At 42.8% G+C, this 54,261-nt stretch overlaps 2 protein-coding genes across 2 annotated transcripts; one reads left to right on the forward strand and one right to left on the reverse strand.

Annotated features, from left to right (window-relative positions):
• The first annotated feature begins 7,209 nt into the window (after positions 1-7,209).
• On the forward strand, positions 7,210-12,893 carry LOC125299514 (galectin-3-like). The gene is made up of 6 exons (XM_048250814.1): positions 7,210-7,298; positions 9,307-9,317; positions 9,572-10,118; positions 10,585-10,673; positions 11,223-11,394; positions 12,196-12,893. Exons 3-6 carry the CDS (start codon positions 9,612-9,614, stop codon positions 12,352-12,354), a joined length of 927 nt encoding a protein of 308 aa, XP_048106771.1. The 5' UTR covers positions 7,210-7,298; positions 9,307-9,317; positions 9,572-9,611; the 3' UTR covers positions 12,355-12,893.
• A 429-nt stretch (positions 12,894-13,322) lies between these two features.
• LOC125299337 (mitogen-activated protein kinase-binding protein 1-like) lies at positions 13,323-38,149 on the reverse strand. Its single transcript, XM_048250576.1, has 29 exons — positions 37,971-38,149; positions 36,984-37,075; positions 35,173-35,235; positions 34,556-34,613; positions 32,791-32,961; positions 32,545-32,682; positions 32,120-32,302; positions 27,510-27,670; positions 26,582-26,771; positions 26,265-26,402; positions 25,785-25,969; positions 25,342-25,433; positions 24,929-25,054; positions 24,548-24,618; positions 23,397-23,521; positions 22,948-23,023; positions 22,550-22,661; positions 22,279-22,342; positions 21,711-21,821; positions 21,108-21,310; positions 20,915-20,952; positions 20,581-20,793; positions 19,734-19,995; positions 17,365-17,487; positions 16,890-16,971; positions 15,931-16,214; positions 14,326-15,210; positions 13,904-13,989; positions 13,323-13,650 (listed from the first exon to the last, which is right to left on the reverse strand). Exons 1-29 carry the CDS (start codon positions 38,073-38,075, stop codon positions 13,426-13,428), a joined length of 4,662 nt encoding a protein of 1,553 aa, XP_048106533.1. The 5' UTR covers positions 38,076-38,149; the 3' UTR covers positions 13,323-13,425.
• Between the last annotated feature and the right edge of the window lie 16,112 nt (positions 38,150-54,261).

Raw genomic sequence — 54,261 nt, forward strand, 5'->3', positions numbered from 1 at the left:
TAACAAGCCTGGGTGTCATCTTAGATGCAGAGTTAAGTTTTAAGCCCCATATCAGTAAAGTTACTCAGACAGCCTATTTCCACTTGAGAAACATTGCCAAAGTCGCGGCCCTTTTTAACTCAACAAGATGCAGAAAAACTAATTCACGCCTTTATCACTAGCAGGTTAGACTACTGCAATGCACTTTTCACTGGTCTTCCCAAAAAACATCTAAAGAAATTGGCACTCATACAGAACTCTGCGGCTAGACTTTTAACTAAGACTAAGAAGAGAGAACACATCACCCCTGTGTTGGCTGAACTGCACTGGCTCCCCTATTTCCTATAGAATTGATTTTAAGGTTATGTTAATTACTTACAAAGCTCTGAATGGCATAGCACCTTCATATATCTCTGAGCTTTTAATATCTTATCAACCACAAAGGAAACTTAGATCATCCAATTCTAATCTTTTAATCGTACCCAAAAGTGCTCCACAAACAAAGTGGAGAAGCTGCGTTTATCCATTATGCCCCCAAACTATGGAACACCCTGCCTCTGTACATCAAGCAGGCGAGTTCAGTAAATATTTTTAAAAAAGATCTGAAAACATACCTGTACAGGAAAGCTTTTTAGTTAACTCATCTTATCCTGTAGACTACATTTTCAGATTATTCTACATCTGCTACTATTGGGGGGCGCAGCCAGCCAGAAGCAGATGGGCTCCCCTATTAAGTCAGGTTCTGCTCAAGGTTTCTTCCTGGAATATGGGAGTTTTCCTTGCCACAGTTGCCATATATGGCGTGCTTGTGGGGGTAAGAGGGTTAAGGCTGCCAGTCTTATGGCGTAATTTTCTATATTTTTGATATGTTGCTGAGTATAACATAAACAGCAAAGAAAAGTGATTGATAATGACTGACTGACTATTATTGTGTTACATGCTTCAAATGTAAAGCACTTTGAGCTGCATTCTGTGTATGAAAGGTGCTATACAAATAAAGCTTTATTAATATTATTATTATTATTATTATTATTACCTAAGACAAAAAAAAATGCTAAGCCTGTTTTTTATGTGACAGCATGGTTCCCTTTTTTATTTTTTGGATTTGTAAATGGCAGGGGAATTTTCTATCTCCTCTGGAAAGAATCTTATCTTCACGTGGGTCAGTCATATCCATACATACCGTTAAATTACATGGTCAAGTGTGACAATGCTTTCTCTTTCGAACCTCATGACATTGGTCAAACCACCTTTGTTATCTCTGAGCTGATAAGTGTGTGTGTGTGACTATTTGCTCACTAAGAAGGCCTTGCTTGCCGCAACTATTTTGTATTCAATCATTCACTTTACATTTCAGTCCTAGAGTGAGGAAGAAGGATGCAGTGCTGTTTTGTGAATAGGTCATGTGTCCACAGATGAGCGTGGATCGACCAGCTGCTGTGTTGCAGTCATTGCTGTCAACTTACATAGTGTGCAAACCTGAGAGAATATGCCATCTGGTGGACACAGCGTTGTATGTCATATGTTCACATCTTACAAAATACAGTCATATTCAGTCATAGTACTGATTCTAAATTCATACATCTCTAAAAGGCATTCAAAAACCATATAAACATCTCAAACACTGGTGTCCAGGTGGACACTCACTGACGCGGATGTGTTAGGTATGGTTATGGTTATGCATGGTCATGTATATTGGCCATTCACCCACTTATCCCTCAGATTACATACCTATCATCCCAATATGCATCTTGCACACATTACATACATACATTTTCACTATAACTTCTGCACTTTATATCCACTCCACTCCATGTGTTCTTGTCTTGATACTATGCCTTATTTGTATATTGTATTTTGTATATTATGTTAATACGTTGATATGTGCCTATATGTATACTGTTGTCTATACTGTACAGTATGTGTCTTTATTACTATTGTCTATTGAATGTGTACTACTACATGTCTATTTGTTGAATGTACAGAGAGTTTAACACCTATCGAAGTCAAATTCCTTGTATATGTAAGTATACTTGGCCAATAAAAACTGATTCTGATTCTGATATATGGGTTAGGTTAGGTGTGGTTATGTATGGGTTAGGTATGGTTTGATCAGTGTTACTAATTAAGTGTTCAAAATATACTTATTATAGTGATTCAAATGTTTTTAACCAATGTGCATAATTAATGATTTACCAGAGTCAGAAAAGGAAGTTTCCTGTTTGATGTTGGTGTTTGTTTGTATGTGGTTGTGAACACAATTTGTTACCGTGGACACTTCCAACGTTATTTTCCAGTGTGTTTGACGGTAACTTCCCCGGCCTGCGCATGTGATGCTGACACATCTTCAAATTAGATTTTGAGTGTGTGGCACTATCTGTGACAGGCTATGAGTGTGTGTGTGTGTGTGTGTGTGTGTGTGTGTGTGCGCATGTGTATGTGCCAGGAGGAGGCCCTATATCACCTAGACCAGCCTTTCTCAAACTTCTTTGACCTGAGGCCCGGTCATGGAAGACTTTTGGGGTCATAGGGTCCACATGCACATCAGAGGACTGCTTTACTAATGTAGGCCTAACACATAATTATAGCATGTTGAAGTATGATGCTTGCATGAGAAATACTTCTCAAAACAACAGCAATGATATGGGTGCCATTATTTTGGGATGTTTCCCTCATGCAAGCATCATACACTGGTTGGCAAAAGGAAAAAATATTGACATGCATTTCAATGAAATTTCATTCAAATGCCTGAATGTAAGGATTCAGGAAAAACAATACCAGCTTTTGTATATGACAAATGGCGGAGCAGATAGGGGCAAATCACTGATCTGGAGATATTTAACAGGAAGACCTGTTATGCTACAATAGCTTTTGTCCACCTTATATTCACATTTGAATAATTGTGTAACGTCGGTGTCTTTTAGACTGAGTCCTAGCCTCCCAGAATGCAATGTGTGTGAATGCTAGTTTGTGTAATGTCGGTTTTAGTTAGTGTAATTGCGTTTTCCTTGTCATGTATGTGTTAGCTTGGGTAGTCTTTCTTTAGGTTTTACCTTGTGTGCTTTACTCGGTGTATTGTATGTGACTACCCTGTTCGTGTATCGTGCTCGTTTTATTGACTTCCCTTGTGTTTGCTATGTAATGGTGTCTTGGTGTGTGTGATTCCCGCTTCAGTTAATACACATTTAGATTGGACAACCGTGTGTCGCTATCAAATCGTTACAATGTACTATCATTATACTCAGAGCTAGTCATGTATTAAACAGTCTCTGCTTTGTTTTAATAGAAGTTGCAAGAATTCACGTCGTTCTATCAAGTGTCGTTAGTTAAATGGCTTTCCAACAGGTTGAAGTGGAGCTTGCTACCGACTTTATGGAGTGGTTCCAGTTTCTCTCGGGCAGACGCGCACACGCATGCATTGAATGACCGATACCACCACTCAATTGTATGCCTCTATGTTTGATGACACCAAATTAGCAAGTATTTCCTCCAGATTGCAGAAACGTTTATTTTCTTTTTCTGTCGGTCCGCAGTTCCTTGATCATCAGAGGAAGCACCAGGCATAGCCTAATTTCACTCCCCGGCTCTGGCTCATAGTTTGAGAGACGCTGGCCTAGACGCACATGACACGCACACGAACCCTCGAAGCCACACATACTGACACATCAGCGCTTTGATGTCCAAAGCAACAGAACCACTATGCAAACTTGTGATTGTCAACTGGTAGGCCTACTTGGCTCTTCCACTTCTCGATCAGCATCAGTTGTGTCTACAAAGTCTGGCTAGTCGTGGCAGTTGGTTGGCTAGTGGTGGTGGGTTGGGGGTGCATCCACAGCAGCAGGCTGGCTAGCCGGTGGATTCGTGGAAACACTCCACATATTTGTTAAATTTGATGTCTTCTTTAGTAATTCTACTCTTCTTTCATCCTTTAGATCCTTTCACTTTATTTTTTGGCCCCACTCGGATGCTTTCTTTGGCCTGAATTGTTTGCTAGTTATTGCTGTGCTCACTCTGAATGGTTTTATGCGCGCGTTCGATGAGGCTCCCCGAGGCCCCCTAGAGGCGAGGCCCGGGGCTGCAAGTGTTAAGCCGGGCCTGTGTGATGTTGCTACACAATAGGCCTACAGCACAGCAGGCCCGGTGTGATGCGTGCGAGTGGAGAAGCTGCCATGACACGTGTTGCGCAGATGACATTACAAATGACATTTTGTAACTCTGAGCCTAACTTGTATAACGTTGTATACACTTGTTACTTGGGCCTACTTTGATAAATATATAATATTTCTGAGTCTGACTATGGCATAGCTTTAGCTGCCCACCCAAGTAGGCTAATGATTTAAAAACAAAAAAAATGCTTGATCAAGGACCCGGCCCGGCCCGGCCCGAGGATAGTGGCTGGAAATATCGGGTGGGCCGGGTCGGGCCGGGTCAAATTCGGGCTCGGGCTCAGAATCTAAACTCTAGTCTGGACCTGTTTCTGATTTACTGGTTGGATGCCATTCCCTTATAAATGAGTGGTTCTCTTTGCAAACCATTGAAAGAAGTGGCATACTGCCACACAGTACCTAATAATTTAGAGCAGCAATAAAATTACAGCGTGGAAGCAAACATAATTAATCACTCAACAGTCTGATCATGCCAGCTGTGATTGACAGGCCTATTGGTGTAATTACAGTGATTGACCCAAAGGAACAGAGACACTATTAGTCATCATTATTGACACCACACAGAAAGCAAAGAGAGGAATTAGTCAACCAATCCAAACATTCATTAATGGTGGTGGTGTGTCGGCCTTCATGCAGTCTATTTTTGATCTTTTGCTTTAAGTAAGAACAAAGTATATTGGTGTATATATATTGAGTATATATTGAGTTTTCCTACTAAATATGTACAGTGTCCTTCATATACTACTGTTAAACTGTAATGAGGTGTAATGAAATGTGTCGCCCCTTTGGACAAAAGGCATCAGTTAGAGTTTGGCTCTGACTCAGAGTTTGGACTTTTATTGTAGATTAACTGGAGGTTGCATGCCTCTGTCAGTCGCTTACACAGTGAGCCCATAACATAAAATATAATGTTGAGTGTTTTACAAAGGTGGACATGGTATTGAGACAAAATGTGAAAATTATTAGAAAAAACTCTTAAGATCTTTGTATCATCATACTACTACTATCATATCAGCCTCCAGCATCCCTCTGGCAACAGTAATTCCCCCTGTAGTCTCCTCTTGTGTCTTCCTCTTCCCCTATACAATGGTGCTGTGAGCCTTACGCGAGAGAGGCCTTCGCAGAGACTTACACAGCACCCAAAGGTATCTGCAGCCGTAATCGCATTAGTGTCCCATTGGAGTTGCCAAGTCAGGACATGTTTATGAGTCCACAGCCCATGAGTCCCATGACTGCTGGGACCATCCCTGGAGATGAGACACAGCCATACTGGACAGCAGTGAGAGTAGCCTTCTAATTCTTCCTCATGACCCTCTCTCTGTCTCTCACACACACACACACACACACACACACACACACACACACACACACACACACACTAACCCCCCTAGGCTTCCTCTGGGATTTATAAATTCCTATTATAAGATGGTTATATCAAGTTAAATGGATACAGACACATGCAAAAATGCATGCCCACCTCCCCTCACCTCTATCTTTCTCTCTCTCTCTCTATCTCTCTCTCTCACACACACACAATCACACGCTCACACACACAGACACACACACACACACACACACAAAACTTGGTTATAGAAGAAGAATTTTTAGTAGTCACAGAGCTAAGTAGAGGCACAATAGTGTGGTTTGTGGAGGTAATTTCAATGTTGCCATGGCAACATGCTATCAGATTCAACATACCTCTCTCTTTCTTACACACACACACACAGCTTGGTATCCCTTGAAATCATTCTGTGCATTCCTCAAAATACAAAACGGACTAATTTCCATGGCAACCCACACGCACAATTCCCATTCTTATGAGGCCCGTAATTTCCAGGAGACTCAAAACATCACCCCATCAGCTGGCCACTGCATTGCCATCATGCCACTCCAGCCATTCATGCTAAGCACTCACTTATACTATTCTTACTTACATTTCACTGTAAGATGAACTCATGCCGGTGAGAAAATACATCCACACCATGACCCTTTACAAAGGCCCTTTTCGAGCCCTGGATCTCTTTATGTCTCAGTGATAAAGTAGCTGATGAGGGGAATAAAGATTAACATTCAAAGTGACACACTGTTGTGACTAAGTTGTGACTAAGCCTACATTACAGTACGCAATGGGCCTCCCTTGTTCATAGGGAAGTGATTCATTCAAATACTATTTTCTTTTGACAAAATCAAACAATGAGAGAGTCCACATTGTGGTTTAAGTTAATAGATTAACAGATATCTGGATTTGGCCTGTGTCTGGCCAAACACATTACTTCAATCATCATTTAGCTGATGCTCTAATCCAGTGTTTTTTTAACTTTTTGTCTAGCGACCCCCCAAAAAAATGTCTCGCGGTCTCACGACCTCCTTCTCTCTAACCAGCGTAATTTGGTTTCGAAATGTTGTAAAATGGGGATTGGAAGCAGAGGCAGAAAATTTCTTCTCTCATAGGTATAGGCTTTGTCAATGGCAGCCTGTGACTAAAAACCTTTACAAAAATGCAAATCATTTTGCGACCCCTCCAATATTTTTGGCGCCCCCCCTGTCGGTCCCAACCCCCAGTTTGAGAACCACTGCTCTAACCTAGAGTCAATTAATAGCGAGGCCAGTCCCCATGGAACAATTTGGGGTGAATCACCTTACACAATGGGACACAATGGTGGGACCTCACACACACACAGATCTCCGACAGATCTCCCCAAACTCACACAGCATCAGATAGATCGACAGTCTTTCCCAACAATAAACCATTTTGAATAGATCGACAGTCTTTGGTCCCTAAACTACTGGTGGTAGAGTGATGACAGGTTTCCTTGTGTGTTTGTAAACAAGCTCAGATGAACAGTGAGGAGATGATAATTCAGAGTGACACAGCAGAATGTTAGATCATCTACCCTGGGTGTGGTTGTTCCTGAAACCTATGAGAAGTTTAGAAAGAGAGAGTGAGGAAAGGAGAGAGTAAAGGGGGATGGAGAGAGAGAGAAAGAGAGAGAGGGAGGGACTCCTCAGAGGAGACAGCTATAAGAGTGAGTGTCTGTGTGTGTTTGTGTGACCTCTCTTTAACAGTGTCGGCCTGCGTTTGTGTGTGTGTGTGTATGTGTATTCTCTAAGTATCTCTGACAGGTCAACTTTGGACAGCACTGGGTCTCACAGGTAAACATAATTCTCATCTCAACTTAACCAGAACTTTGACTTGTGTAGCTTAATTTATATTCATTCCGTTGGGCTCTAATTGCTTATGTTCTACAACATTCTGTTCGGTTTCAAAGTAGTCCATTTTGGTGTAAAGAATCCTATTCTATCTAAACCAATTAAAGTAAAGTGACTTTTATTCATTTGAAGAGATACCTGCATAAATGTTTCCAAACTGTGCAGCACTACTGACTTTAGATGAGAAAAACCAAACATGGTATTGATAGATAGCATATGGTCATATGGTGATAGTATTGATAGATAACATGCATGCAGGTTTGTGTGTTTACAACATACTACTTTCCCCATCACAAAAATGTGGACAAATGTCCTTTAGTAAAGTCTACTTGATTTGATAAAACAAAAGTTGATAAAAAAACACTTTTAATTGCCTTTATATGTTCGAGCTGTTGTATAAATGATCATTATGCCTTGTCTGAATGACCTCTGGAAGCATTGAAGGGTTTAAGTTTAGCTTAGGTGAGCTGTTAAATAGCAGCTATTGCTGGTTGTGATTGCGTGTGGACCCAATATGACAACAACAATATAAAAGTCTGGATTGTGCTTGATGGAGCAGTGGTAACGTCACCACCTAATCAATTGTCCCGGGTTCCATTTGCCAACTCGCCATTGCAAGTCTGTGTCACTTTAGATAAAAGCATCTGCTAAATATCAGTCAACTATAACTTTATAACGAGAAACTAGCATTTTGAAAGCATTATTACTTACAAGAGTATTTTAACTGTGCCTAAACCTTTTTGCAGTAATGCATTTCAAAACTGACTGCTATGTGGGGACTTGATTTGAGTTCATGCTTTGTCCCTGTAGCACAAACCAAAGTGTTAATGAAATGACATAAATCATGTCAAGATAGCACGTCTGTCTTCATGCTGTAATCCTGAGCAAATCCTCATGGTTTTGAGTTGAGTTTGGTGCCAGTGTGATGTTAGACATATCGCAATGCCAGCAGCCTACTCAAAGAGTGCGATTTTTAAGCTGTGTCTGTATCCAAGGGATACATTTTCAAATGTGAAGAGAGATTCATAAGCTTTGTCCGTGACCAGGAGATGTGATCAGTGAATATACACACTTCATCACACTGCTTCAGCTTGAGAGGGTATTTTTAAGCGTCGTCTGTGTCTAGAAGGTAAATATGAGTGAGGAAAGTGAGTTTGCAGCTTTCTCTGTGTCCAGGAGATACATATTTGGGCTGAGTGGTCTGGTCAGTAATGATTTAATTCCCATCATCTGCTGTGCCAGGGGTGGGAAACAGAACAGTGGTTGTGAGGAAGAGGAGAATGGGCTCAGTGTTCTACAGGGAAGCAAGACTGTCTTGTTCAGGCATGTTGCTTAGGTAGCAGTGTTACACATCAACCTCCACAGAAACAACACTCAGACAGAAGGCTTTAAAAGACCTTCTAAGAAAACAATATACAGTACTGTGTTATATTACAGTAAAATGTGTAGGTATTTGTGCTGTATTTTAGTAAAGTGTGTAGGTATTTGTCTTAATAAAGTTATTTTATGCCTCTGTGCAACTGTTGTGATTATATTATATGCACTTAGTATTGGTGTAGAAAGCATCCTTACTTCTACCTACTCATTTTTAATGTGTCTAATATGCACATTTGTTCACAAATAACACAAACAAATATTATGTGCATTTTTTGTCAGTACCTCTATGCCTGTGTCACATTTGTAATCCATTCATTCATTTAACTGACAGTCATGATTACCAGACATTGGAGAAAATGATGGCTTTAGGGATTATTTCTGAAATATGAGATTTGTTAGTGTTTGTGGATTAGTGTGTATTTTTGTACATCATCTCTCTTTGTGTGGTCGAGGGCGGGTGTTCTGTTAGCCCTCTAGTGGACATAGATGGTATGAAAAATATATGTGTGTAAAAAATAATGTCATAATTCTATCATTTCTCTCCCTAATGCCCTTCTTTTTCTATTCTTCCCAGATAACATGGATGTAAGTACTAAGTAATTTCACTACTGTATCAGTAGACCAGTAGGAAACCTCTCTTACTACAAATCATAGCCTATTGTTGTCTTGCAACTCATTTTCACAGTGTAAATAAAAGATAACATGATATTTTTTTATGAACTGTATGTCTTTGTCAATAAATATGTGTGTGTGTGTGTGTGTGTGTGTGTGTGTGTGTGTGTACTTATGCATTACTTCATACCAATCCCTGGGCCCCTTCTCTCTCTTGCTCTCTCCAGCTTGCTGACGCTCACACCAATTGTCCTGGTCAGCAGGGGAATGGCATGTGGCCTGCTCAGCCCTGCCCTCAGCAGGGGCAGCCATGCTGGCCGTGCCCCCAACCCCTACTACCCCCCGACCACCTGGCCAGGCCCCACCCAGCCAGCTCAGCCCACCTGGCCCGCCCCTTCCCAGCAGCCCGCCGCGCCAACCCAACCAGCACAGCCTACCTGGCCCATGCCACCACAAGGCCAGCCCAGTCAGCCAGCTCAGCCCACCTGGCCTGCTCCTGCTCCTGCACCAGCACCAGCACCAGCTCCAGCTCCGGCTCCCCCTGCAGGCCAGCAGACTCAACCCACTCAGCCCAGCTGGCCTGCCCCCACCCAGCCTCCGGCACAGCCACCCCACTCCAGCTGCACCCCCTCCAACCCCTGCCCCCCAGGGTACGTCCCCGCCGGGACGCCCTCCTCTGCCTGGCCTGGTAACCCTGGACAGCCAGGCTGGCCTGGTCAGCCAGCACCGGTTCCCGTACCAGTGTGGCCTGGACCCACACCAGTAGGTCCAGTGGTAAGAACTGATTCACTCCTCTATGGGTCGGTTTTCAATACATGGATTGAGCCTAGTCTTAGGCTAAAAGGTTTTTCACTATTTATTTACTACTAGTACTATTTAAGCCCAGGTCTAGACTATTTAAGTCCATAACTATCCAGGTGTGGGAAACCAATCTTAAATGTTTCATATTCCATAAAATACCCTTCTAGAGCCTAAGAATATTTCTAAAACTAGAACCTAGAAACTACAACTATAATGAAATGTTACTGATATCTTTTAAACAAATCTTACTTTATTACTCATGTTAATCGATTGATAGTTTTTTGTACACAAATTTCAGCAGAATTTATGCAGCAGACGTGCTGGTGTTCAGTGTAGCATTTTACAGACACATTGTCCTTTTCTCATCTCATGAAAACTAGAGCTCTGGTTCTGGTTCATGACGTGTAGTTGGACTGGTCTTGTTTTTGTCATTCACTAGGGAGTCCCATACAACCTGAACTTCCCCAGAGGAGTCTATGACAAGCTGATGCTCACCATCACCGGGCAGGTGAAGCCCATGGCCAAGATGTAAGTACAGACCCGGATAGCAGCTGATTCCGGACCGGACCTGGCCCAGAGCTCAGACAGAACTTAGCCATACCTGGGCCAGAACTAGGCCAAAGCTAGGTTAGACCTGGATTAGGGCTGGGCAAGACTTACAGCCAGGCTACACTGAGCATGCAACTGAAGCGTTCAGTTCGCGGAGCATAAACATAGTTGTAGAAGACTTTATTGAATGTGTGGGCTGCTATCATGGCTGGTGTAGCCAGTTCCATTGATTATAGCAGAAGCTCACTGTTGCAGCACACATTCTGCGAACGGAATGCTTCACTTTTGTTCCTGTTGTAGCTTGGCTGATAGACTAGTCCTGGCCCAGATCTGGCTTAGACCTGGCTGAGCCGGAACTGGACCAATCCAGTGCCAGATCTGAGCCAGACTTGGTCCAGGCCCGCTCCGGTCTGCTGCTATCTGGGCGACCCATTTCTCTCTGTCCTTTCTCTCCCCGTGCGTCTCTCCCTGACGACCCGTTCACCATGGCTCACGTGCAGCCCCCTCTTGTGCTCCCTGGCGCTGCAGGTTCACGGTGAACTTTCTGCGTGGGAACGACATCGCGCTGCACATCAACCCGCGCTTCAACGAGGGGGGCAAGCAGATCCTGGTCAGGAACCACCGGCAGGGGGAGCGCTGGGGGAAGGAGGAGCGCAATATCCAGGGACCCTTCCCCTTCGCCCCTGGCCAGCCCTTTGAGGTGAGCTGGGACAGCAGCGGGCCCCGATTCTGCTGCCCGCTAGCAAAGCTAGCGCGCTATCTTAGGGGCCTGTGGAGGGGGGCCACGCACCGCAGAGACAAGACTCCAAAGAGGTGGTCCAAGGGTGCATTCGCCAAAGAGCATTTTTGGGTGGCCTCCCGTAAACTGAAAAGGTGAGCCCCCAGCGCGTGCGTGGCTCCCCCCATAATCACACAATCTGACCAAATCTGAACTAGTTTGGAAGAGCGTTAAATTCAGTGAGCACTCTAAATTGGTTTCTAGCTAAGATGATGCAAGTTTTGAGAGGATTTTAAGATGGTAATGTGAGAGTGAAGCAGTCAGATGGCCCTCTGAGAATAAACTGGTAAAATCACAGGCTGAATACAGTACAGAAACAAATCTGACCAAAAATCGGACTTTCAGTCTGACAAAATCTGACTAAATGTCAAGACATTTATGTACTGCACAATCGTCCAAAAGGCTGTTACTGTTATTAGTGAAAATGAACAAAAGTCAGAAACTTAATAAAGGACTGTGCAAACATTTTAGGCACAATTAGAAAATGCTGTGTAGTAAGGATGCCTTCAAAATGTCATGAAAAGTTTCTGGTTATCAGTAATACAAATATTTATAATATAATATAATATAATATAATATAACATAACATAACATAACATAACATAATTGTTTAGTTGAAGTTATTGCAGAGCAGCAAAAGTAGCTGCAATGCAAGAGACAGGATGTTTGGTAAGGGAGAGCGCAAATCTTGTAAGAGTAACTCCGTCACCCTGGCTGTTTCAGATGAAAATTCTGGTCACGTATAACGAGTTCAAAGTGGCGGTGAACGGAGCGCAGGTGTTTGAGTTCAAGCACCGCATCCGAGAGCTCAACCAGATCGACCGCCTGAACATCCTACAAGACATCAATCTCACGTCCATCAACCTGCAGAACATGCCCTGAGCTCTGACCGAGGTTTCAAACGCATCTTTTTGTTTCACTGTTTGCAAGCCTTGCACTGACAAAATAAATGTCATGATATAGTTTAATGTGCATTTTGATACTGCGTAGTAAGTGGTTCAGTACAGTAGTAAGACATTTGAATGAAAGTGTTCTTGTGCATACAGTATGTCAGCCATACACATCCCCATCAGGATTCGCTACATTTCATATACATCTATCTATTGTGTTTTGAATGGCAATACTTGTTAGCAGTATCAGTGAGAGCCTTGTTGGTCTTTCTTTATTGAGATACGCCTTGTTGTTTTTACAATAAACTATAGTTTGAATCATCATACCATACTTATATATGTTCTGTAAAACAGTCTAAGTTTTGTTTCACATAATTCCACTGCATAAGTATTGCAATGTAATACAGTTTATTACATGTTAATTTGTTAAGTTTGGGGAAGGGGGTGGTAGATATAGCAAGCATACAAAATGGTGTTTATCAGTACCAAAGCAAACCATAACCATCTAAATAAATGAAATCATTAAGTCAATTGGTGGTGAGACTTGACTTTTATTTAATCACACCATACTAGTCATCAAAATATAAATGACACTAAAACAAGTTAATTAATAGATATATTCATATGAAACACAAATATTCCAAACATATTAATGCATACACACATCTAGTCATGCCAGTACATCCATTCATAAAAAACACTTCAGTCACCATTTAAGTCAGAACAACAGAACAAACACTCAGGACCTTCTCTAAAGTCAACATGTGCAAAATAGAAGTGGTGCAATACAGCTTTCACATTTTCATAGCTCTCTACACAGTCCATGCTATTGTGTGTGTACATACTGTAGTAGTGTATGTATGTATGTCTGTGTATGTCAGTGTGTCTGTATGTAAGTGTGTCTGTATGTCAGTGTGTCTGTATGTAAGTGCACTTATATTAGCACTGTGTGTGTGTGTGTGTGTGTGTGTGTGTGTGTGTGTGTGTGTGTGTGTGTGTGTGTGCGTGTGTGTCTGTGTGTGTGTCTGTGTGTGTGTGTGTGTGTGAGAGCGAGAGCGAGAGATCAGACCTTGCTCACCAGTCGCTGTTCCACAGATTTTAGCAGCAGCTGAGAGTATTGCTCCAGCAGAGCCAGGGCCACCCCCCCTCCCCCTGCCTGTCCCTCCCCCACCCTGGGCGGTGTTGCTGGGACACAGTCGACCATGGAGCGCACTCGGCCCAACGCCTCCCCCAGCACACGCTCCATCTCCTCCTGCTCAGCACCCCCAAGGCAGCCCCCGCCATTCACCTGCCCGCGGAGACAACACACACACACACACACACACACAGAGATTTGCATTAGTGTATGACTATAGATACACACACACACACAAAATCACCAACCCTCTCCATCTACCTGCCAGGGGTGGACAGCATGCAAGCATGGGTGACACAGTGTAAAGAATACAACCTTTGGTGGATATAAAGTAGACGTGCATAGATTGAGGAAAATAAAGGGCTACAGATAAGGCCGAAACGTATGGAGTCTGCATCCTGCTCACCATCTTGTAGAGCTGCATGGTCCTCTCCACCGTCCTCTGGAGCTCTCCTGCAGCCTCCCGGCACGTCTCCACACTGACTGCTGTGCCTGGAACACAACAGAACACGACAGAACGCTCTTGAGCAATGATACGGTACAGTCTCAAGCAGTAATGACAAGTCAATGATACTGAGGGCCTCCAGCTGCACCTCAGTCCTCGAACGTTAGAGCCAATACTGTGTCCCTGTACTTACATGATGAGTGGGAGTGGGAGGATATCATTTGAGCAAACACATATTAGGTTATAGAAAAGAGGACAAGAGAGGAGAAAAAAGAGGAAGGCAGATAGGAAAACAGAGAGAGAGAGAGATTGAGAGAGAGAGTGAGAGAGAGAGAGAAGTGCCCTGACACACCAAGCTTGAGCCTCAGCTTCAGTTTCCTCACCTGTGGAGTGGCTGGACACACTGGAGCACACAGGGTTAAGAGCAGAGTGGCAAACAGGCCACGAGGCAGAGGAGCAGCAGGGAGGGAGAGATGAGTGCTCGTGAGGAAGATGATAAGGAGGAGGAAGATGATGGTTATGAGGAAGATGGTGAGAAGGAGGAAGATGATAGTCATGAGGAAGATGATGGTGAGAAGGAGGAAGATGATAGTCATGAGGAAGATGATGGTGAGAAGGAGGAAGATGATAGTCATAAGGAAGATGATGATGAGGAGGAAGATATTGCAGCGGCACAGTTGCCATGATGATGGAGGACGAACGACGGTGGCGGCGAAGCCCACCTGCGCTGGACGAGTCCTCGGTGACCACGGAGAACGCCTGCACGGCCATCAGAGGCCGCTCCTTCCCACAATCCTCCACTCGCTTCCCCACAAACATTTGCTCCTTGTTGTCCGGAAACGCCTGGCTGAGCTGATTCATCAGGCCCTCTCTGCTCCCGTACAGTGCATACTCCTGAGCCTCCTTGTGATTGGCTGAGAGAGCATGGGTGCTCAGCCTATCAAAGCTGTTCCCTTCCACAGAGAGGCGGGCCCTCAATGGTGCCTTGGCAGGGCTCCCCAAGCTGGGCTCCAGGACTCCGGGGGACCCAAGGCCAGCCTCGGCTGAGCCACTGCCCAGGTTGAGGCCCTCTCCGACGGACACGGAGCGGCAGACCTTGGCCTTGGAGCTGGTGGTGGGGCTCATGTAGGAGCGGGACCTCCAGGATTGGGGTGGGGAGGAGGGCGTGCTGACGGAGGTCACCGAGGGCGACGGGGTGCACTGAGGGGAGGAGGGTGGAGCGAGCTGGAGGTCTCTCCTCAGGCGAGACGGTGTGGTGGCTCTCCGACCTGCACACACACACACACACACACACACCACAGAACACAGAGAACCAGCTCAGGATCATGGATACCCACACACTCTGACCTGCTCCCATAAGCGCTCGTGCTTAGAACGCTACCTCTACTACTTAGAATTCTACCTCTACCTTAGAACTCTAACTCTATCTCTCTTTGTGGAACCCCTTTGACTGCCTTTTCTGTATCAGCTTTTCAGACCTTTAGACGTTACTGTCCAAACACAACCAACTTATTTGGTTTCATGGAGAGAAGTTCATTCAGGTTTTTAAAACAACAATATACACAAAAAACAAGTAGTTGTATACGGCACCACATAAAGTGTTTATTTTTGTTTAAGTCACTTTAAATTGAATTACAAATTAAAAGAACAAAAAGAAAGAAATGGTTGGGTGCCCATGCCATTTTTGCAAAAAAAAAGAAACCTCTGGTATGACCCACACTCTTCACTTTTTTGCAAACATTAGAAGCAAAACCCCCACAAATGCTAGAAACAAAAGACCCCAATGTAAGGATGTAAGGATGAAAGGCCCTGGTGCTTTGGGAAAAAGCCTCTGGCACGTCCCACACTTCCTTGAATTTCCCCTTGGGGATCAATAAAGTATCTATCTATCTATCTATCTATCTATCTATCTATCTATCTATCTGTCTATCTATCTAAATATCTATCTATCACACACCAAAGCCCCATAGAGAATAAAGGAGTCATACGGCAGAGAGATGCACCATCTCCAGACAGGTTCTGAGCGGAGAGGGACTTCTGCATCAGCGGCGGGGCCCGGGCACTGGGCGCCATGACCCTGGTTGCGCATGCCCCTGGGGTCCTCCTGCGCATGGGCACGGCGGCCCTGCTCACACTGCCCCTCTCTAGGCCCTGGGCGTCGGAGCTCCTGTACTGGCCCTCGTCTGTCAGCAGGGGGCGCACACTGGAGACTAGGGACCGCTCGCCAACACTCTGACACTCATCCTTCCGTCGCGGGATGCGGGAGTGACTCCTAGAACAAAGAGGGAACACTCGTGAGAACGGTTCTCGTGTGGCAGACGGTTCTCTTGATGAGAACGTTCTACAGATCTTGGTTCTATGGTTCTCTTGATTCACTTCTAGGGTTCTTTTGATTAGAGGGTAACAAGGGAGAGTGACTCCTGGAAGAGGGGGATGTCAAGGGGGAAGGTCAGAAGGGTGTCTTGATGAGAAAGACTCCACGGGGAGCAGGTTCTTGTGAGACAAAACAGTGAGACAAAATGCCACAGGACAAAGTGGTCCAGGAGAGAGAATTGGTTCACAGCAGGGATTGAGGGACCAATGTTCTGGTCAGTGGCGCTTCCAGAGCCAAGGGACTTATTAAGCACAGTCAGGACAGAACAGGATTAGACACCATAGTTGGCCATCCACTGACACAGCCATGGCCACTTGGCATGCAGTAGAACCAGGGCACGATCAGGACACTTGTGCTTGTCTCTAGGAGACAGACATAGAGACTTTGTGTCTGGTTGGTAGGGTTAGCAACAGGCTCAAGAGCTGCCTCTGACGTTGACATGGGGTAATAGAATAAAAGACTGTAAGACGGTGGATTATCCAACCGAGTACTGAAACACACACACACAAACACAAACACACACACACACACACACACACACACACACACACACACACACACACACACACATACCAGGCGGTGTGCCCCTGAGCTAGGAAGCGAGCAGAGATGGTGGTCCTCTGCAGTGGTCTGTGTAGAGTTCTCCCAAGGCTTCCTAGAAGTAAACAACAATAACAACAACACATGCATCAGTAAAGCAACACAGTTAAGACACAGGAACACAATCAATACATTTATTTCTGTCACCCTGTCAAGTTACATGTTAAATGTCAAATACTGATCATTGCCCTAGTGACCTATTTGGGCTCATCAAGTTGTGTAAGCTGTGCAAGGGGAAGTAAGATGTGAGTCTTGCAATGATTTACAATTCACAATACACTCTAAAAACGATGACCTTTATACTAATAAAAGAGAAATTATAAGAGCCTTGGAGTATGAACCCTCTTTTTACTTTTGTGGACATAAAACAGAAAAAACGTGAAGTGCAATATATAGCATTATATGTGACTCTTATATGTGACCACATCTACTCCTGATGCTGGCATACCAGTGCTGCTTCTGAGGTCTGATAGCGTCTCAAACTGAGCATCTTCATCTTCCTCATCCTCTGTATTGTCATCCGTGTGGATGTCATCCGTGTCTGTGCTGAGGCCCTCCAGGCTTTCAGAGTCTACAACAGGGATGTGGAAAGGGTGTGTCATTAAAGGGTGTGTTTTTGTGTGTGTGTGTGTGTGTGTGTGTGTGTGTGTGTGTGTGTGTGTGTGTGTGTGTGCATGCATGTGCGTGTGAATACAGGCTTTTTCCGAACAAGTAGTTACAGGAACATACACTCTTAAAACGAAAGTGTTAAAACAACACAACTTAACTAGGGCTGTCAAAATAACTGATTCATTTCGATTAATTAATTTGAGAAAAAATAACTGATTGAAAAAATTAGTGCAAATTAATTGATTCCGTATGACCTTTGACCCCGAGCCGTTTTAGACTGTAAAATGAAGGAGAGAGAAGAAAATGTGCTGCCTGGATCATTGATTGGAACATTTACTTTTAAAAAACGGCCTGATGGTGTTGATACAAAATAAAGTGTTGAAAATAAAGTCCTCTGCAATGTCTGCAGCAAGGAATTTGCATATCACCGGAGTTCATCAACTCTATAGTCGCACATCAATGCAAAGAAATAAGTGTTGACATTGAGGGGAGTGTTAATTTAGTGTCGGTTGTAGGTTATATCTGTGGCCTGAAATGCCTTGTATGTGAAAAAAAACTTCTTCCCGAAGCACTTTTGAATGTATTTCCTCAGCATATTAGGTCATATCATAGATTATTATGGCAATTATTTGAACAGTGAAAATAAGAATAAAAGAGTCTTTGAACTTTAATGTCACTAATGCTGATTATTCAATGATTCATTTGAATTTAAATATTTAAAATACTTTCAGAGCAAAAATTATATATGCGATTCATTTAGATTAATTAATCACAGAGTATGTAATTAATTAGATTACATTTTTTAATCGATTGACAGCCCTATTTTTAACACATCTCTGTGTCCAGATAGGGACAACACATTTGTTGAACGTAGTTATAGGAACAGTCCACATTTATACAGTTCTACTAACTACTCTCCCCAAAACTGGTTTTGCAATTTGCATTCGCAATGGCCACGTGATCATAGCAACTGGTTGCCCATTCAATTGCAAATTGCCCATTCAACTTGGGTTGAAAGTGGGCGTGACTTATTAGTTGGACCAATCATGTAGACCTAGGTCACTAAGGGTTCCTACTGTACTGTATGCGGAAAAGGGAAAAGACCCTACCCTGAAGTAGGAGCTGAAAGAGTTATAGGAACTGCAGTCAGAGGAACTTAAAAATCCCCAAATTGGTCCAGTCGGAACACAAGAAAAATAGGGTTCTAGGAACGTTATGTTCTAGGAACTACAAAAAATCCCTCAGATGGGTAAGAGACAGAGGCGGACAGAGTACACAGCTTCATTACTTGAGTAAAAGTACAGATACCCTTTGCTAAATTTTACTCAAGTACAAGTAAAAGTACAACAGTCAGATGTCTACTTAAGTAAAAGTACTAAAGTACTTGTTTTTAAAAGTACTTGAGTATCAAGAGTACAAGAGTACATTTTCTAAATATTGCATTACTACTGCTACAGTGCTTACATTTATGTACAGAAACGTCCTACATGGAGTTATGAAAAATGTTAATGTTAATACCTTGGAGAATGTAAAAGGAATTGAAAGTAAAATCAAGTAATTTTCATATTTTTACCATGTTGCCAGGGAAGGGCAGTATTTCTAATACATGTATATAAAATACGTATTTCAAATACAAAATACTATTTTGTAATTGAAACACTTGAAGCGAAAACTATCATTAACTTGTTCAGAAAATTGAAATAGTCTGGCGAGGTGGGGCCACGGGTTGGCACATTCCCGGGATGGACCTGTTGCGTCTTCATCCATTGTTTCATCCATGGTTACATCTCTTATCTAAATCTGACCATGGAGATGACTTTGGCGGAAAGCTGAAGGTGATTGCGGATAGGCTGTCCCAATCAGTGGCGCCTGCACAATCCAATCACGTTTGAGAGGGGAAACAACAAATTGAGGGTTTCCGAGATTTTTCTTTTTTCTTTTTTTTTAGAAGAAGTAACGGGTACTCACGGTTTTGGATAGAAATGTAGTGGAGTAAAGAGTACAATATTTGCCTCTCAAATGTACTTGAGTCGTCATGAGTAAGTCATGAGTACTCCCCAAAAAAAGTAAAGTACAGATCCCTCAAAATTGTACTCAAGTACTGTACTCAAGTAAATGTACTCCGTTACTGTCCGGCTCTGGTAAGGGACTTATGTCTGTTGTCTGTATACATCTAATGCTACCATTAGCCTGCTAGCGGTATCTCACCGAGGTTCCTGTGGTCGGGGCTGGACACGCCGCTGCAGTAGCCCAGGGACCCTGCGCTGTCCGGGCTGCGGCTGTGGGACCACCGGGAGTCCTGCGAGTCCTGGCTGTACCTGTGGCCCGCCCTCACCTGGAACTCGCTGCTGCCGCCCCACTGCTGCTCAGGGTAGAGGACCACGCCCTCGGGTTCAGGGGTCAGGGCAGGGGCCAACCAGGCGGAGTGGGGCCGTGGCCTGCGCCTCTTCACACGGCCCCCCGGGGGATCCTAAGGAGCAGAGGGAGGAAATGAGAGAGAGACAGAGGAGGAGGAGGAGGAAGAGAGGAGAGGAGAGGGAGAAAGAGGAGGAGGAGGAGGTGGAAGAAGAGAGGAGAAGGAGAAAAAGGAGGAGGAGGAGGAAGAGAGGAGAGGGAGAAAAAGGAGGAGGAGGAGGAGGAGGAGGGAGAAAAAGGAGGAGCAGGAGGAGGTTGACCTAGGGCGATCGAGGTATGATATGATATCTCCAGTATGCTGTGCTTAAACTTAATTTTAGACAATTGATTGTTTTACAGGAACATGATCAAGTCATTATTCAACATCAAAACATGAAGCAAAGGTGACTGTTAGTAGTACTTTTACATTTACATTGTGAACAGGAAGGCATTAGGATTTGTTCCCAGGGAAACAATGCATGACTATCAGTCTTCCTGTCTTGTCCTGTGAGTATGGTTTAGGACCACTAGGGGGCAATATTTTACATAGGAACTTTACACTGAAGACAAAAAATGGCATTGAAGTGTGAGGGATGACCACACTGGTCCTGATGCTGAGTTCATAGCAAGGCCTGTAAGGCACCAGACATGCTGAGCTCACCACTGCCCCCTTCTGGATGGAAGTACAGCGCTGGGGCTCCGGGCTGTTCTCCTCTGGGTCAATTTTGGACAGCAGGTCCAGCTGCCTCAGCTCCATCATGGACTGGACCACCAGCTCCACAGAGCTGACCCGACAGGACCAGCGCCGACGGGGACGGGCTTGGGCCTCGACCGGACCAGCAAGCTGGGGAGGATTGTCAGCCCCTGTTTGGACCTGTGGACAAGAGAGGGGGAAGTAGTGGTATATTATAATTAGTGTGCGTGTGTGTGTGTGTGTGTCTGTATGTAATGTCTTTTTGTGTGAGTGTGTGAGGGTTTTAGAGGAAAACACAGACCTGGACGGGCTCCCAGTCAGCAACAACATCTGAAGCTCCTGAAAGGCAGAGAGAACAAATAAACACCTATTTGATTGTGTGAGTATGTGTTTACCTGTTTACGCAAGTGGGTGCATTTGTTTTTGTGTGTGTGTGTGTGTGTGTGTGTGTGTGTGTGTGTGTGTGTGTGTGTGTGTGCCCACATGCAACTTACCCATGTCTTCCCCTACACTGCTCTCAGAGGTAGTATGTTGCAGGGCATCTCTCTGATTATTGAGTTCCTCTTCCCTTGCCTCTTCTCCCTGATACACCTTCATCTCTTCATCATCAACATCCTCTTCTTCCTCCTCCTCCTCCTCCTTCTCACTGTCTGTGTCCTGATAACCAATCAGTGATGGAGCACTGTGCAGCTCTTGCCTACACACACACACACAAAGACACACACGCAGACCAAAAACACACATAGTTAATTAGCGTAGTACTTGATAGTAAGAAGATGTCTGATCTATTTGATATAAAACATTTCTTGATAGAAAGACCATTTATTGACAACCTTTAGACAGAACCAAGCTGCTGAGACTGGCTGTGTAGTGACTGCAGATGTCTTGCTTGTTGTGTAACTACAAATATAATTATTCTGTATTCAATTCTATATAGTAACTATTGTATAACTATTCTGGATCTCTAGCCTGCTGTGTACGTGGGATCTTTGGCCAACTGCGATTGTCCTGCCAGCCTGCATGGTTTTGTACCTAATCCTAATTCCTCGCTGTCCTGTTGAAGTGTATTTAGTGCACCTGCCAGGTGGCGTACGTACTTGACTCTGGGATTCTTGCCCATGGTGCCAGTCTGTGCCTTCTTGCGCAGTGCCATGTGTTCCCGCATGTTGAGGGTCAACTCAGGGGCCAGACGCCACACAAAGACGCAGCTGCAGAGACGACGATAACAGCAATAATAACCATTAATAATAAACGTTTACGTTTACATTCACTCCTATTCATTTAGCAGACATTTTATCCAAAGCGACTTACAAAGTGAGGATTAACATTAAAGCTACAATTCAGCGAGGGCCTTTGATAATAATAAAGACACAATAGATACTACCATGCTGAGGAGGCCTTGGGTAACACACTATAACAATGAATTCTACCAACAGAGGATGAGAGAGCAGAAGTTGAAGTAGTCAAGTGTATCAAAGGACATAGTGGTATCTCTTCACAAGGGAGAACGTGACATGAGAGGCCTAAAAGGCAGAGGCATGGGGGCATGAGGAGAGAGGAAAGGAGAGAGAGAGAGCACAGAGAAATGGAGGAAGGAGAAAGGAATCCTCTGGCAGTGAAGGTGAGAGTCAGATGGGGTTGTATTTGTGTCTGTCACTGCCTTACCTGTCTCCAGACACAGAGATCAGATGCCTGCAGTCACTGGTGAACTTTATGCCTGTTACAATTTCTGTAGCGAGTGAAGTAGATGGTAGAGAGAGAGAGAGGGAGAGGCGGAGAATGTGAGATATACTTGAATAAATTAATAAAATGAATTAAATTAAATTAGTAAATGTATATGTGTATGTAGCTGTGATGTAGTCCATGTTCCCTGGAGCCCTTAAGACTAGCCTCCTGTGCCACACCTGCTGCTAGGCAGTAGCCTGGGGACAGTTACCTGAGTGACCAAACATGGTGGCCACGCACTCTCCTGAGTGGAAGTCGTACAGGCAGATGTTCTTATCAGAGCAGCTTGTGGCCACATAGAGTCCTGAAGGGTCAGTTTGGACCTGTGGATCACATACACACACACACACACACACACACACACACACACACACACACACACACACACACACACACACACACACACATACATACACACACACACATACAAACTAAGTCAACCTGGCACCAGAACACCAGACAGTATCTATGTCTCAAACTTGCTGTCTGCACTCTGCACCATGACACCTATACACCTTAGAAACTAAACCACAGTAGTTGTTCCCTCTCAGCTACATACACACAGGGTATTACACTATAAACACACATGCAGACAGAACATGATCAAACCTTCAGTAGGCTGCCATCCAGGCCTTGGGAGCCCTTAAAGGACTTCTTCTGTTTGCCATTACTGATGTTGAAGATCCTGACCAGAGATAAAGACAGTACACAGACAACAGACATCAGGGCTATTGCTCCACTGAAGCCAAAACAGACCTGCTGATACACATGTTACAATGTGATGGTAACGGATCAAAGAGAGTCCAGAACTTAAAAAATCAGGACATTTGAAGAACTTTAAGAGAATTTTAAGAATCAGGCCTAATCAGGATCAGCAGAATCTTGAGATTAGCACACGCCACACACACACACACACACACACACACACACACACACACACACACACACACACAAATGCACATGCACACACAAATGCACACACTCACACACACACACACACACACACACACACACACACACACACACACACACACACACACACACACACACACACACACACCCTGATGCTGCGGTCCTGACATCCCACAGCTGCGTATTTGCATGTGGGATCCACATCCATATCAGCGAGGCTGGTCTTCCTCACCACATGATGAGTGCGCTTGAACTCCATTCCTCTGAGTGTCTATCCAGGTCAAAGGGTCAAAAGGTCAACGAGTTAATGTACAAGACTTTCTGTATGCACTTTAATGTGTCACTGAACTATTTGAAATATGCCCTTGATCTCAAACCTGGGTACTGCAAAGTGAACTTCAAGAAAACTTGCAGACTTGTAAAGCATCAAGACTCAAAACTCAACCTTTTAACCGAACAGGGAGGAGAGCATCATTAAAAGTGGTCTGCAGAGTTCCATAATGCAAGTGGACAATAAAGCGATTACATAAGAGCCACTCAGACTCACAAACCGCTAAAGACGCCACTAATGACCTGTGGTATGCTGAGCGCATAAGACAAAGAGAGAGGAATGAGAGCTGCACGCTGGCTAGGACAACAAAACAAAACAAAACCAAACAACAGAGCAATGAAAGACTGAACAAAGCTGTTTACTTGTACAGCTAATAAGCTCTCTAAGTCCTGAATAAAAACCTTAGTAAGAGGATTCAGCTCTTAATGGGCCACTCCAACTTCCTTGTTTATCTGTAGAAAGAAACTTTTAAAAACTTGCTAATGAGACCTAATTTAGGTGGATGCTGTGAGTAGTTACAGTGATAACGGTGAAAAAAAAAAAGTTTTCTGCGGTTTAGCAATCCACTCCACAGTTTCATCCAAGTCAGCTGCACTGAAATGTGAACTTCAGATCAGTGTTTTTTATATTGGGCACTTCATGAACATGCTGGCATCTGGACAAAGCCTGGCAAGGCTGGCAGCAGACCCAACAAACTGCCAACCCAACACAAAAACACAGAGAATCACACCACACTTACTCCAGCCGCCTGCCCCCACCTAAACAAATGACTGCTACACGTGCACCTAGGCATATGGGTTCATGACAGCCTCTCCATCTTAAAGAAGAGCAAATCAGGGGACTTCAGACCCTCGCCCCTATCTCCCAATGTGAATCCAAATTCCAGCATCTGCATCCTGATCTGAACCTTAATGATCATGCAGGAGGATGGAGCTATGGTGCGATCACCTCATCTGAAAATCTCACCCTGTGGGCTGTCCTGAAGTAGACACTCTTGTCAGCTCCACAGCTGATCATCTTCACCTTCCCATCGGCCGCTGCAGATCCAAGAAAACAGAAACATTAAAAAGATCTATGGTACACACATACATGCACAAACACAAACACAAACACACACACATACACACACACACACACACATACACACACACACACACACACACACACACACACACACACACACACACACATGCATACACATGCACAGACAGATATGGATTAAAAGTTCTAATAGTACACAAGGAAGGATGGCTGTATAGAAGGAATGGGTTTATTAGGTTTGTAAAATAGCACCTCCTCTATGCTACATATAATATATTATATGACTGAATCCTGTATTTAACTCACCAGCAAATCGTACGGCGGAGATGGAGGAAGAGTGCTCATCCAGCGTCTGCAGCAGGCCGTAGTCTTCTTCAGCGTTCAACACATGGATGAGACGGTCACGACCCGCAGTCGCTAACAGCCGCAGACCTAAAGAGGCACGCACACACACACACACACACACACACACACACACACACACACACACACACACACACACACACACACACACACACACACACACACACACACACACACACACACACACACACACACACACAGAGACACACACACGCACACACACACACACACACACACAGACATGCACACCACAGACATTAGCAAATAGCATCTTACTGAGTAAACAATCAATATTCTTCACAATACACAAACACACACACACACCCACACACAGACACACACACACACACACTCACCAGTCTCAGGTTTAGAGTACTCCAGACAGAGGATCTCAGCGTCATGGGCATCCACCTTCAGAATCTCCTCCATGCTGCTCAGATTGTGCACCCTGAACACAAACATAATACAATGTCAGAGTGTGTAGCTCTCTGTTAAATGTTGCATAGCCCCTTGAATTTCCCCTTGGGGATCAATAAAGTATCTATCTATCTATCTATCTATCTATCTACACCCTCTCTCACACACACACATACACACACAGACACACACAAACACGCAGACACAGGTATACCTGAGTGTATCGGTTCAATTGCCTGAGGCCAATTAAGAAAGACAATAACCAGTCACTGCTTTCACATTTTCTCTCACACAATCTCTTTCTCTGGCATGCAAACACACACACACACACACACACACACACAACACACACACAGACACACACACGTTGGTGGGGGTTTACCTAAGTGTGCCGGTGCGGTCTCCTGAGGCCAGGTGCCTGCCGTCTGGACTGACGCCGATGGTGCGGATGCCCGTCCTGACCTCGGGGGCCACACTGTCCTGCTTCTCCACCCCAGAGGTGCTGCACATGTCTGTGTCCAGCATGGTGGCACTGCCACTCTCCACGTAAATCACCTTCAGCAGGTCCTGCAGTTGGGATGAACACAGAGATGGGATGAAACCCAGTGAAGAAAACACACACACACACACACACACACACACACACACACACACACACACACACACACACACACACACACACACACACACACACACACACACACACACACACACACACTCATCCACACACACAGTCATAGTAACACACTTGTACCCTTAAACACACAAACACAAATTTAAGCAAAAACACTAAAAAGTCAAGATTCCACAAGGAATGTCTGACCAGTCACAAGTGATGTGCAGCGGTCAGAAGCAGACTCACATTGCTAAGGATGTTGCCCTTGGGAACAGAGCGCTGCCCATCGGAATGCCACAGGCGGATGGTGTTATCAGCGGAGCAAGTCAGGAAAGAGGTGGAGCTAGGCAGCGATTCAGTAGCGTCAGGACTGTCTGGATACACCTGATGAGGAAGAAAGAGAGATTATTTGTACACACACACACACGCACACACTCATACACACACGAGATTCAATCCACATACTGACAATGTATACTCCATATGTAAAAGAAAGGTTATACTAATACATACACACACATAAACACACACACACAGAGACACACACAAACATACACACACACCTGCAGGTCCCAGACAGAGGCGGAGTGGTAGAGGCCAGAAAAGACCTTCCCCACACGCTGCAGGTCACGCACATCCCACACGTACAGGCTGTGATCGTTATACACACACGTCACCCAACCATTGGCAGGGTCAAAGGTCACTGCCACTGTGTCTGGATAGTGTGCATCTGGCTGGGTGGAGTACAGGTGGCTGATGGGAGATGGACAAGAGAGGAAGAAGAGGAGGAAAAGTAAGAGACTGAGTTTAAACTGAGTGCATCTGAGAGGGGAGGAAAGCAGTGCTCCAGCTGATGCCCTTCTGACCAAAGACCATAGGGCAAAACAAAGCAACACAAGATGGCAGTTACATCCTCAACACTTTTTAAGTTTGCAATTCAATGTCTCTGTTATATTCACATAACATTTACACATTCATTCAAAATTCAAGCATGGATGCACACCCATGCCATGGCTGATGCTGGCACTGCCCCTTATCCAATCAGGTGAGTCACCTCAGCTCAGGCTACAGCTAGCACACAGCCAGGCCTCGTACCTGAGGCAGGTAGGTGACACTGATTATAGAACAGCTAAGGGGCGTTGTTAGGCATGACCTGAACCAGAACTATCCGTTTTAGAAAAAGCATTTATCCAAAATAAATTACTTATTGATTAAGAATAACAATTAAAGTCCTAATAAATGTGCAAATGATGCTTAATACAGACCTTGTTGCACACTAATACATCTAATACATACACATATTATTATACATATTATGTAATACATATGTTATGCATATTATGTATTAATGGTTAACATGTGCTCCCTAAACTAAAGTTTACCATCAAGTTTACTGGTGTGCGCAAGGCCTTACAGTGCATCCATTTCTATCTATACGTGCGCTTTGGCCAGGTGAGCTACCACTGCTTTGTGATGTCCGGCTGTACGCACCTGGGCTGGGTGACAGCCGCTACGTCCGTGCCCAGGTGATGTGGGCGAGGCAAGGTACCCAAGAAGCGCAGGTCCGCAGGGCTGAAGGTGCGCACGGTGCCCTCTGCACACGCGCAGAAGATCCGATCCGCTGTTACCCATAAGGATCTGGCCATGGACGTCTAAAGCAGAGACGATAAGAGCAGCGGTCAGTAACCACAATGGCCTGTTTATCTACCGGATACATGTCTGATGTGTGCTCAGTGTATTAGCGTGAAAAAGCAGTTAACAGCCATGGTGCCCTGAACTACTCTCACAGTCTTCTATTAGCAAACACACAATGCAAACTTAGGCCAGTAAACACCAGAGGTGTAAAAGTCTGGCTGCAGAAAGATAAAGTCCTGCCACATTTTGGTTCCAACCTTCCACTTAATCATCTGATTCTAACTAGCACAATTCTTAAGGTAGATCAGCTAATTAGTGAAATCACATATGAAGGGTTCAGATGCAAAAGCCTCTAAATGCCACCTATGTCAAAAATGAGATAAAGATGTTGAGGGGATGCTCTCCACACATAGTATACGCTAATCAAATAATTTAACTTCTAAACCCACTAAATACCACTCTCTTCCTGGTCTGAAATATCGATTTATAGGCAAAAACCTATAGGAGCCTGAATTTAAATGCTCATTTAAAAGAAAAGTGTTCAGACGGATTTAGAGGGTTTTGCATCTGAACTCTTCATATGTTAAGTGCACAGGTAGAACCAATACATGGTAGGACTTTTACTGAAGCCAGACTTTTACACCTCTGGTGAACACACACACACACACACACACACACACACACACACACACACACACACACAAAACTACTGTTGAGTGTTTCCTCAGTGTGTTGGGTGGGTTGCTTTTTAAATGTATTCCACTGCAGATTACAGGCTGCATATCACTCTATCTTTTCTTTTTTAGAAAGAAAGTGACATGCAAACACATTTCTGGCTCGATTTTCTACTTTGAATTCATAACTGAATTCATTACATCCATCTTCTGATTGAAAGGTAGGCCGTTTTAATCGGACTCTTACCTTGAATTCATAATTGAATTCATTACATCCATCTTCTGATTGAAAGGTAGGCCGTTTTAATCGGACTCTTACCTTGAATTCATAACTGAATTCATTACATCCATCTTCTGATTGAAAGGTAGGCCGTTTTAATCGGACTCTTACCTTGAATTCATAATTGAATTCATTACATCCATCTTCTGATTGAAAGGTAGGCCGTTTTAATCGGACTCTTACATGTAACACAAATATATAATAATACCCAGATCGTTTTCAAGGGCTTCATAAAACAAAATCGTTGAGTGAAAGTGATGACGTAGACGGTGGTGAGGATTCCCGCCACATAGCCTGTTAACATCCGAAGGGGAAACTGATTAGGCAAAAAAGGTCACAGTGTAAATAGGCCAATGTATTCTCTCCTAAGCTTCATTTGTTTCTGATTGATTGCAGACTTCTGTATATCTTCATGGCTACACATACAGCTGTGAATAAGCTCACACCATCAGCCATTATGGAGAGGGCAGAAGGCGTACAGGTGGCATACCATCATCACTCCAAGCTCTTGGTTGTGCAGGCTCCTCACTAGATCAGAGAGAGCCTGGGGAGAGAGGGTGCTGAGGAGGTCACCCTCGTAGGTGTCATCAGCCACAACATAAGGTCTGACACCTTAAAACTGCAGTTGGCAAGATTTTTTTGATCATATTCACTGAAACTGACTCACTATTCTCCGACGGAACAACATAAATTAACCGGTTTTAGAAAAAAATCTGCACTTCTGCCTCCACCTAGAGCCTGTTATTTGTTTTGCAAAAATCCACAGCTCCCGGTTCTTCTGGTCCAATCAGAGCAGGGCTGTGTGAGATCTGAATGTCAATCACAGTCTGGTGCAGTCTGGTGCGCACTGACGAGCACGAACTTGATAAGAGGGTGCTCGGTGGCATGAGAGTTGTAAACATTCAAAAATGTGTCCCCTCAATCTGTCAGACTTGCCAACTGCAGCTTTAAGGCAACTTTGTCAACCACCATCAGAGGGCGTTTGGATGGCAAGAGAGTGAAGATTGATGGTGTGGCAGGACATAAGGAGGGGGTCACCCCGAAACAGGTGGAGCTGGGGTACGGGGCCTCTGAGCTGAAGAAGCTGGATGACTATTTCACCGCTCTCGAGCAGAACCATAGGAACCTGCAGCAGCTCCTGCAGGTGGAGAGTGAGGAGCACGCAGTGGAGCTAAGGGCTCTGGAGAGAGAGCGTGTTCAGGAGAGAGCAGAGTGGGAGAGAGAGAGGACGCAGAGAGAGGAGGCCCTGCGGTCTGCTCTGATGTCTGTGGCTGTCAGCAGACAAAAGCTGATGAAGGAGCTCAGGGGCCAACCAGCTACACTGGCGGTGAGATATGATTGCTTGCTTTTCTAAAACACTGATAATAGTGGCCATGAATTGATACTGTATGTATAATGTGTATGGTGAAAGTGCAAGTCTAAAGCATGCTGAATCACCACTGTGTACGTTAATGGCTATATACTGTACATAAACTTGAACTGTAAAGTTTCAAAAATCTCTTGAACATTCCCATACTTATGTGTTTTATAATACAGAGTACCAAACACCTGGGTGGAACTGCCCTGAGCAGAAAAGCCTGAAAGGGCTGTTGCTTCAAGAAACACCAGGCCATCGCTAATGTGATGCTGCTCCTCAGTACTTCCCAACGCTACAATCATTTCCTAATGCCCTATGGTCAAGGCAACTGTAGATGGGAGCTTTTTTTTTGGCCTTTTTATGCCTTTAATGAGACAGGACAGTGAAGAATGACAGGAAGCTAGTGGGAGAGAGAGTTGGGAGGGGGATCCGGAAAGGACCATGGGGCGGGAATCGAACCGGGGTCGCTGGCGTACGGTGCAGGTGCCCCAGCCAGTCGCGCCACAGCCGGGGCCTGCAGATGAGAGCTTGACTTGCCTTACTGTTAGAAAACTTATATCTGAGAGAGGATTTTTTTTTCTTCTTCAGGATACTCCCAGCACCAGTGGCTGTAAAGACATGAAAGCAGATCAGCTGGACCTGAAGCAGCTCATGGAGATGGAGAAGAAGGTCAGGGACGCTGAGAGGAAGAAACAGCTGAAAGCTCTAGCCAAGGCTGAGAAGAAGGCCAGGAAGGCAGAGAGGCGCAGTGGGAAGAACGGGAAAACACAGAAGAAGGATGACCAAGTGAAGGACATCAAGCCCAAGCGATACTGGCATTGTTGCATTTTAACCCTGGGTTGTGCCACTTCATCTGTTGAAGACTGACGAAGCCTCTGACCAGGCCGTGAAGGAGGATCACATTATAATTCTTATTTCTAGGCCTAAATATATATTTTTAAAGTATTTTAAAAAACATTGACTATTCATATTTTTCACTTAAAATAAATGTTTATATTAAATTATTAATTACTTGATTCTATTTCTATTCTATTATGTATATGCCTATATGTCTGCCTAAGTTTATGAATGTCTATGGACAAGAACCATACATGTAAACGATGAAGTGCCTTCAAAAGGCTGTCTTACCTAAAAAAAATATATAAAATGAATGATGAACTTTTATACAGTTCACCTTTCCAGTTAAGGCACTTGCTTCAGGCTTTTAGGACTGAGGTACATTCATGGATGCATGACTCCTGCCAGTACAGTTGACTCAATTCTGAATACTGTATTCAAATATAGTTGCTTAAATTTGTTATTTTAAATACTTAATCCTATTACATGTATTCTGTTACTTCCCAACACTGTTTCCTCATCAGGAGATTACAGAGGAGGCCCCTCTGACCCTAATCTCACACATATCCACATAGGCCTCATTGACAAAATGCACACACCACACACACACACACACAAACACACACACACACACACATGCACGCATGCACACTAACACACAGGAAGGTCAATGCGGGCCAGCCCCACAGGTCTAGCCAAAGGATAGTCAAATAATAGCTTCGACCTGGAGCCGCAGTTGGCCTCAGCTTCCTCTGATAGTTGGCCACAATCCAATAAGGAAGCCCCTACACTAATGAGTCAACAAGGTTCAGATACTCTATCTGTGTGTGTGCTGACTGATGTTTACCAGACAACCTGGTGAATCTCCACTTGAGTGAATCAGGAAGCAGAGGTCTGGGACTGGGAAACACTGGGCTGGTGTCTGTTTTCCTTGCACTGGGAACACAGACACCAGCAAGACTTACAGGCTGCTCTTCCAACAAGTGCAAAGTGAGATTACTCTCGTCTCTGATTGATTGCCAATATCTTTACATTACCAGGAGGAAATGAATGGGGTCAAACAATTAATTGAATGAAATTGATTCTTTTGAAATAGTGGCAAAGCCTCAACACTGGCATTCGTCATCACTTACATAGTACTTGGTTCAACTTCCTGAGTGACATGCAATGCAGACAGTTTAATGTATCCTAGTCTGAACATTCCAGAGATTCTAAATCAAAGATGTATGATTCCTTTTGAGGAGGAACATAGCCCTAACATTAGTTCTTCATGTCACTTAGTGACAAGGTTACTAGTGTTAGCATTAGGACCACTCACCCTGAGGTCCACCCACTTCTCCAGCATCCTCCTCTCGTTGAACTCGCACAGCAGCCCGGAGGAAGTGATGCAGAAGGTGCTTCCTGATTGACTGCCACGCCCACATGCCACGTCACAGAAGAAGTTGTTCTGGAGCTCTCCGAGCAGGCCAGATCTGCCCATTAAGGGCATAGGGCCGTCAACCTGCAGATAAACACACCATAGTGATATATCACAGTAATGTACCATAACATACCACAGAAATATACCATAACATACCATAACAATTATCATCTGCATAGTAATACACCATGGGAATATTCTGTGCTCACATTTCTTAGTTTAGTTTCGTCATTTACATGCCAAGGCATACTCCGATAAATCGGTAGTTAAACTAGAAGTTAAATTTGAATCTTTGCAGCAAATCTTTGTCATTAGTGGTGTACCTTGGCAGAACCGGAGTGATCGAGGTACCAGAAGCGGACATGCCTGTTTCCTGCCGTCACAAAGTAAGAGCTATCCTCTGAGAAGGACACCGCCGTCACTTTACTGGACACCTTATTGGCAGCCACCACAATATTTCTCTGAGCAAAAAATAGAGATCAAACACTGTTGTTCACACATACTTTGTGTTTTATGTCACATACATTTCTCTGTCTGTGTGTGTTTGTGTGTGTGTGTGTGTTTAGTACCTTCCAGGCCCAGACATTGACACTCATGTCATGCTGGTAGCCCACGCTGACGATGTACTTGCTGTTGGGCGAGAAGGCCACGCAGGACACACCATACTTATGACCCTGCAGCTCGGCCACCTGGGAGCCCTCACACACGTCCCACACACGCACCGCTGGCAGGTGGCCACACTGGGGGTGTCAGAGAAAGAGAGGCGAGGTGAGAAGAAAGGGAGGAAGTGGGAAGGAACGAGAGATCATTAGAATAGAAAGAAAAATAAGAAAGAAAAAGAACAGAGGAAAAGAGGAGAAAGACAAAAAAATAAAATATGGTGTGAGAAAAGTAAAAAGATAGGAAAATAAACAATTAAAATGAGAAATAGTTTACAACTTATCACTGAACACAGAGAGACAAGACAACTGTTCCATTCGACCAGACAGGAATGAGCCTTGCCACAGAGAACGGGCTGCCATGATAACAGCAGAAGAAAATTACTGAACCCATGACAGAGAATTCTGAAATATTTGCCTCTGACACCCACAGAATTCTTCCACCACCCTCAGGGGTCAAAGTTCATCCTGTCTGTGTGAGCGTTACTGTAATCTGAGAGCGTGTTGCCCCACACGAAGGCCAAATGTCATGAAGGGGGATGAGGGTGGCCCATAAACAGAGCAGCCCATTCAGGTCCAAGAACAATGGAGAAGGAAATGTCCTGAGCAATGAGATTAACTCCCTCATGTAACAAGATTAGCCTCCTCAGTGTGTGTGTGTGTGTGTGTGTGTGTGTGTGTGTGTGTGTGTGTGTGTGTGTGTGTGTGAGTGTGTGTGTGTGTGTGTGTGTGTGTGTGTGTGTCTGGCTTTGCCTCTTTAGCACAGCAAACACCATAGCAGACAGCACAAACTCTGATCTGACAGGTCACAGATAACTTTAAGATAAACATATATAATATATCATAAATAAATATACTGTATATACATTCTGTGTATGCCGTCTAGATAGACAGATCTTATATCCGTGAAGGAACCGTCAAAAGGTGTACTATTGTGGAACCAAAGAACCCTGTTAAAATGGTCCTCCACAGCATTCAGAACCTTACACTGTGAAGAACACCGTTGAAAAATAAGGAACCTCATCTGAGAGAATCTGAAGAATTCCTACAAATCAGTCTTGGTAAACCCTGAACTTCTAAAAATGATAAAGAGCTCTTCTGAGCAAACACAGCTGCTGTGGAAAACTGCGGGACACTGAGGGGTGGAGGGAGGGACGTCACACCCTTCACACAGGGCTGACAGCACCCTGTCTCTGCTTTTGCAGAGCAACAAGCATTGGGTCAGGTCTGGGCCATCGGATTAATGATTAATCGGTTAATTAATCCCTGGGAGTGAAGCCTAGCGCGTTTGTGAGATGCACAGCACAAATTGAAGGCTGGGATTGACATTCCGCACACACACACACACACACACACACACACACACACAGATAGACAGGCACACAACAAACACACCTGGGAAACCTGCCACCACCACCACAATGTTCCGATTCTGCTGGATTAGGTTTATGTGTGTGCGTGTGTGTTTGTGTGTGTGTGTGTGTGTGTGTGTGTGTTTAGGCATTGCATAAACAAAGTGATGTAACAAAACAATTCAATTCAATTGAGTACAGTACAGTACAGTACAGCAACTGGCATGATGGAGGAATCAGGAGGTACAGTTAAGCTGATGCTGTAAGAAGGGAGATGAGAAGATAGGAAAGAAAAACGAAGAGAAAAAGGGGAAAGCACTTACCTCTCCTGTGACCAGGTACTTGCCATCTGAGGAGAAGGCTAATGTAGTGACTGCTTTCCTGCAAAGGGGTAAAGAAGACTTCAGAACTGAACAAAGAAGAGCTTCTGTAGCTGATGAAGGCTCTGACCATGACCGCCTTTAAGGCGGATCCTGCCCTGCATCAGATCCACCATGGCCAGCTCAGTCCAGCACAACACAGGTGGTACTCGGACACCAGGGAATGTTTTTCAAGAATGTGATTTGGGACAAACCTCTTTATAGCCCCATAGCTTAACTCTTCAGGCCAAACGGCTCAACTTTTAGGAGAGTTATTGGTTACTATGAGCTGAACATGAAAGTATCATCAAGGCCAAAATAAAGAAAAGAAGAGAAAAAAAAAAGAGAGAAATTCAAAAAGACCGAAACAGTCTGCAAGGTAATCCCAACATTACTGCCTAGCACAATAGTAGTGTAATTACACAATAATCAAATCAAGCACCTACACAGGTTTGACCAACTAAATTGCCTGACGTTTTAGATTGATGTTCCCCTTAGATGACTAAGATGGACAGACGTCACAGTTATGACCTGACAGATTTAGTTAGTTAGTTTAGTTAGGGGAGATAGGTGCCTCTCACCGGGATGTGTTGACGATGTGCTGCTGTCTGTTCTTCTTTGGGTTCAACAGCACAACCACACATCTAGAGACATGGAGATCAAGAGAGTTACGCTTTGCACTAAAGATATTAGATAAAGCATGTACAGTACATGTACACAAATGCACACATACACCCATCTCTCTCTCTCCCTCCCTCACACACACACGCATCGCCGCACACACACACACACACACACACACACACACACACACACACACACACACACACACACACACACACACACACACACACACACACACACACACACACACACACACACACACACACACACACACACACACACACACACAGCAGCAGCAGCAGCATAGTCCAAATATCTTCTGCTGGAAATGTTCTAAGGCCCTTGTCCATGGTCCTGAAGGATTCCCCCAGTGCTTCACTACTGCATCCCAAATATAAGTATTCTCTCTCACACACTCACACACACATACACACACACACACACACACACACACACACACACACACACACACACACACACACACACACACACACACACACACACACACACACACACACACACACACAGACACAGACATATACACACATCATGGCATAGTGCCAGGCTGTAGTCCTAGTTCTCTTGTAGGACCAGACACCGCCCTCCTTACAAATGCTGCGTGCTTGACCTGCATAGAGATTATCTACTCAGCACAATGGACACAATGTTTAGGCAGCACACGCCCGCGCGCACAAACACACACACACACACACAAACACAAATGCAAAACAAACCACTGAGACAACAGCTATGTGTGCTGCAATGTTATTCATACAGCTGGATAACAGTCTTACAAAAAGCTGTCATTTCCCTTATGATACATTTAAAACGAGACATTGAGAACTTTGAAAAAGCACTGGTAGTTTACTTACAAGACGGTTTTTATACAGACAGTATCTTCCGAGAAGTTTAGCGTTTGCAGCCATCTTGAATTTAGTCACGATAAGTCAAACAAACGGTAAGAATGAACTGGTATGATAGGGATCAGATTCCAAAAATAATTCAGTGGAAATGCATGGATTCCAGTTTCTTCCAGTAGCAGCAACTGGAATCCATGCATTTCCACTCAATTCTTTTGGAATCTGATCCCCATCATAGCTGTTCATTCTTACTCGCTGTTCGAATTTATCGTGACTAAATTCAAGATGGCTGCAAACGCTAAACTTTGTGAAGATACTGTCTGTATAAATCGTCTTGTAAGTAAACTACCAGTGCTTTTTCAAAGTTCTCAATGTCTCGCTTTAAAATGTCAGGGCCCCTCGAAGTCTACCAATGAAGTGTGGAGATACATTGAGCCTCGTAAATGGGTGTAAAACAGTGATTTATTTGCATGGCTAGCCCGATGCGATGTCAAGCACCACTATTGAAAAAGCTGTTGGTAGCATCGGCTAACTAGCGCCAGATTTTGGAGTGCAGGGGACAAGCCGAGATGGGCTATGAGACATCCGTTCACACTCGGTATCATGTTTCAATACACTTTAGGTCAATATCACACCGGAATTCTCCTTTAACACACCAATACTCTTTCTATCTCTCTCTCTCTCTCTGTCTCTCTGTTTATCTATTTTCTTTCTCTCAGTCGGTCTGTCTTGCTCTGTCTATCTATTTTTTCAGACTGTCTGTCTGACTTTTTGTCAGCTCAGTTTATACATACTCCTTCTCTTTTCCATCTCTCTTTTGTTCATACTTATACTCTCTCTCACACACACAAACAACACACACACACACACACACACACACACACACACACACACACACATTCTCTTACCCTGCAGGATAGGCCACCAGGCCAGTGTTGGGGTCACAGGTCAGGCCACTGTTCCCAGAGGTTGTGACACCCAGCACCCTTTCAAGGGTCACCTGTGGGACACAGAAGGTGTGACAAAATTCCACAATCACCATCACACAGCCATTAACACATGTTCATCTGATGAAATGAGATTAAATATCTCACATTCCTGCTAGTCTATAACAGACATATTTGTTTCAAAGGTGTGGCATTCCATATGATACTAAACATAGGGAAATTATGTAGGCCTACAACTGAACTGTACAACTGAAAATAATATAACAATATAATAATGTATGGTTTAACTCGTTTATTTAACATAAAACAAATAATGTCACACTCACACTTAATCTGTGTAAAGGCAGATAACAAATCCAGCCCTGATCATGTTATTGGAGTTTATTTGAAGGCACAAGAAGTTAATGACTAACTTGGTAAAAAAGACAAATCTATGTAATATTCTTTAATAAGATAAGAAGATAAAGTACAGAATGGCAATGATATCTGAAAGAAATACAGGAGAACTACCAAAGCAAGATATAACTTCACACAGGCCCTCTATCTAATGATATAACCACTACGAGATTAATCTATTCAGATGATAATGTTGATAAAATCGAAAAGTCACGTTGTTTCATTCACTCAGAGGTCAAGAATCCTTGTTGAAGATCAAAGCTTTGGCCAGGTATAGAGTGGCCTCTCTCTTCACATAGAAAGCGACACAACTCTGACATTTAGAAGACTAAAAATTATGATGAGAACTACTAATTTTTCGTTGCACAAAAGCAACTAAGCGCAGCTTTTCAGAATTACTTTGCCCACAGAGCAAGCAGTTGATTAGCCTATCACATATTTAAAACGCATACCGATTAGCCAACGGTCCTTTAGGTAGGCTATGATATCCTAATACACAACGACTTTGTGTGTGACTATGGATAGGTTATATTTCAGGAGTGAAAGGCTCACCTTAGTTGTTAGGTTTTCCTTCGTGCGACTCCTTTTCAGTTTGATGGAGGGCGACCGGAGGAAATTCGTTATCCGATTTTTTATTGTAGTTCCATCTCCAGCCATAGTGCGGAATTTAACTTCAAATTATCTGAGGAGACGTTGTTAACTGCAATAAAATCTCATCAGCCAGTCATTGACTCTCATTAATCAAGTTTTGATCAACTATATTGAAAATATAGATACTTGAAAACTATATGTTGCGTCGGACGACCGGCCTCACAGAGAACTGATTGTTTGCAGCCCAGCTGAGAGGTGCTTGTTCATCATTCTGTTGGTCAGTTCACCTTCATTCTGTAGACTCCAACAGCTGACGTCGGATTGGTTGGCAGCTTAGGTGCGCTCTGATGCGCTCTGGGTGCGCTCGGGAGTTCTCTACTCCACCTTACCGTGCCAGAGACGAAATCAGATTTTGGCAAACCAATGACAATAGAGCTGCACAGTCCCGCCCACAGCCAAAATGCGGTTAGGTGCCGGATGTAAGAATCCCATTCATGTGTCCCATTGACGTTTGGAAAAATCCGTATCTGGGGCCGTATTCACAAAGAATTTTAAGGCTAAAAGTAGCTCATAAGTGGCGAATTTAGGAGCAACTCCTAAAAATAATGGGCGTGTCACTCCTAACTTTAGGACTCCTAATTTTTTTCACTAAAAGTAATTCACAAAGCATTTTAGACCTAAAAGTAGCACCTAAGTCTGGGACAGCTTAAAAGAAGTCGAGAGGACTCCTAACTCACTAAGACCTATTCACAAACCCTTTTTGTGGCATTTCACGTCGCGATGTTTTGAAATGCGTATGCGGCAACAGGAGCTTTCAATAGTGAGGGAACAATTTTGCATTGTAGGCATAGAAGGGATGCAATAACACCACCAACAACAACCAAAACTACTCATTGTCAACATGTAAATTAAATGTAACGTTTAAAATGTTCTCCTCTTTACAAACGTAGGCATGGTGACAGATTAATTTAATAATGTTGCAAAGATAGGCTACTGCATCAATCCGTAGGCCTATGTTTCATTAGGCTACTAGGCTATTTGTTTTGCCTTCCTCTTTATTCATTTAGGCTAGGCCTTTTTATTCAGTTATTCATCATCTTCCGTCCTTCGCACTACTTGTGTAGCGCACGCATTCTCAGACCTGTCACCTGACACTCATCATCGTAAGGGAGGTGTTTGGAATCATTCCCGCGTTACAATCATCAGCCAATCAAGGTGCTCACTTCAGTCAAGCTCGCGCATGAGTAATGACGTCATCCATAGCAACGAAGACTCACTCTTAGTTTAGGAGTTGTCATTTTTCCTTACTAAGAGTAGGTCTGAAAGGCTTTGTGAATAACTTTTAAGAGAAAACTCCTAGCTAAAATCTTTTAGTGCGATTTAGGAGTACTCCTAGTGGTAAGATAAAAGGCTTTGTGAATACGGCCCCTGAAGAGTTTTAGGGCCTACAGCATGTCTTAGGCTAACCAGCTACGGCATAACTCATAAGCATACAACATATCATTTCGATTAAAAAACGAGGAGAAAATCCCAAAAAAGTCAAAGGTACAAGACTGTACATATTTTCATTTCCGAGCGAAGGAACTACTCATCCCATAAACCACCGCGCCTCACTGAATAAGTAAAAAAATAAAAAGACAGCGAAATCGGCTGTCTGTAACTTAGCCAACAGTTTCACAGCCTGTTCATTGACAACACTTGCTCAGAACAAGTAGCCTATGCCTAGTCATAGCCTAGTTTCGTTCACACGATGACTGACATATTGTCACATTCTAAACATCTCTCACTCCAAATGGGCTTAATCATTTTATTAGCACTAAACAAATTAAAGTGTATTGCGTAGCCTATATTGTTATAGGTCACTTTTAAAATCATCATATAATTATATCCTGGCCATGGATGCATTAATCATTGGATCTGTATTCAAAAATGTCAGGTAAAAAGCAATTAAGCATCCTCTCATTCACCCTGAGAGGAAAGCCCCCTAAAAGGTCCAGGTTAGTGGATGCTCAGAGGTGGTGAAAAAGCCCATTATTGAATTGTCAGTGCCATGTGTCAAATCTGTTCTTTTGCAAATCTGAGCAATTATAAATTATACTTTTGCCCCATTTTGACTTAGGAGGGCATGCTCCTACATACTGTAGCCAATAATCAAATGCCTGCTCTCTTTTGGAAAGCTGAGACACTGTTGGAAAACAATTAGAAATATAACCGCAAGCGGTGATTTACGGGGTCCGAGCAAAACGAACATGAGGTAGGATAGCATAGCTTTTTAGTTTTACATATACTTTGATTGTTTGGACCCAATTGTTCAAAAGAAACGTGATCGGATTTCGGTTATCGGATTTCGGCTATTGGATTGGATCAAATCTTGAAAATGGCTTGTTCAAAGGGAAACAAGGATCCTGAAATTGGATTAGATCACATAATCTATTCTTGGTTTTGATCTGGATAAAACCTTCACTTTGTCTTGTTCAAAACTTTTGAGTTGGATTGGAATACATTTGATGCATAAAATTAGGATTACCCTGTGCTGTAACGTTATAGTGTGCTAACCAGGCTGCGATGTGTGTAAAAACCAGAGGGGGGGGGTAATTTTGAATAGGCTTACGTTTGTAACCCCCAAAAAAAAAAACCCAAAATGAACGAACAATTCATAGCCTAGTAATGTCATGGCTAATAATAGCCTATATTAATTTTGCCACCTTTGTAACATTTTAGTTTTAGTTTACCGTGGTGTATGACTTTAAACAGCAAGTGTGTTTGCGACCAGCTCCTCTAATGCAGGGTAGGACTACGTTTTGACAAGCATACAAATTCACCTTGTTCTTGCCCCATCTGAAATTACTCCTCTACTTTTACTGCCTCCATCCTTTCTGTATTTGTTGTGCAAAAAATTTTTGTATATGATGGCACTGAAGTCTTAAGTTAGTGAATTGGCTAACAGTGTTAGTTGCGTAGGCTACGTGCATTCTCTCTACTACTGATTTGCGTTCAGTAGCCAAGTGCGTAATATTGCAAAAGTTGAAAAAATAAATGTTTATTGTAGCCTACAGAAAACAAATAGCCTACTATCATACTGTCAGTTAATTGGCTACAGTGCAGTGAAGAGTTTGGAGAGTAAAGTTATAGGGCAACTTGAAGTTTCATGAAAATAATTTACGAACCAGAACATAAAGAGCTTCTATTTCTTGCAGCTGTTGAAACACCCGCTAGATAGTTTAAATACCCACCAACATTCGTTTTTGCAGTACAGATTATTTCTGAATGTTATTTGTCGGCCTGGCTGATTTATCAAACAAGTGCTTTCTCGTTCGTCCTCCGCAAACTACAGGTGTTTCGATAGAGAGCCATTGAATAAGCGATGCCAAGCAATTTCTGTAACACTTTTTGTGACATTCAGCAAATATCTCCTCATTTAATGTAAGTTCCTTCGGACAATAGGCCTTTACGTTCTACTCTACGTGTAGTTGTCCTCCATCTCAGTTGCATCAGTTTTCTAATTTTAAGGGTTAAATATGACTATATGCTTCACTGAATCCTTCTCGTATTCTTTCATTTGTCCAGCTAACTTTTCCATTGAAACTAGCCATTTATGATGGATTACACACTCGACATTCTGAAATGTCCTGATGTCAGATTATTATATAGGCTAGCCTACTAGACTGTTCTCACGTTGCAGCGCTTTACTTATATGAAGTAGAATTAATCGATATGAAGGGCAGAGGGGGATAAATGTTGTCCCCACAAGGGATACAAATAATTTAGCAGAGGTAGGGATAGGAAAACCAGAGGGGGGGAAATCCTCACCATCTCCCCCTACAAATCGCACCCTGGTGCTAACCTCCACAACCTAATAGTATTCTAACAATACCCTTTTCTAGTGTGCTAACCTCCTCAACCCAACTGTATTCTAACAGTAGTATTCTAGTGCGCTAATCTCCACAACTCAATAGTATTCTAACAATACTCTATTCTACAGGACTATGCATTTGTCATGGATAAGATGAAGGGTCTGATAATGGAAGGCAGTGTTTCCCACAGAATGGAATTGTATTTGTGGTGGTAGGTGGGGTGGGTTCTGTGTTGGAGTCAATAAGATGAACAGCCTATAATTATGCAGTTATATTTGCCTTGCACGACAAGTCCTGACAAGTAGCTATAACGTTAGTGTGCTAACCTCCACAACCCAACAGTATTCTTAACAGTATTCTATTCTAGGATGCTAACCTCCACAACCCAACTGAAGGAACTGGGGCGACGTGGGTTGAGGTAGAGTGAGTGTGTGGCGAGCAGGCAGAGTTTCGGTCAGAAGGCTCAATGGTATGGAGTGATGACACGGAGATGGCAGGTTTCGGTGCAACACAAGTGAACTTTATTGAGTTTCAATTCATCTGTTCTTTTGTTCTTTACTTGTATGTGTGCTGCATCAAAGAGGAAACAAACAGAAAATGGAGTAATCAGTGAAATGGGGTAAATCAGTACAGATCCCAACTCACAAACAAACCATTTGACATTTGAACAATAAACTGAAATCATATGGCTATATAAGGTACAACTAAACAATACTTGACATCCCAAGTCAACCAACATCACCTAATCATCTGCACATGGGACTCCAACACACCAAACCAACAAACAAAGACCTTAACTTTACACATGATGGCAGAGCCACTCTACAAAATGATAAACATCACAAAAGTCATAGTGAGGGTCATTAAAGTGATGACTTACGTTAACTCAAAGACGCACACAGAGCAGGACACACTGGAGTGCTGGGTTGAGATGAACAAAAGAGTAGACTGAGGGCAAGCAAACAATTTATCCTGGTCTGAGCCCCTGCTCCGGAGCTACAGGGTTTCCCAGCAGGTAAACTGGGTGTGGTTAGGTGGCAGAGCCAAACAATCATGCAACTTCTCCACAGCACTTTCACCTCAAGCCCTCACACTGACAGACTTTGGAAAGATTTGCAAAGATTTGGAAAAGATTTTTGAAAGACTACTGTCTCAGACCCTCTCACATCTAAAGACAAGTAGTAGAGTTTTAAGTCACAGACTATGATTTTGCAATGACTAGGGATCTTGCAGGGTCACTATTTACAAGACTGCAACACGATTCCTTTAAATCGTTACCCATCGTGCAATAGATAAACTGGAACTGAAAATTATAGCCTACTAAACTCAAAGTCGTATTTTCGTGTTTCTGCAGCATTGTTTCATGCGTGACATCCTTATGACATATAGAGTTGTTCTGTCAAGTGGAAGAGCCGACTAAATATGTATAAGAAATGACAAATATTATAAGAATAACAAATAATTATAGGCTACAGCTGTGTCGGAGTCAATAAGATAAACAGCTATATTTAGAATAAAGATATACAGTTATATTTGCCTTGCATTACAAGTCCATATTGACAAGTAGCTGTAATGTTATAGTGTGCTAACCTCTACAACCGTACAGCATTCTATTGTAGTATGCTAACATCCACAACCCAACAGTATTTTAACACTATTGCGTCAAGTGGGATTTGAACTCTCAACCTAAGGATCACCAGTACAAGGCATTATCCCACTGAGCCACCGTCAATCCTACATGTTAGCCAGTCACATTCACATAGTGAAAATGTGTATTGGTAAACACACAACAAGAAAAACTCCAAGCATGGAGGGGCAATTAGACATTTGTAGAGATGAACACTAATAGATGAAATATAAATATGATAGACTTAATGATGAAGGAAAAATAGTAAACAAAGAAGTTCCCCTGAATGTCATAGAGTGTCTCGGCATTCTGATTCTGATGAGTGTGAATGTTGATTGGCTGATGTCATTCAGGTGCTGTTCAATGGTGTGAATCTTAAATGACCAATAGCATGTGCAGCTTGATCCTAAAGTTCTAACAGGGATTTGAACACTCAACCTAAGAAACACCAGTACAAGGCATTATCCCACTGAGCCACTAACAATCATACACATTGGGTAGTCACATTCACATGGTGAAAATGTGTGTTGGTAAACACACAAGAAAAACTCCAAGCATACATTTGACAATAAAATAAAGGGCTTTCCTGAAAGAGTACACCTGAAATCTTTTTGAAATTCTGGGGCAATTAGACATTTGTAGAGAAGAACACTAATGGATGAAATATAAATATGATAGACTTAATGATGAAGGAAAAATTGTAAACAAAGAAGTTCCCCTAAATGTCAGAGTGTCTCGGCATTCTGATTCTTGGCAACTAATGACTGTGTATGTTGATTGCCTGATGTCATTCAGGTGCTGTTCAATGGTGTGAATCTTCAATAACCAATAGTATTCGAGCTAGAGCCTAAAGCACTACCGGGGATTCAAACTCTCAACCTAACAAACACCAGCACTAGGCATTAACCCACTGAGCCACTGACAATCCTACATATTTGGCAGTCACATTCACATGGTGAAAATGTGTGTTGGCAAACACACAACATCAAGATAATTCCTAGCATACATTTGACAATAGAATTAAGGGCTTTATAAAAAAGAGTACAGATCTGAAAATGTGCACTGTTAATGGTATCCACATAATTATGGTTGTATGGTTGTTCTCCACGAAAAAAAAATACTCATATAGGAATATAGGTGATATAGGAGAAATGGGCTGAGTGGTCGAACTTTATTGGTCTATATCTCTGAAATGGAACAACCTATCCAAATTCTTTTGATAACTTTTGTGAGGCTTTGTCTAAACATTGTCTGTGAGAATTTTGGTGAAGATTGGATAATTTTTGAAGCCTGTGAAACTTTTTATGATGTTTAGCTTTTCTCTGAAATTGTGGCAAAAGTAAAAAAAATTAGAGCATAAGACCATAAGACCAGGGTGAAAAAGATGCATCTGAATGTAGAGATTAATATGATGAAAGAATTTTGAGTCTAGGTCAATCTGGTAAGGAGAAATAAGCATTTTTGACAAGAGCGCCACCTTTGGGTGCAGTACCCCAAATTTTGGGGGGTACTGGTAACAATACTTGAACATGTGAAGTTTCTAGGACTTACGGTTTATAGGAATATAGGTGATCTAGGAAAAATGGCCTAAGTGGTCTAACTTTATTGGCCTATATCTCTGAAATGGAACGAAATATCAAAATTCTGAACGATAACTTTTGTGAGGCTTGGTCTAAACATTGTCTGTGAGAATTTTGGTGAAGATTTGATTATTTTTGAAGAGTGTGAAACTTTTTATAATGTTTGGCTTTTCCATGAAATTGTGTCAAAAGTAAACATTTTTAGACCATAAGACCAGGGCCAAAAAGATGCATCTGAGTTTAGAGATTAATATTATGACAGAATTTTGAGTCTAGGTCAATCTGATAAGGAGAAATTAGCATAATTAACTTTTTTCCCTAATAGCGCCACCTTTGGGTGCAGTACCCCAAATTATTGTGGGCATGGGCAGAGGGGGGTACTGGTAACCATACCTGAAAATTTGAAGAGTTTTGGAGTTACGGTTTAGGCTGCAGTATGACTTTTACAGAATTTTGGCCAAAAATGAACGGTACAGAAACAATAGGGGTCCTGCAGCTACGCTGCTCGGACCCCTAATAACTGTGTGATGTAGCCTACTGACACAAAGATACAAAGGCTGGATTATTATTTATTTTCTTTTTCTACTAACAAGCATCTTTGAACTGACCACATTTCAGCCCTCTAGGTCTTGACTTGAGTCCTAGCATTAGGTCTTGTCATGCTGTGTGCAAACATAGATCAATATAGAATGACAACATGAGTACTTTAGACCATTATTTGCCAAGATATGCTCATGCATTTTGTAAAATGCCCTATGAAAACTCCCCATAGGACTTTGGGTTATCCAAAATGCATACAGTAGGCTACTGGCAATCAAATGCCTACTGCATATGAACCCCTTATAAGCATAATCTTGGCCTCAAATGAAAGGTAATACTCTGAAGTTTCATGCTTGCATTTGGATTGTAGGCTACTTCAGGTTCTGATATAACTACACTAAATATGGAATAATTACAAAAAATACAAATCTTTACAATTTCTATTTCAATTCAATTGGTGTGTATAAGATGGGCTAGCCTGGCTAGCGCCACCACTTCTCAATGAGACGTGGTCTGGGAACCAAACGTTAATTTTCTCGTATTTGAAAAAAATGCCCAGATCCGTTTATTGGGTGCCACGGATGTCTATCAAATGCGTCTGTGCATAGCTCATCATCGTCTTGCTTTCCCCCCTGTTCTGTGATTGGTTCCCTATCTCAGGCGAAAATTTGCTCCATGGTCTCCAGGCTGCCTTAGCAGCGTGAATCAAATCGCGCACAAGGCAGCATGGGAACACCCAGGCTAAAGATGGGCTATATTTCTGCACAACTAATATTGGATCAACTGTTGACCGACCTGGGGCTGGTGTATGCTAGCTGGTGATGCTAGTTGCGCGTGTAAATCCTCACACCCCTAACCTTAAGAACGGCTCTAACCGCTGAGTTGGAAGCTTGGGCTTTTAGCTCAGTGGTTAGAGCGCTCGACTCCCATGCCGGTGTGTTGAGGTGGCAGGTTCGAGGGCCGTGAGCGGCGGACAAAACAACCTTCAGAACATCTGAAGGCATATTATTAAACAGCAACAAAAAGTTGTAGTATTATTAATGAAACACCCCCATTCTCGCAACCCGTCTGACCAGCCACCCCTTTAACCCCCGGACGGGGGGTGGGGAATTGTCGACGGGTAATGTCACTCTTGCCTGTCCTCAAAACTTGAGAGTCCTGCTACCTGACTCATCCATCCTATGCTGTCATCACTGCTCAGTCGGGCTGATGCATGGACTGGTGCATGGTCTGCTCTTGGACCACCATATTCAGTTTATTTGCCGTGAATTATTACACAAAATGTTCATTAAATGCACAAAGTATTCCTAGGTTAATGATTGATATGAATCATACAGTATGAAGGCTACAGTAGCCTAGCTAATGTTAACTAGCACTGCTAGCAGCATTAACGTTACCAACCTGCGTAACTCACCACAACTTTGTAGGTCTTGTCCCTCATGCTGGCCCTTACAAAACCCACAAACTGACTCTCGGACACACAACAGTCAATAATGTAACCCGATTTAAAGTGGCTTTCACCCCTTTGGACACTCACTAAAACATAATATATTTCATACCTGTGTTGCAGCATGTATGCTAATGTTAGCTGCATTATGTAATGACATACAATGTCGGAAATGCTAAAGGTTAGCCTGTCGGCTACCTGGAAAGTTTGAGTGTTTAAACTAACATTTACAGTGGTCTATTTGATAGTGTATTGGCCCTGACTAAGTTCGTGTGATGTATAAACCCCAATCCTTGTTGATACAAGTACTAATATTCGTCAAGAAAGTTTTTAATCACATTAAGATTTTCGCCATAGGCAGTAAAAGACTCCGCCATCTTTGTCAATATTTTTCGCTGTGAAAGTTTCAAACTATGACCAGAGAATGTCTAATAAGGGGAGAACCTTCACTCTCGGAACGCTTCCGGTGTGGTACTGCATCTAGGGGCGCTCGCGGGCGAGTCCAGAATGAATGGAGGTCTAAGGAGCTGTACCCCTCATAATCCACTTTTCTCGGGATATAATTTTTTTTCAAATAATTTGAATATTGTATTCGAAAGGGGAGGCAAAGACAATACACTTGGTTGAGTATTATATTTTTAAAGTCACTTAATTGTTATGGTTATGGTTATGGTTATGGATTTAGCAGACGCCTTTGCCATAAAAACAATGACATGCTAAGACTACATTAAGGAGAATATCAATAATAAACAATAATGTCAAATTAATTAACAGCCCAATTAAAATAAAACAACATTATATAAACCATAACACATAAGCGCTTAAACAACTAAGTATATGTTGAATAGGAATGTCTTTAGACCCCTCTTAAACGACCCAAAACTACCACAGGAACGGAGAGCACTGGGCAGTTCATTCCACCAACATGGAACCACTGAAGAAAAGAGTCTGGAATGTTGTTCTAAAAAGCCTGTCAAACGTGTCAATGACGTCATTCATTAGCATGATCATAGCATAGCATAGCATCAATGCTAGCGTGTTATGGGCAACAACGACCCAACCTGTAAGAAAACGAAAGGACATGACTCCCGGATTATTTCACTTTTGATTGATAATCCATATCCATTTTGCGAAAAATAAAATAAAATCTGAGGGTTTCAGTTGTTCAATAGGTGAAAACAATAAATGTAGCCATGTAGCTCCATTGGACATCATGTATTTTGGACTCGCCCGCGATCGCCATCTAGGTGAACTCTGATGAACTGCAGCCAAATTCGGTTTGTATGGGATTAATAGAGAGTGGGGAGGCTCTCCGTAGACGGGCTCTGCTATGACCATAACGGCCTTTCCACCAATCAGAGGCATCACTGTGGGATTGTTCAGGATTGTGGGTAATGAAGTACTTATCCAAGAGATCGCGAATAAAAGGCATTTATCTCAAAACAAGGTTAGTGCCCCATGAACTCTTGGTGTCTATAGGAGCATATACAATCGCTTAGTACAGCCGTAGCTGGTTTTAAGTCTACCACGTGCAGTTAAGTTTTTATGGCTTATACCGCAATTGTCAATGGAGAAATTGCATTGAGTTTTTACATCCGGCATCGGCTGTGGGCGGGACTGTGCAGCTCTATAGACGTTGTAATTAGGGCCCGAACACCGATGGTGCAAAGCCTCTTTGCAAAGCATTCTTTCTGTAAGGATTATGTATTGTTCTTTTTGAGGTGGTTCTCATGGATGAAAACTTATGAAATTTAGCACACACATCAGGTGTCTTAGTAGTTAGAGACAAAGGCTTGACCCCTAGACAAAGTAATGGCAATACAGTAATAACACATGCCCAAAATGCATGTCTGGCATTGTGCCACTATTTAGCAACAGATAGAATGGCTGTGTCAATGGTCTTACCTCTACCATTCCTAGATGTTTCATCAGTTTCATGTTTGGTGTATGAACTCACAGGTGTCCTGATTTTATATTGTTGGTGTGTGTGTGTTGGGGGTCAGGTAGGCTGAAATGAATGGTTCCAATGGACAAAAAGTTGTGAAATTTGGGACTACTCAGGGACAAGGAGGTTTGACCCTGGATTTGACCCAGGGACTCAATAGCGCCCCCTTATGTCACTGAATCTTGTGGTCAGCATACAGTTTCACCCAAATACACCAAAGTTGGTAGGCATGTGGACCTCACTAACATGAACACGAGGGTGTGTGTGTGGGGAGGGGGTCATACTAATCCCAGTTGATGAGGAAAAACACTTGACATCTGTGACGTGTGCGAATATTTAGAAACGTTTTAGGTCAGTATTTTTGCATGATTTGACTTGCTTGACTTGAGCAATGACTTGACATGACTTATGCTGGCCTCACACCATACGATTTTCGAGCGATTTCACAGTTAGCAACTAGTTGAAATGAAATCATCTGCGTTTTACTGGAGGCACCGCGCTCCCGTCAACTAGATCGTTTAGTGTAAGGTGCCAATCTTAGCGATTTTAAATCAGTCCGAGTCAACCTAGTCTTGGTGTGACAGTGTTACGGTGTTAAAAACCATTAGTGAGCTCTCTCCAAAACCAAACAGAAAGGGACAAAGTAGGCGACAGCTGTAGGCTATGATTATTTGTTATTTAGTTTCTTATAAATTATTAGTTGTCTATTGCATGTGACAGAACAACTCTATATCAGTTAGTGATGTTACACATAAAACAATATTGCAGAAACTGTATATTATTGCGAAAATATGACTCTGATATGAGTTCCTGTTGATATCTAGTGCATGATGGGAAAATCATAGTCGCTGTAAAATCATAGTCTGTGACCAATCTGTGACTTAAAAACTCTATGGCTCGTCTTTAGATGTGAGTGGGTCTGAGACTGTTGTCTTTCAAAAATCTTTTTCAAATCTTTTAAAAGTCTTCTGGTGTAATAGCCTGGATGCCAGCCGAACTTAGCCCCGCCCACAACATTTGAGTTCGGGAAGTTCGGTCTGGACTAGTTCAGTTGTGGAGCAACTATGCCCGAACCAGAGCTGTTCGGACCAATCAAATTGGGCTTTGTACATGATGGACAGATGAGCAGCAGTGCTATCATGTCATCTGAGCACACTTCGGTTGATTTTGTTTGCAACAAAAATGCTGTTGCTAGAAGCTAGACAGGTGGCTTCTAAGACCCCATATAGGAAAAATGCATATATTTCCATGCGGTTTGGCCTTTCATTTACACGAAAACTGAGGTTTTATCACTGAAAACGATTATTTCTGAAAAGTCCGGCCAGAGTGGATATGTGGGAAAACCCCTGTTTTACTTTCATTGAGGGAAAACAGTGTTTTTGCATCGTGACATGTTGTTCCAACTTCCCTCGTTTGATTGAAATCCCTGATTGGCCACCTGTTTGCTCGAGGGGTTTGTGACACCCTTCCCCAACTGTTTTTAGCATCGTGAATGGAATTATTTTTAAAAATGAAGAAGGGGAAATATCCGTTGTTCCAAATAGGCTACCCTGCTACGTATTTCGTGGTCTTAGATTTCGCTATCGGGTGTTGTACAAGATATTGATATAGCGCAATAACTTTAAAAAAATGACCAGAAAACAATCTTAAGGCATTTGTGCTGAAGAAGGATGGTTCAGGTGTTCTTCCTACAGCTCACGGTAAGCTATTTCATTGCTCTGATTGGTTAGGTCTATCCAATTGAGTGTAGAGGCATTTTCCCCACTGTATCGGTTGAAACATGCCCCATAATCACGCCCCAATGGAGCAGTATCAGACTCAAATTCTGACTAGAATTGAGTATGACGACGTCAGGCTACTGGTGTAAGGATGGCATTACTTGACTTACTGTATATCAAGGACTCGACTTGACTTGCTTGATTTTCACCACAGTGACTTGGGACTTGATGGTTAGGACTTAAGACATGTCTGGTAGTAGTATTATTATGTAAACTATTTACTTTACACTTTTAATTTGAAGGATGTTTATTAATATTGTTGCAAGTCACTTTTGGACAAAAGCTTTTGCTAAGAAACATAAAACACAAACATAAACTAGATGTTCCCCAAAGCAGGGCATAATATAACCAACTCGCTCAGATACCAACTACTCCTACAACTCCTTGCAAACTAAAAGTTTTACATTTTCTTCCCTTGGTGATAATTGTTTAACAATGCAATGACATATACAGTTCAAAGAGCTTAATCATTGGAATTGTAATGATACTACTAAAAACATAGTATTCATTGGCTTTATAAATACTGATTTATTTGACATAAACAACACTGCAGAAAATAACCATCCCCATCATATCATATCCACATTATATATTCCTGTCACTCACCATGTCATATTAGTTCAAATTGAGCAACAGTGATTAATTATAGGTCTTGCATTATTGCATTACAGATTGCTTTTTGCAACTTTGCTAACCAGAGAACATTACACCAAACCAGCAAAATATCATAAATGTCTTGCAAAAGTACAACATTCTTAAAAAACTCTTACAAATCTTTTAAAAATGATGTTCACACAGTATATATATATATATAGTTTTATCATGTAGTGCTGCAAACATCAAACATGCAGTACAATTGTGGAGGTTTCTTTCAACAGAAAAGAAGAAAACAAAATTATTTTAGCTAGAAAAAATAAACTCTCTCTCGCTTTCTGGTCGTAGGTCTGGCACATCATCATCCACATCACATGCATTTGGTTTGCCAATTCAGGGAGAAATTGTTTTCGTTGGAATGACTCCCAGCGCCCAATGGCAACATCCACAATCCTCAAAAAACCTCCATATGCTTCTGGAGTACAGCATGCCTTTTACAATATTGAACAGTGTCTGCCTGTTCCCTTTGTCTACACTACTCTCCTTCCTCCACAACTACCTCCAGACTGCTTGGAGGAGATGGAAGGACCCCAGGACAAGGGTGGCATCAGGGTAGACCCGTCTCAGAGCTCCACTCTCTGCCCAGCAGTCATCGGTCACAAAAACCTGTCCATATCCATGTCTGTCCATGTTCCCTGGGGAGACCATGAAACACACAGCACTTGTTCGCAGCGGTTCGGATCCATTTGCATGCTGTCTGTGCGAATCTATATAGGAAATTAATGATTGACTTCCGGTCGTTTTGCTGCTGAAATATACGGACTACTAACGTGCCAATGTGAAGGTTGCATCGGTACAATATTGGATTTGAGTCTGTGCTGGTTGTGTTTTTAACGGGGTTTACGATATGTCATCAAGGCCTGTGGTGTATTGAAGGTGGCAAAAAGATTTTCACTTTTTCGGACATATGGGACAAAGCATAGGCCTACGCTAGTCTGAGCCAGAAGCATACAGAGACGACAATTGAAACAATTGACTTCCGTTGAAGTGAAACTCTGCAATTGACACAGTTATTTTTTCAGAATGTCATTCTTGCAACAACATGATAGCCTACACAAATGCACTAGGCCTATTTGAATTATTCGTTCAAGTCACTAACAACATGCTGATTTGCTTTATAAACACTGCCATCTTTACAATATACAATCTGTTTTACTATTGCAAGTAATCAGTAGCCTATACTGTATGTTACTGTAATGCAAGCCTATGAAATGCCCATAGTAATGAATGGGGTGGCAGGTAAACAATGGGAAAAATATCACCTTGTGTGCCGTATTCACCCTCAAACTGACCACACCTCAATGTCTCTGCATACCTCCTTCATTGCTTGCAGAAAAGACATGCAGGCATGTGGTTGGTGGCAGGGTAGGAATTTCACGGCGGCCATGACGGCCATGGCCGTCGTTGCCTCTTGCGTTGGCCGTGAGTCCCCTTTGAAAATCAGAGGTTTACAGGCCACGGTGGCCTTGGTGCCCCCTTCTTTCAATATTATGCTTTGCATCCTACCAATAGCGATTTTTATTTAGCCTGTGGCCTGTCAAAATAATCTTAGCATTCACAGCGCAAATTAATTTAGTCTTTTACTCAGTGGAGACAGTGACAGCTTTAAGAAAGAAAGTGCCCAAATTCACCCATTCATCTCAGTTGAACTACTCGCGAAGTAGCCTATTCATCACACAGACATCACAAGTATCACATGAAAGAGCTTTTTCTCAGCTTTTTAACGATGTTACCCAATAGTTGAACAGTTCGCGAGAAAAGTAAATAATATAATTCAATTTAATCATACATTCTACTGAAGGTTTTGCGTCCCATGATCTCCCAACCCATTCATCTCGGTGGAATACTTCACGAACCCTTTTAACACACAACAAACCAATATCAGAATAAACAGCATACCTTACTGAACACAAAGGTGTAAGCAGTCCACTGTACAGTTAGCCGTTCCAGAGTAATCCAGTTTTGAATTTGCAGTAAATTTCAACATGCATGGATGTCTCCAAATTTGGGCTTTAAGTTTTACTATGTGTTTAAATTGTTCCACATGATTTCATAACCAAATACAAAACAAATGTTACAAATATCGCCTAGATATTGGTAAATCAGAGGACAGCTGACTGAGTTTGTGAAAGTAGCCTTAGCCTAATGAGCACAAAATGCTAAGCATGCATCTAGGCTATTTGAGTTTCTTAAAGCTGAGCTGTGGTTAAATTGTTCAATACATGATTTTATAACAGGCCAAATATAAAATAAATGTTATATATAGCCTAGATACCTGTAAATATTAGATGATCAGATGATTTACAGTTCTATGTCATGTTTCATGTTTTTGTAATGTTTCATACAGTGATGCAGGTCTACTGCAGTGAATAGGCTAAATAAAACTTTGATCATTTTTATAGCCTACTACTGTATAGTTTACTTTGGCCTTGGTGCCCTGACATGTGGCCTTTGTGCCCCCCACCAAATATGCCCAACTGAAGGCCAAGTGGCCTTGCCCCCATGAATGGTGAAATTCCAAGCCTGGTTGGTGGTCATAAACTTCCATCACCACACTGAAAATAAATTCTTGCCTAAGGTATTGGAAGTGAGGGGGCAAGTAGAAAAACAATGAAATTGTTGGTGAATCAGCTACTGTCTGGAACAGAGCAGCCTTAAGTGCGTTATTAAATTGCAAACAGAGCAAACAGTGAGTTAAGTTTCACTTAAGTGTGTGTCATAAACTGAGTTCAAATCAGACCATGTCAGTAAATGTGCTTTTATTTTAAGCATTTTATTAAGTGTTAGTATAGTTTCAGCAATTTTGCTTCAAGAATCACTTGGCTTT

The sequence above is a fragment of the Alosa alosa genome, chromosome 8 (assembly GCF_017589495.1).
Source record: "Alosa alosa isolate M-15738 ecotype Scorff River chromosome 8, AALO_Geno_1.1, whole genome shotgun sequence".
NCBI lineage: Eukaryota > Metazoa > Chordata > Actinopteri > Clupeiformes > Clupeidae > Alosa > Alosa alosa.

What these genes read in the sequence shown, in the direction of transcription:
- LOC125299514 (XM_048250814.1), top strand. Translation starts at nt 9,612, where the DNA reads ATGGCATGTGGCCTGCTCAGCCCTGCCCTCAGCAGGGGCAGCCATGCT. An exon ending in CCACACCAGTAGGTCCAGTG is followed by an intron (nt 10,119 to 10,584) that starts GTAAGAACTGAT and finishes GTCATTCACTAG; the next exon opens with GGAGTCCCATACAACCTGAA. An exon ending in GTGAAGCCCATGGCCAAGAT is followed by an intron (nt 10,674 to 11,222) that starts GTAAGTACAGAC and finishes CTGGCGCTGCAG; the next exon opens with GTTCACGGTGAACTTTCTGC.
- LOC125299337 (XM_048250576.1), bottom strand. Translation starts at nt 38,075, where the DNA reads ATGGCTGGAGATGGAACTACAATAAAAAATCGGATAACGAATTTCCTC. An exon ending in ACTTCAGGACAGCCCACAGG is followed by an intron (nt 23,522 to 24,547) that starts GTGAGATTTTCA and finishes TGACCTGGATAG; the next exon opens with ACACTCAGAGGAATGGAGTT. An exon ending in CTGACTGGGAGCCCGTCCAG is followed by an intron (nt 20,794 to 20,914) that starts GTCTGTGTTTTC and finishes TCTTGTCCACAG; the next exon opens with GTCCAAACAGGGGCTGACAA.